The following is a 72089-nucleotide window of genomic DNA, read 5'->3' as shown; positions in this document are numbered from 1 at the left end:
AGGAACCTCCATGCTGTGTTTGAGTGGCTACACCAGCTTGCATTCCCACAAACAGTGTAGAAGGATTCCCCTTTCTCTGCATCCTCGCCAGCATCTGTCATTTCCTGACTTGTTAATTTTAGCCATTCTGACTGGTGTGAGGTGGTATCTCATTGTGGTTTTGATTTGTCTTTCCCTGATGCCGAGTGATGTGGAACACTTTTTTATGTGTCTGTTGGCCATCTGGATGTCTTCTTTGGAGAAATGTCTGTTCATGCCCTGTGCCCATTTCTTGATTGGATTCTTTGTTCTTTGGGTGTTGAGTTTAATAAGTTCTTTATAGATTTTGGATACTAGCCCTTTATCTGATATGTCATTTGCGAATAATTTCTCCCATTCTGTCAGTTGTCTTTTGGTTTTGTTAACTGTTTCCTTTACTGTGCGAAAGCGTTTGATCTTGATGAAGTCCCAATAGTTCATTTTTGCCCTTGCTTCCCTTGCATTTGGCAATGTTCCTAGGAAGAAGTTGCTGTGGCTGAGGCCGAAGAGGTTGCTGCCTGTGTTCTCCTCAAGGATTTTGATGGATTCCTGTCTCACATTGAGGTCCTTCACCATTTTGAGTCTATTTTTGTGTGTGGTAAAAGGAAATGATCCAGTTTCATTTTTCTGCATGTGGCTGTCCAATTTTCCCAACACCTATTTGTTGAAGAGACTTTTTCCACTGGACATTCTTTCCTGCTTTGCTGAAAATCAGTTGACCATAGAGTTGAGCGTCTATTTCTGGGCTCTCTATTCTGTTCATTGATCTATGTGTCTGTTTTTGTGCCAGTACCACGCTGTCTTGATGATGACAGCTTTGTAATAGAGCTTGAAGTCTGGAATTGTGATGCCACCAACTTTGGCTTTCTTTTTTTAACATTCCTCTGGCTATTTGAGGCCTTTTCTGGTTCCATATAAATTTTAGGATTATTTGTTCCATCTCTTTGAAAAAAATGGATGGGATTTTGATAGGGATTGCATTAAATGTGTAGATTGCTTTAGGTAGCATAGACATTTTCACAATATTTCTTCTTCCAATCCATGAGCATGGGACATTTTTCCATTTCTTTGTGTCTTCCTCAATTTCTTTCATGAGTACATTATAGTTTCCTGAGTACAGATTCTTTGCCTATTTGGTTAAGTTTATTGCCAGGTCTCTTATGGTTTTGGGTGCAATTATAAATGGGATTGATTCTTTAATTTTTCTTTCTTCTATCTTGTTGTTGGTGTATAGAAATGAAACTGATTTCTGTGCACTGATTTTATATCCTGACACTTTACTGAATTCCTGTACAAGTTTCAGCAGATTTGGAATGGAATCTTTTGGGTTTTCCACATAAAGTATCATGTCATTTACAAAGAGTGATACTTTGACTTCTTTGCAGATTAGGATGCCTTTAACTTCTTTTTGTTGTCTGATTGCTGAGGCTAGGACTTCTAGTACTATATTGAATAGCAGTGGTGATAGTGGACATCCCTGCCTTGTTCCTGACCTCATAGAAAAGCCTTAATGAGAATGATTTTTTTCAATGTGGGTTTTTGTAGATGGCTTTGAGGATCTTGAGGAAGGTAACTTCTATCCCTATACTTTGAAGAGTTTTGATCATGAAAGGAAGCTGTACTTTGTCAAATGCTTTTTCAGCATCTGTTGAGAGTATCATATGGTTCTTGTTCTTTCTTTTACTAATGTGTTGTATCACACTGACTGATTTGCAGATGTTGAACCAACGTTGCAGCCCTGGAATAAATCTCATTTGGTCATGGTGAATAATCCTATTAATGTATTGTCAGATCCTATTGGCCAGTATTTTGGTGAGAATTTTTGCATCTGTGTTCATCAAGGATATTGGTCTGTAATTCTCCTTTTTCATGGGGCCTTTGTCTGGTTTTGGAATCATGGTAATGCTGGCCTCATAAAAATAAGTTTGGAAATTTTCCTTCCATTTCTCTTTTTTGGAACTGTTTCAGGAGAATAGGTATTAATTCTTCTTTAAATGTTTGGTAGAATTCCCCTGGGAAGCCATCTGGCCCTGGGCTCTTGTTTGTTGGGAGATTTTTGATGACTGCTTCAATCTCCTTACTGGTTATGGGTCTGTCCAGGTTTTCTATTTCATCCTAATTCAGTTGTGGTAGTTTATATGTCTCTAGGAATACATCCATTTCTTCTAGATTGTCAAATTTGCTGGCGTATGGTTGCCATAATATGCTCTTATAATTGTTTGTATTTCTTAGGTGTTGATTGTGATCTCTCCTCTTTCATTCATGATTTTATTTATTTGGGTCCTTCCTCTTTTCTTTTTGATAAGTCTAGCCAGGGATTTATCAACCTTACTAATTCTTTCAAAGAATTAGCTCCTAGTTTTGTTGATTTGTTCTATTGTTTATTTTGGTTTATATTTCATTGATTTCTGCTCCGATCTTTATGATTTCTCTTCTCCTGCTGGGTTTAGGCTTTCTTTGTTTTTCTTTCTCCAGCTCCTTTAGGTGTAGGCTTAGGTTGTGTATTGGAGACCTTTTTTGTTTCTTGAGAAAGGCTTGTATTGTTATATACTTTCCTCTCAGGACCACCTTTGCTGTGTCCCACAGATTTTGAATAGTTATGTTTTCATTATCATTTGTTTCCATGAATTTTTAAATTCTCCTTTAATTTTCTGGTCGATCCAGTCATTCTTTAGTAGGATGTTCTTTAGCCTCCATGATTTGGGTTATTTCCAAATTTCCTCCTGTGATTGAGTTCTAGCTTCAGAGCATTGTGGTCTGAAAATATGCAGGGAATGATCCCAATCTTTTGATACTGGTTGAGACCTGATTTATGACCCAGGATGTGATCTATTCTGGAGAATGTTCTATGTGGACTAGAGAAGAACGTGTATTCTGTTGCTTTGGGATGCAATGTTGTGAAGATATCTGTGATGCCCATCTGGTCCAGTGTGTCACTTAAGGCCTTTATTTCCTTGTTGATCTTTTGCTTGGGTGATCTGTCCATTTCGGTGAGAGCAGTGTTAAAGTCCCTTATTATTATTGTATTATTGTTGATGTGTTTCTTTGATTTTTTTAGTTAAATGGTTGAAATAGTTGGCTGCTCCCACGTTAGGGGCATAGATATTTAAAATTGTCATTTCTTCTTGTTGGACAGATCCTTTGAGTATGATATAGTGTCTTTTCTCATATCTTATTATAGTCTTTGACTTAAAATCTAACGGATCTGATATAAGGATTGCCACCCCAGCTTTCTTCTGATGTCCATTAGCATAGTAAATTGTTTTCCACCCCCTCACTTTAAATCTGGAGGTGTCTTTTGGTCTAAAATGAGTTTCTTGAAGGTAGCATATTGATGGGTTTTGTTTTTTATCCATTCTGATACCCCGTGTCTTTTCGTTGGAGCATTTATCCCATTTACATTCAGGGTAACTCTTGAGAGATATGAATTTAGTACCATTCCTTTCACCTGTAAGGTGACCGTTACTGTATATTGCCTCTGTTCCTTTCTGATCTACTACTTTTAGGGTCTCTCTTTGCTTAGAGAACCCTTTCAATATTTTCTTTAGAGCTGGTTTGGTGTTTGCAAATTCTTTCAGTTTTTGTTTGTCCTGGAAGGTTTTTTTTTTTTTTTTTTTTTTTATCTCTCCTTTTACTTTCAATGATAGCCTAACTGGATAGTGTATTCTTGGCTTCATGTTTTTCTCATTTACTGCTCTGAATATATCATGCGAGTTCTTTTTGGCCTGCCAGATCTCTGTTGGTAAGTCCACTGCCAATCTAATATTTTTACTCTTTTATGTTACAGACTTCTTTTCCTGGGCTGCTTTCAGGATTTTCTCTTTGTTGCTAAGGCTTGTAAATTTTACTATTAGGTGACGGGGTGTGGACCTATTCTTATTGATTTTGACGGGGGTTCTCTGCACCTCCTGGATTTTGATGCTTGTTCCCTTTGCCATATTCTGGAAATTCTTTACAATAATTCACTCCAATATACCTTTTGCCCCCCTCTCTCTTTCATCTTCTTCTGGAATCCCAATTATTCTAATATTATTTCATCTTATTGTATCACTTATATCTCAAATTTTCCCCTGTGGTCTAGCAGTTGATGTCTCTCTTTTGCTCAGCTTCTTTATTCTCTGTCATTTATTCTTCTATATCACTAATTCTCTCTTCTGACTCATTACTCCTAGCAGTAAGAGTCTCCATTTTTTATTGCACCTCATTAATATCTTTTTTTGATTTCAGGTTGGTTAGATTTTAGTTCTTTTATTTCCCCAGAAAGGGCTTTTATTTCTCCATCAGTGTTTCTCTAATATATTCTGTGCCTTTTTTGATCCCAGCTAGAACCTTGAGAATCATCATTCTGAACTCTAGTTCTGAAATATTACCACTGTCCATATTGATTGGTCCTTAGCTTTTGGTACTGCCTCTTGTTCTTTTTTTGTAGTTAGTTTTTCTGCCTTTTCATTTTATCCAGATAAGAATATATGAACAAGAGAATAAAATGTTAAAAGGCTGGCAAAGACCCCAGAAAAATGTGCTTTAACCAAATCAGAAGAAACCTCAAATTGTGGAGAGAAGTAAGGGGGTAAAAAGAAGTTCAAGCAATTAAAAAAAAAAAGAAAAAAAAAGAAAAATAACAAGAAAAAAAGAAAATATGTATGTTAGACTTGAGAATAGGACAGTGTCACCCACTTGGTTTTTGGGAGTATTTTGGTCTCCTAGAAGAAACTACTTCCCAAAATTTTAAAGAGAGAAAAACTTATATATGTGTATATATATATGTACAGATATATTTATATTTATCTATTTATCTACCTATTATATATACAAAAATAAGGGTAAACACAATGATGCGATAGAATATAACTGTAAAGATGAAAATTTAAAAAATTCCAAAAAAGGAGTTGAGAAGTTGGTTGGGAAAAGAAAGAAAAAGAAAGTGGAGAGAATTTGCTGAGGCTGGAGACTAGAACAAACCCTGTGCTAGATTTAGGATATATTTGGATCTATTAGAAGACATATAATCCCAAAATATTTTAGAAGAAAAACCTTATGTGTATACAAAAGATGAAGTTAAATATAATGAAGGATAAAATATGACTATAATAATAAATGTTGAAAAAGATTTTTAAAGAAAGATATTGTTAAGATAAACTAGTTAAAAAAAGTTAAAAGAGTTTTCCTCTTTTCCTCTTAATTTTAAAAAAATTAGAAAAAGAAAAAAAAATTTAAAAAAATTTAATTAACTTTGCAAGACTAAAGAGTCATTGGGAGAAATCCAGGAATTCCATGTATTGCTTTCCCCTCCTCTGGAATTCTGCTGTTCTCCTGATCAGTGAGCTTGGTCTTGGCTGGATTTCTTGCTCTTCTTCTGGGGAAGGGTCCTGTTGCTGTGATTGTCACGTGTCTTTGCCTGAGGTGGAATTGCTCTGCCCTTGCCAGGGGCTGGGCTAAGTAATCTGCTCTGGTTTGCTCTCAGGTGCTTTTGTTCCCTGAACGCTTTCCGTAGAGCTCTGGAGGATGGGAATGAAAATGACAGCTTCCCAATCTCCAGCTGGAGGAGTTGAGAACTTGGGGCCCCACTCCTCAGTGTGCCTTTGGAGAAAAGTGCTCAATCACTCCCATATCCCTCGTCTCTGGCCATGCTCAGAGCTCACCTGGCCTGTGACCGAACATTTCTGTCTCTGGCACACAGCCCTGTTTGAAGTCTCCAAACCCAACAGATCCCTGCCACTCTTCCAGGGGTGTCTCCCTGGATCTGCCACTTGTGGGGTCCCTGTTCAAAGAACAGTGGTCTGACTGTGCCACAGATTACAGTTTAAGGTAACCCCAAGCTGAGAGCTCACTCCTCTGCTCAGTCTCTGTAGCTGGCTTCCTCTCTCTGATACCTGTAGCTCTGCTACACTCAGACACCCCTGCTCCTTCTGTGACCCCATGGGACCTGAGACCACACTGTCCTTGCAAGGGCTCCACCCCTGCTTAGCCTCTGGGGCAATGTCCCTCAGTGGAGCAGACTTCTAAAAGTTCTGATTTTGTGCTCCATTCTCTGGTGTTTGCCAGGAGCTGGCCCCTTCCCCCATGGTCTATCTCCCCGTTGCTTCAAATTAACCTTTCAGGAAATGGTCGATTTTCTGTTTCTAGAATTGATGCTCTTCTTCTCTTCGATCTCCTGTTGGATATGTAGGTGTTCAGAATGGTTTGTTAACTATCTAGCTGATCTCCTGTGACCTGATGTCATCTCAGCCTGCTACTCCTCCACCATCCTGACCCATTTCCTGATTTGGTTTTAAATGGAAAATAACCTTTGCTCTTTTTGCAGTATTCTTTGTTTCTCTCTAAGGCCTCATTGACTATCTCCTTATGGATCCGTGGGGGAGTGGGGTGGATTCCTCTCAGCCCTGAGTCCCCTTGACCTGCCTCTCCAGTGTTTAGCCTCCCAGAAAGTCTCTCCCTGTTTGACTTCTGGGACACTTGGCTGACTTGGTCTTGTGTCTGTGGGAGGAAACGTGGTTTGAATGTGTGGGGCTATTGAAACACATGGACTCTAATCCTATCTCTGGGATATAAGAGTTAAAAGATTTAAGATAAATTGTGTAAACCCACTGGGCACCATATATTCTTGTTGGTTTTGAGAATTAGAAGAGGAAAATAAGCAGAACCTAGTTTACAGTAGGCACTAAATAAACATGTGTCCCAAGTTTTTGACTGGTGCTAATATATCTAGAGGGTTAGAGCCAGGACATGCAAGACCATCTTGCTCATGCAACCCCTGAAGAGACAGGTGCCATTCTTGTAGTGGTGCCCTCATGCCAGTTTCCCCTTTCCTTAGTACCTTGATGGTGATCTCTGGGTGCTGTCCTAAGGCTCCCTTATATACTATACTCTGGTATCACATTTGCTCAGCTTCTAGTTGGTTCCTATTCTGCACTTAAACCAATTTCTCCTTCTGCCCCTCCAAAACCAGAATTAAATTCATCCTTGAATCTCTTGTTACTTTCTTGTTGGCTTATTGTCTTAACTCCATACTGCTTTGTTCTGGCCAATCCAGGCTGCTTTGGGATCATCAGAGAACCGGTTCTCTTCATGGACTGGCTCTGTTTTCTTTTCTGTTTCTTCTCTTTTCTGTTTCTTGAGGGTGGTGAAGCCCCTCAAAGAAAGTGATTTCATCTATAACCTCTACCTCTGAGCTTGGCTTTGATGTTGTAGATACTGTGAGCATTTCAGGAATACTGGGCTTACTCAGATGTTATTCCAGGGCATCCAAGGGCTCCTTCCAGACTTCTTTGATTTATACTCCAGACTTGTCTTATACACACTATGATTTGAACTCACCAGTAACTACCCCCTCTAGTCCCAGGAGAGATAATTCCCACTACTAGCCCATGCTTCTGGAGTCCTCATTACTGTCTTATTTCCAGTGCAGTCTGATATCTGTCCTTCCATGGACCCTACCTGCTAGCCAGAATCTTCTCAGATATGAATGTTGACCTGAATGGGACCTCAGCAAACTATGACATGGCTCAGGCAAGCTGCAGCTGGAGTTATGTCCTATAGCTCTATATAGAGGGTTGTAAATGGAGGGATATGCCACTAGATTTCCTTCTGAATGAAAGGATTTATTCCAGCTGCCAGGGAAGCTGCTGGCAGACAACCCTGAGTTATTCATTCCTCTCTGGGACAAAGTTCATGTCACTTTCCTGAGGAAGCTTACATCTGTTGACTGGCTGACACTGGATCCTCTCACCAAACTGGCATAGCACCAGCTGTGAAAGGCCATCCAACTTCAGAGCATTGGATGAGGCCCTTGCTGGGATGAAGTTGAAGCTCAGTTTCTCCTTCTGCTCATTAAACAGGACACACACTTTCTGACTCAGAGTCTGCCTTCCAGGGAACTAGCCTAAGACATGGACAGAAAAAAGTCTCCTTTGGGAGTGAGGATCACGAATTAGGATTACAACAGGCCAACTCATGTAGGTAGCAGATGGAGACCTAGAACTGTGTGTAACCTTATTTAGAGTTAGGGTCTTTACAGAAGTAGTAAAGTTAAAATGGTGTCCTTACAATGGGTCCTAATCCAATATGATGGTGTTCTTAAAAAAAAAAAAGGGAAATTAGGAGACAGATACAGTTCACATACAGGGTGAACACCACGTGTGCATGAAGATAGCCATTCGCAAGCCAGGGAGAGAGGCTTAGAACAGACCCTTCCCTCACAGCCCTCATAAGGAACCAATGCTGATGACTCTTGATTTCTGAGCTCTAGCCTCCAGAACTGTGAGAAAGGATTTTCTGTTGTTTTAGTTGTCCAGTGGCACTTAGTTATGGTAGCCCTGGTAAACTAAAGCACTCCCTGAATAATAAGCACACTAGCTCAGTTTCTTCATTATACTTTCCTCCATCTAAATTAGGACCCACCAGTATTCTTTCATTATACTTTTCATTTTTCCTTCTTATCCTTTATCACATGTTGTAATCAAAGGTCTGTGCAATGATTTTCTTAATGGTTTCTTGCCCTCCAGACTGCACAGGCAATGCCAGTAAGGCAGAGATAATGAACATGTTATCTATCAGTATGTCTGGTGCTGGTCTCTGGTGTTCAAAAGTTCTTTATGAATTACTGTCAAATGAAAGAAAAAAAAGTTTAGCATGGATGGGTTTTTTTTTTTTAAAAGACATTTTTTTATTGTGAGAGAGAGAGAGAAAAAGGGCGCAGTCAGTGGGAGAAGCAGGCTCCCTGCTGAGCAAGGAGCCCAATGCAGGACGTGATTCCAGGACCCTGGGATCATGACCTGAGCCAAAGGCAGATGTTTAACTGACTGAGCCACCCAGGAGTCTGAAAATACACATTTTTCCCCCCAATTTATTTATTTTCAGAAAAACATTATTCATTATTTTTTCACCACACCCAGTGCTCCATGCAAGCTGTGCCCTCTATAATACCCACCACCTGGTACCCCAACCTCCCACCCCCCCGCCACTTCAAACCCCTCAGACTGTTTTTCAGAGTCCATAGTCTCTCATGTTTCACCTCCCCTTCCAATTTACCCAAATTCCCTACTCCTCTCTAACGCCCCTTGTCCTCCATGCTATTGGTTATGCTCCACAAATGAGTGAAACCATATGATAATTGACTCTCTCTGCTTGACTGATTTCACTCAGCATAATCTCTTCCAGTCCCGTCCATGTTGCTACAAAAGTTGGATATTCATCCTTTCTGATGGAGGCATAATACTCCATAGTGTATGTGGACCACATCTTCCTTATCCATTCATCCGTTGAAGGGCATCTTGGTTCTTTCCATAGTTTGGCGACTGTGGCCATTGCTGCTATAAACATTGGGGTACAGATGGCCCTTCTTTTCACGACATCTGTATCTTTGGGGTAAATACCCAGGAGTGCAATTGCAGGGTCGTAGGGAAGCTCTATTTTTAATTTCTTGAGGAATCTCCACACTGTTCTCCAAAGAGGCTGCACCAACTTGCATTCCCACCAACAGTGGAAGAGGGTTCCCCTTTCTCCACATCCTCTCCAACATATGTTGTTTCCTGTTGTGTTAATTTTGGCCATTCTAGCTGGTGTAAGGTGATATCTCAATGTGGTTTTAATTTGAATCTCCCTGAGGGCTAATGATGATGAACATTTTTTCATGTGTCTGATAGCCATTTGTATTTCTTGATTGGAGAAGTGTCTGTTCATATCTTCTGCCCATTTTTTGATGTGTTTGTCTGTTTCGTGTGGGTTGAGTTTGAGGAGTTCATTATAGATCCTGGATATCAACCTTTTGTCTGTACTGTCATTTGCAAATATCTTCTCCCATTCCGTGGGTTGCCTCTTTGTTTTCTTGACTGTTTCCTTTGCTGTGCAGAAGCTTTTGATTTTGATGAAGTCCCAGAAGTTTATTTTCGCTTTTGTTTCCTTTGCCTTTGGAGACGTATCTTGAAAGAAGTTGCTGTGGCTGATATCAAAGAGATTACTGCCTATGTTCTCCTCTAAGATTCTGATAGATTCCTGTCTCACGTTGAGGTCTTTTATCCATTTTGAGTTGATCTTTGTGTACGGTGTAAGAGAATGGTCGAGTTTCATTCTTCTACATATAGCTGTCCAGTTTTCCCAGCACCATTTATTGAAGAGACTGTCTTTTTTCCACTGTATATTTTTTCCTGTTTTGTCGAAGATTAATTGACCATAGAGTTGAGGGTCCATATCAGGGCTCTCTACTCTGTTCCACTGGTCTATGTGTCTGTTTTTATGCCAGTGCCATGCTGTCTTGGTGATCACAGCTTTGTAATAAAGCTTGAAATCAGGTAAGGTGATGCCGCCAGCTTTATTTTTGTTTTTCAACATTTCCTTAGCGATTCGGGGTCTCTTCTGATTCCATACAAATTTTAGGATTATTTGCTCCAGCTCTTTGAAGAATGCTGGTGGAATTTTGATCGGAATGGCATTAAAAGTATAGATTGCTCTAGCGAAAGCAGAATTAGCATGGATGTTTTGACCCAAAGAATCTGTTTTGGCTAGCCATACACACACACACACACACACACAGTTTATTTATCGGAGAGACAGAGAAAGAGAGCACAAGCAGGGGAGTCATAGGCAGAGAGAGAAGCATGTTCCTTGCTGAGCAAGTAGTCCAATGCAGGACAGGATCCCAGGACCTCAAGCTGAAGGCTGATGCCCAACCGACTGAGCCACCCAGGCATCCCTGGTTATATATTATTAATAAATCAGCTATTCCATCTCTAAAAATACCCCCCCCAGTTTGATTAAAAAATAATTTAGGTTCTTTGTCATTCTGTGTGATTTATAGAAAGGGACACTGCTTTTTCCAATTTACTGCATTGACCTAAAAAGAGCTCAGACATGCTGTCTTCTCTTTCCCCCTCCTCATGTCTGTTTACATGTCTGCTTGGGTTAGGAAGAAATGACCAAGTCATCAGACTTGGCTTGCATGTTCCAGACTTCATCCCAGATGTTGAATAACTTTTTCTCTAGCACAAACCCATTAATTTGGGAAACTTCTGGTGGGGAGCAAGCCATTTTAACTCTCTTGTCTCCTCCACAATATGCTTGGCTATTCTTTTGGTCTTAGGCACCAGCTGGAGAAAGTGAAAAGTAAATGAAAGTTAGGATTCACATAGGCTTTATATCCCCAGTGCCTATATCCACAGAGCTCTAGTCATTTGTTACATGTACATATGCTCAGGCAAACAAAGAGAAGTAATTTACATGACTCTATCCTCAGTGACGAAAAAAATCCTTAATGCTGTGCCAGAATAGCCTCCTCAACACTTCCTTGATGCTGCCAGGAGGAAAAACAGTGGGAAGATAGGTCTGCCACGGGGCTTGCCCAAATCCAGGAAGTGATTTCCTGGTTCCCACAAAAATGGGAAATTGAGAGCCGTCACTGAAGGAGTATCTGGAGCAAGTCTCCAGGAACTACCCTTCCTTTCTGCCTCTCTTCACCCAGATTTAGTAGTTCTTTCTTCTGGGTTGGGTCATCCATGGAGATTTGGAGAAACACCTTCCCAAGACTGAGCAGAAAGGAGCTTCTGTTAACATGCCCCGATTTTAAAGGCATATGTTGATGTTGCCAGCTGGGACAGTTCAGTTTGGAATTCCATCCCAATTTCCAAGGCTGAATTAGAATTACTTAATTCTCAGGGTTCTTTCTTTTTTTTTTTTTTTTTTTTTGTAAGTGCGAGGTTAGACTGTAATATTTGATGACTATTACCAGATAGAATTTTTGAAAAATCAAAGCATAATATATAGTAAAATGCATAAACTTTAAATTACATCTTGATTAATTTTTATTTTTACAGACACCCATGTAACCCATCACCTCAGAAAGTTCCCTCCTGCTTCTTTCCAGTCAGTGCCTTACCACCAACCCATGGCCAAGGCAAACACTACTTTGACTTTGATCACCACACATAAATATTGTTTATTCTTTTTTTATTCAAATATAATTAACATACAGAGTCATATTAATTTTAGATGTACAATATGATTGAACAATTCTATATATTTCTTAGTCTTAATCAGGATAAGTGAACTCTTAAAACCCTTCACCCATTTCACCCTCCCCCCCAACCACCAGTCTATTCTTTATACTTAAATATAAGACTTAAAAGTCTGTTTTTTGCTTTGTATCTTTATTTTTGGTTTATTTTTTCATTTGTTTTGTTTCTTGAATTTGACATATAAGTGAAATCTTATAGTATTTTTCTTTCTCTGACTGACTTATTTCACTTAGCATAATGTTCTCTAGCTCCAACCATGTTATTACAAATGGCAAGATTTTGTTCTTTTTTAGGGTTGAATAATATTTATGTATATATGTATATATAGACACACACTTGTACATATGTATATATGTGTGTGTCTATATATATATATACACATACTACATGTTCTTTATCCACTGATCTTCAATGGACACATGGATACTTGGGTTGCCTCCATATCTTGGTTATTGTAAAATATTATTATTATTATTTTTCTTTATTTTTCCAATTTATTTATTTTCAGAAAAACAGTATTCATTATTTTTTCACCACACCCAGTGCTCCATGCAAGCTGTGCCCTCTATAATACCCACCACCTGGTACCCCAACCTCCCACCCCCCCGCCACTTCAAAGCCCTCAGATTGTTTTTCAGAGTCCATAGTCTCTCATGGTTCATCTCCCCTTCCAATTACCCAAAAGCACATACCCTCCCCAATGTCCATAACCCTACAGCCTTCTCCCAACCCCCCTCCCCCCAGCAACCCACAGTTTGTTTCGTGAGATTAAGAGTCACTTATGGTTTGTCTCCCTCCCTATCCCATCTTGTTTCATGGATTCTTCTCCTACCCACTTAAGCCCCCATGTTGCATCACCACTTCCTCATATCAGGGAGATCATATGATAGTTGTCTTTCTCCGCTTGACGTATTTTGCTAAGCATGATACACTCTAGTTCCATCCATGTTGTTGCAAATGGCAAGATTTCGTTTCTTTTGATGGCTACATAGTATTCCATTGTGTATATATACCACATCTTCTTGATCCATTCACCTGTTGATGGACATCTAGGTTCTTTCCATAGTTTGGCTATTGTGGACATTGCTGCTATAAACATTCGGGTGCACGTGCCCCTTTGGATCACTACGTTTGTATCTTTAGGGTAAATTCCCAGTAGTGCAATTGCTGGGTCATAGGGCAGTTCTATTTTCAACATTTTGAGGAACCTCCATGCTGTTTTCCAGAGTGGTTGCACCAGCTTGCATTCCCACCAACAGTGTAGGAGGGTTCCCCTTTCTCCGCATCCTCGCCAGCATCTGTCATTTCCTGACTTGTTGATTTTAGCCATTCTGACTGGTGTGAGGTGATATCTCATTGTGGTTTTGATTTGTATTTCCCTGATGCCGAGTGATATGGAGCACTTTTTCATGTGTCTGTTTGCCATCTGGATGTCTTCTTTGCAGAAACGTCTGTTCATGTCCTCTGCCCATTTCTTGATTGGATTATTTGTTCTTTGGGTGTTGAGTTTGATAAGTTCTTTATAAATTTTGGACACTAGCCCTTTATCTGATATGTCGTTTGCAAATATCTTCTCCCATTCTGTCAGTTGTCTTTTGGTTTTGTTAACTGTTTCCTTTGCTGTGCAAAAGCTTTTGATTTTGATGAAATCCCAAAAGTTCATTTTTGCCTTTGCTTCCCTTGCCTTTGGCAATGTTCCTAGGAAGATGTTGCTGCGGCTGAGGTCGAAGAGGTTGCTGCCTGTGTTCTCCTCAAGGATTTTGATGGATTCCTTTCTCACATTGAGGTCCTTAATCCATTTTGAATCTATTTTTGTGTGTGGTGTAAGGAAATGGTCCAATTTCATTTTTCTGCACGTGGCTGTCCAATTTTCCCAACACCATTTATTGAAGAGGTTGTCTTTTTTCCATTGGACATTCTTTCCTGCTTTGTCGAAGATTAGTTGACCATAGAGTTGAGGGTCTATTTCTGGGCTCTCTATTCTGTTCCATTGGTCTATGTGTCTGTTTTTGTGCCAGTACCATGCTGTCTTGATGATGACAGCTTTGTAATAAAGCTTGAAGTCCGGAATTGTGATGCCACCAACTTTGGCTTTGTTTTTCAATATCCCTTTGGCTATTCGAGGTCTTTTCTGGTTCCATATAAATTTTAGAATTATTTGTTCCATTTCTTTGAAAAAGATGGATGGTACTTTGATAGGAATTGCATTAAATGTTTAGATTGCTTTAGGTAGCATAGACATTTTCACAATATTTATTCTTCCAATCCAGGAGCATGGAACATTTTTCCATTTCTTTGTGTCTTCCTCAATTTCTTTCATGAGTACTTTATAGTTTTCTGAGTATAGATTCTTAGCCTCTTTGGTTAGGTTTATTCCTAGGTATCTTATGGTTTGGGGTGCAACTGTAAATGGGATTGACTCCTTAATTTCTCTTTCTTCTGTCTTGTTGTTGGTGTAGAGAAATGCAACTGATTTCTGTGCATTGATCTTATATCCTGACACTTTACTGAATTCCTGTATAAGTTTTGGAGTGGAGTCTTTTGGGTTTTCCACATAGAGTATCATATCATCTGCGAAGAGTGATAATTTGACTTCTTCTTTGCCGATTTGGATGCCTTTAATTTCCTTTTGTTGTCTGATTGCTGAGGCTAGGACTTCTAGTACTATTTTGAATAGCAGTGGTGATAATGGACATCCCTGCCTTGTTCCTGACCTTAGTGGAAAAGCTTTCAGTTTTTCTCCATTGAGAATGATATTTGCAGTGGGTTTTTCATAGATGGCTTTGATGATATTGAGGTATGTGCCCTCTATCCCTACACTTTGAAGGGTTTTGATCAGGAAGGGATGCTGTACTTTGTCAAATGCTTTTTCAGCATCTATTGAGAGTATCATATGTTTCTTGTTCTTTCTTTTATTGATGTGTTGTATCACATTGACTGATTTGTGGATGTTGAACCAACCTTGCAGCCCTGGGATAAATCCCACTTGGTCGTGGTGAATAATCCTTTTAATGTACTGTTGAATCCTATTGGCTAGTATTTTGGTGAGAATTTTTGCATCTGTGTTCATCAAGGATATTGGTCTATAGCTCTCTTTTTTGATGGGATCCTTGTCTGGTTTTGGGATCAAGGTGATGCTGGCCTCATAAAATGAGTTTGGGAGTTTTCCTTCCATTTCTATTTTTTGGAACAGTTTCAGGAGAATAGGAATTAGTTCTTCTTTAAATGTTTGGTAGAATTCCCCCGGGAAGCCATCTGGCCCTGGGCTTTTGTTTGTTTGGAGATTTTTGATGACTGTTTCAATCTCCTTACTGGTTATGGGTCTGTTCAGGCTTTCTATTTCTTCCTGGTTCAATTTTGGTAGTTTATATGTTTCTAGGAATGCATCCATTTCTTCCAGATTGTCAAATTTGTTGGCGTAGAGTTGCTCATAGTATGTTCTTATAATAGTTTGTATTTCTTTGGTGTTAGTTGTGATCTCTCCTCTTTCATTCATGATTTTATTTATTTGGGTCCTTTCTCTTTTCTTTTTGATAAGTCTGGCCAAGGGTTTATCAATTTTATTAATTCTTTCAAAGAACCAGCTCCTAGTTTGGTTGATTTGTTCTATTGTTTTTTTGGTTTCTATTTCATTGATTTCTGCTCTGATCTTTATGATTTCTCTTCTCCTGCTGGGCTTAGGGTTTCTTTCTTGTTCTTTCTCCAGCTCCGTTAGGTGTAGTGTTAGGTTGTGTACCTGAGACCTTTCTTGTTTCTTGAGAAAAGCTTGTACCGCTATATATTTTCCTCTCAGGACTGCCTTTGTTGTGTCCCACAGATTTTGAACCGTTGTATTTTCATTATCATTTGTTTCCATGATTTTTTTCAATTCTTCTTTAATTTCCCGATTGACCCATTCATTCTTTAGAAGGATGCTGTTTAGTCTCCATGCATTTTGGTTCTTTCCAAACTTCCTCTTGTGGTTGAGTTCTAGCTTCAGAGCATTGTGGTCTGAAAATATGCAGGGAATGATCCCAATCTTTTGATACCGGTTGAGTCCTGATTTAGGACCGAGGATGTGATCTATTCTGGAGAATGTTCCATGTGCACTAGAGAAGAATGTGTATTCTGTTGCTTTGGGATGAAATGTTCTGAATATATCTGTGATGTCCATCTCATCCAGTGTATCATTTAAGGCCTTTATTTCCATGTTGATCTTTTGCTTGGATGATCTGTCCATTTCAGTGAGGGGAGTGTTAAAGTACCCTACTATTATTGTATTATTGTTGATGTGTTTCTTTGATTTTGTTATTAATTGGTTTATATAGTTTGCTGCGCCCACGTTGGGGGCATAGATATTTAAAATTGTTAGATCTTCTTGTTGGACAGACCCTTTGAGTATGGTATAGTGTCCTTCCTCATCTCTTATTATAGTCTTTGGCTTAAAATCTAATTGATCTGATATACGATTGCCACTCCTGCTTTTTTCTGATGTCCATTAGCATGGTAAATTCTTTTCCACCCCCTCACTTTAAGTCTGGAGGTGTCTTCGGGTTTAAAATGAGTTTCTTGGAGGCAACATATAGATGGGTTTTGTTTTTTTATCCATTCTGATACCCTGTGTCTTTTGATTGGGGCATTTAGCCCATTAACATTCAGGGTAACTATTGAGAGATATGATTTTAGTGCCATTGTATTGCCTGTAAGGTGACTGTTACTGTATATTGTCTCTGTTCCTTTCTGATCTACCACTTGTAGGCTCTCTCTTTGCTTAGAGGACCCCTTTCAGTATTTCCTGTAGAGCTGGTTTGGTGTTTGCAAATTCTTTCAGTTTTTGTTTGTCCTGGAAGCTTTTAATCTCTCCTTCTATTTTCAATGATAGCCTAGCTGGATATAGTATTCTTGGCTGCATGTTTTTCTCGTTTAGTGCTCTGAAAATGTCATGCCAGCTCTTTCTGGCCTGCCAGGTCTCTGTGGATAAGTCAGCTGCCAATCTAATACTTTTACCATTGTATGTTACGGACTTCTTTTCCCGGGCTGCTTTCAGGATTTTCTCTTTGTCACTAAGGCTTGTAAATTTTACTATTAGGTGACGGGGTGTGGGCCTATTCTTATTGATTTTGAGGGGCGTTCTCTGAACCTCCTGAATTTTGATGCTCGTTCCCTTTGCCATATTGGGGAAATTCTCTCCAATAATTATCTCCAGTATACCTTCTGCTCCCCTCTCTCTTTCTTCTTCTTCTGGAATCCCAATTATTCTAATGTTGTTTCGTCTTATGGTGTCACTTATCTCGCGAATTCTCCCCTCATGGTCCAGTAGCTGTTTGTCCCTCTTTTGCTCAGCTTCTTTATTCTCTGTCATTTGGTCTTCTATATTGCTAATTCTTTCTTCTGCCTCATTTATCCTAGCAGTGAGAGCCTCCATTTTTGATTGAACTTCATTAATAGCTTTTTTGATTTCAACTTGGTTAGATTTTAGTTCTTTTATTTCTCCAGAAAGGGCTTTTATATCTCTGGAGAGTGTTTCTCTAATATCTTCCATGCCTTTTTCAAGCCCAGCTATAACCTTGAGAATTGTCATTTTGAACTCTAGATCTGACATATTACCAATGTCTGTATTGATTAGGTCCCTAGCCTTCGGTACTGCCTCTTGTTCTTTTTTTTTGTTGTGAATTTTTCTGCCTTGTCATTTTGTCCAGCTAAGAGTATATGAAGGAGCAAGTAAAATACTAAAAGGGTGGCAACAATCCCAGGAAAATATGCTTTAACCAAATCAGAAGAGATCCCAAATCGTGAGGGGGGGATTTCTCCCCCCTCACGATTGGGTGATGGATCTCCTCTGATTGAGATCTCCTTTGATTGGGATCTCCCAATCTCTTCTGATTGGGATCTCTTCTGATTTGGGGATAAAAAGTGGTTCAAAAAGAAAGAAAGAAAAAAAAGAAAAAAAAGAATTAAAAAAAAGAGATTGAATTAAAAATTCAATCAAGAATTTAAAAAAGAATTAAGAAAAAAAAGATTGAAGAGATTAGGATCTCCTCTGATTTGGGGATAAAAAGAGGTTCAAAAAGAAAGAAAGAAAAAAAAGAAAAAAAAAGAATTATAAAAAAAGAAAATGAATAAAGTATAAAAAACAAAAATATATATATATTAGATAATCTAGTTAAAAAACGTTAAAAAAGAAAAGGGTAAAAGTTATAAAAAATTTTAGCAGAAGAAGAGAAAAAAAATGAAAAAGAAAAAAATTAAATTAACTGCAAGACTAAAAAATCACAGGCAGAAAGCCATGAGTTCCGTGGTTTGTTTTCTCCTCCTCTGGAATTCTGCTGCTCTCTCCTTGGTATTGAAACTGCACTCCTTGGTAGGTGAACTTGGTCTTGCCTGGATTTCTTGTTGATCTTCTGGGGGAGGGGCCTGGTGTAGTGATTCTCAAGTGTCTTTGCCCCAGGCGGAATTACACCGCCCTTACCAGGGGCCGGGCTGAGTGATCTGCTCGGCTTTGCTTTCAGGAGCTTTTGTTCCCTGAGCGCTTTCCGTAGAGTTCCGGAGGATGGGAACACAAATGGCGGCCTCCTGGTCTCCGGCCCGGAGGAGCCGAGAGCCCGGTGCCCTGCTCCCCTGTGCGCCCTCAGCGAACAGCTCCTAGTAACTCGCATCTGCCTAACCTCCGGCCGCGCTCCGAGCTCACCGAGCCTGCGACCGGTTCAAGGCAACACGGAGCTGCGAGCTTACTGTCGGCTCTGTCTCTGCAGCCGGCTTCCCCGTTCCAATATCCGCAAGCTCTGCGACACTCAGACACCCCCGATCCTTCTGTGACCCTGCGAGACCTGAGGTCACACCGACCCCGCGTGGGCTTCACCCCGGTTTAGCCTCCGGAGCGATGTCCCTCAGCGGAACAGACTTTTAAAAGTCCTGATTTTGTGCTCCGTTGCTCTGCCGCTTGCCGGGAGCCGGCCCCTCCCCCCGGGGTCTATCTTCCCGTCGCTTTGGATTCACTTCTCCGCCAGTCCTACCTTTCAGAAAGTGGTTGTTTTTCTGTTTCTAGAATTGCTGTTCTTCTTCTCTTCGATCTGCCGATGGATCTGCAGGTGTTTGCAATCTTTAGATAGGCTCTCTAGCTGATCTCCTGCTAGCTGAGGTAGTCTCAGCCTGCTACTTCTCCGCCATCTTGACTCCTCTCCCCTAAAATATTATTTTTAATGATCGATAATTTATTTAAAAAATTGAAGTATGGTTGACATACAATAATATATTTCAAATATGTGGTACAGTGATTTGACAGGTATTGCTTATTGCTTATGCTTTTTAAAGAAGTTTTTACTTTAATTCCAGTTAATTAACATATAGTGTTCTATTAGTTTGAGTTGTGCAATATAGTGGTTCAACAATGCTATCCAATACAACACACTCATCAGGACAAGTGGTATTGCATTAACCTTATGGTAATGATATCGTACATTGTGTACTCTTTCCTGTCTGGCATTATTCTTTCAACAGTGTTTCTGAAATTCAGTGATAATGATTCTAAGTGTCAGTGTAGTTCATTTCTTTTATTTTTTAAAAGACTTTTAATTCTTTTTATTATTTTATTTATTTAATTTGACTTAATATAATTTTTAAAAGTAGTTTCCATGCCTAAAACTTTTTACTTTTAAGTAATCTTTCCACTCAATGCGGGGCTCAAACTTACAACCCCGAGGACAAGAGTCGCACACTCTACCAACTGAGCCGGATAGGTGCCCCAACAATTCATTTATTTCTATTGTTGTGTACTGTATTATACTACTCTTTGTTTATCTACTCTTCATTTGATAGACATATGGGTTGATTTAAGTTTTTGGTGATTATGAATAAAACTTTTATGAGATTTTTGTACAATTGTGTGTGTGTGTTTACACACAAATGTATATGCCTCATTTTTCTTGGGTATATGCCTAGGATCTGAACTGCTGAGTCATAGATATATTTAACTCAAGTAGAAACTGCCCAACAGTTTCTCTGTGCACAGGTAAGTACACAGATTAATGACCTCAAAAAAGACCACTTGACCACCTATCTGAATGACTTCCAAGAGGTTCTAACTCTGAGATTCTTTCTGGTGGAGTGGGAGGAATGGCAGCCTTTTGTTTATGTCACTTAGTTGCTGGCTCATGTGGGTAGCTGCCTAGTTGGATTGTAAGTTTCACTCACTTTGGAGCGAATCCAGTAGTGTCCTCAGGTCACTCTGTGTCATTCTGTTGGAGAGTCAGGCTTATCCAGACATCACCTCTGCTAGAATTGCCCAGCCTCAAGATTGACAGCCCAAGCAAGGGGATTCTTCTATACCTTAAAGGGATTTTAGAGCCCATACTTTTCATCTATTTTTGTAGTATGTTTCCTTTCACACATAGGGTACTGACATTAATCACAAATTTCAAGCAAACCATTAAACATGCCATTCAGGAAACAGTCATTTCTAAACATTTGTTTCTTAACTGCTGCTGCTGCTGCTACAGGTGCTGTGGAAGCTTAGGCAGAGAAGACCTTCCACCTGGAATCTCAGAGCAGAGGTGGAAAGGAAGGAAGAGTGTGCTATACTATATTATAGCTGATCGCTTCATTTCCTTTAGATAAGTAGATATTTTCCCAGTTCATTTTTTTTATATGAGGTGTATGTATTAGGTTTTTTTTTTAGATTTTATTTATTTATTTGACAGACAGAGATCACAAGCAGGCAGAGAGGCAGAGAGAGGGGGTAGGCAGGCTTCCTGCAAGTAGGAGCCTGGGATCATGACCTGAGCTGAAGGCAGAGTCTTTAACCCACTGAGCCACCCAGGTGCCCCTATATGTATTAGTTTGAACCAAACAAATTGCCATTTCTGAGATTTAAAAAGGTCAGATATTGGCTGGCCCAGCTTTTAAATTTTTGCCTCTCATGTCTGAGTCTACCAGTCTATAGTATTTTTTTGAGATCCAGGGGCTGGAACAATCATTCCAGGTTTCCGTTGGCTGGCTGGACCTTCTGAGTCTCTGCAATAGGGAGCATGAGAGACAAGAAAGAGAACCTGGATTTGCTTCCTCTGTGAGCAGGACCCTGAGCTAAGCTGCTGCTTCCTCCAGTGTGGCATTTCCCCCTGCAGCCAGAGTTGCCTCCACGTGCAGGTTGTGCAACCTCACTCACTAATTGCAAACATCCTACTGTGGTCTCTTCAGGGACAGGAGCTGGGTCCAGCAGTGCTTCCTCCCCAAAGGCTGGAGTTTCCTCTCCAGATGGCCCATCTCCCAGCTTCTCAGTAATTTCAGTCATCCTGAAGTTGCTGCCTATGGGACACTTGAGTGTTTTTTTCTTGCTTGCTTGTGTGTGTGTGTGTGTGTGTGTGTGTGTGTATGTGTCTAGTTTCAGATGACTCAACCAATATATTTACTTGCACATCTGAATTTAATAGTACAGGTTGCTCTAACGAAGGAAGAGTCGTGCAGTTTTAGCAGAGCCACTGTGGAATTCTCAAGATACAGAGGCCCACAAGAGAAGATACTCCTACTGGGAAGGTCAGGGCCAGGTGAAGGAAGACTTGGCCAGCCGGCCTCAGGAACTTTGCACCTTGCTTTAGAGACATAACCACCAGTCTCTTAAGTTCCTCAGGTGCTGTTACAACTATGCAGTCTGTGCTTGAAAACCTGCAAGACTAGCTCTTTAGTTAATATAATGGTTTTATTTTCTAGGTGCATGCAGAAAGGAAAAAATGTACATAAGTTCATTTTGAGAAAGTTCAGAAAGTCATTTCTAAAGGGAAAGCAATGATAAAGAAAATAAACACAAAATAAGGTAATAACATTTCCTCTTAGTATTCTAGATTTTGTCTCCCTTTCTGCAGAGTTCTATGTGGAAGGTTGGGGAAGTGCCAGCCATTTTCCTCTCTCAGTCTTCACTGGACCTCCCATTCTGTGTACTTTGACATAATTCTTCCAATCTCCCATCATCCCTGAAAGACAATGAAGTCATACTTGAGAGACTAGGTGGAAAGTCTATTCTGAATGCTTTCTCTTTGAAGTGAAATTTTAGACATAACTAAAAAGCACTAATTTTTATTCTAAATACATGTCACAATCTATTTTCTTTCAAATAATGGTTTGAGGAAACCTCAGAATTATTGGCAGCCTAGTGACAGTTAAAATTTTAATAAGCATATTCCTTCCCAGAATATTAGCTATGCAATTGTATTGTTCTTGAAGAACTTCATGATGGGTGGAAGGTATCATCTGTCATTAATGGGGAGATGGACTTGTTGACAACTATACAAGGCAAGGTTGTGTAGCTGGTCATTGGGTTTGTCTTTATGTCTGCAAGTGAAGTGTGCTGAACAATCCTTCTAGCTTCTTCCCCATAAGTGCTATTTTCTTTTCATGTTCCTAGTTCTGTGTGGGGGCAACAAGTAGTCATTCAGGGATTTTTGGTAAGAGAAAAAAGAAGGGAAGGAAACAAAATCTGGGAGAAGTTCTCTCAATTCATTTCATCTCGGTATTTATGATCTTATTGGTCTTGGTCACCTGAAGAATATGAGATGTTCTTCATCTTGAAATTCAGTGGCATTATATTATCTTGATTTCTTTCTCTCTGTGTTTCTTCTGCTTTTCTTATCAGTCAACGACCTTCTTGTAGCTTCCCTGTTAAAAACATATGATGTCTTCCAGTAAAGGACTGAACATTATCTAGAGCTTTCCCCTTACTCTGGTGGGCCTGGGTCCCTGTTCTATTACCCCATCCCAAATTCCTGTCCCAGACATAAACCTAAATTCTTTTCCTTGTGGTTTCACTCACTGAACATCTCCCGCTCTGACCTTCCCCATTCCCATCTTTTTTCTTACCCACAAAATTTTCTTTATCCTCAATTTTGTACTAGATACCCCTTCATCAGAAAGATATTTCATTAATATTTCATCTGGAATATTCTCTTAGCTTATGAGTTTGTCTTTATATATTTATTTTAGTTTCTATGGAGTATGAATACTATGAATAATATGATGCATACAGGAAGATGACTTTCATTTCTGAATTTTTGAAATTGGAGTAAATAAAGCAGTGAAATCATCCACTTAGGTATTCTTATAATCCAAGTATGGATTACCCAAGTATTAGGCAATATTTGTTTGCAGTAAAGATTGCAGAACATTTCCCCAGGGAGTTGAACAAGTTATTCAATGTTTTTTGAGCCAAATAGAGCACCAGTAAGAGAAAAAAAATGTTTTATGTGATTGGTGGGTACTTCAAGGTAATAACTTTACATGGATCTGATAAAGCTAGAAACAAATTATCTCTGAGAACAAAGTGAGAATACAGACAATTTGAGAACCAAGACAGCTGTAGAAGTCAGTTGCATAATTCTTGCCTTCAGGAACCTCTTAGAGAAAACAGTTTTGGACTTCCAAAGGCCACCATAAGGGTCTAGGTATCCATGTCTGGTCCCTGCAGCATTGCACAAGGCAGTGTGTGTGCATATTCTATTGTTGTAGTTTGCTTGATTTGCTAATGTGTATGTAGTGAATGGGGAGGTGCATTGCCTCCTCTCTTTCATTTTCTTGTAGAAGTAGAGGATTAGATGCATACTTGGTCTTTCTCTTTCCAGCTTCCACTTTTACCTGGTCATACCAGGAACTCCTACACACTAAAAGAAAAAATGAAAACATGAGAGTGGGTTTCCTAGGCTGGAGCTGAGGTGCCAAGGGAAAGCACTTAGTGAAGTTGGCTTCAGAGCTGGATTGTTTTTGTCTCCTTTCTTCTCACTGTAGAGTAGACATTGCTAAGACTTCATAGGACCCTATGAGAGCCACTCTCCTCATTCACAGATACTTGAGAGTACTGATTCTATGTTAAGGGCCTGTAGGGATGTGTAAGTAATAGCAGGACACCGTGCTCTCCTTGCCCTTCCTTACTCATAGGTTATCTTGATGGTGCGTGAATCAGGGATGAGAGAAAGAAAATTCTGTTGTGTCATCACTTGTTTGCAAATAAAAGAATGTTCCCACAGGGAACAAATAAATGCATAAGGTTTCTAGTAGAATATGAGAAGCAATTTGGCTTAGGAAATATTTCAAATACTCTTCTTCCCGGTTTGCGCAAATTTAATGTTTTTCTTCCTTGTTCAGGGAATAGAATAATATCCCATTTGTTTCAGGCTAATACTGAATCATCTGAAAATTTCTAAGCAATCATCTGAGCAAATTTCTTGCTCAAGCCTAGCTCTCTTCACTTCCATTTTCTCTGTCGGAGCATCCAAGTACTCAACCTTTTTCATTTCTTTTTGAGAACTGACATTGCCCAAATTAACTCTCTGTGTCGGTAGTACTATTATTCTCCCAACTACTAATACTAATTACAGCAAAACAACAGTAACAACAACAACAACAACAACAACACCCCACAAAGCTTACTGGATGCTTACCAGCTGGCTAGCTGGAGACTGTCCCAGGCAGGGGCTTTATATGCTCAGTTTATCTATTCCTCAAATTTTATGAGATAGGTATGAGTCTGACACCAATTCATGAATGTTTTTTTTCCAGGTAATTCTCCAGCACCAGCAGGGTGTCCTACAATTCAAATAGATTCTGACACTATCTAAATGGAGACAGTGTCAGATCCCACAGGCTAAGGACTCAATTCCACGAGACTACCCTCCCTATCCCCTACCTGAGCTATCAATTCCAAGTCCAGGTTGTTACTTAGGCCTAGTGGCTATAGATCAGAAGTTCCCATGACATCCTCCTTGGGTTCAATTAATTTGCTAGAGTGGCTCACAGAACTCAGAAAAACATTTTCCTTATTAGATCATCAGTTCATGTAAAAGGAACATGGGAACAGCCAGAGAGAAGAGATATGTAGGGCAAAGTATGTGGGAAGGAGTTTCCATGCTTTCTGGGTCTGCCATTCTCACTACATCTCCACAAGTTCACCAGCTTGTAAGCTCTCTAACCCTGTCCTTTTGGGTTTTTATGTATGCTTAATTACATAGGCATGATTGATTAAATCATTGGTTGGACTCAACTTCCAGTCCCTCTCCCAACCCCAGAGGTCAGGGATTTCCAACCTTCCAATCACATGGTTAGTTCCCTGGTAACCAGCTTCCCTTCCTAGATAACTTAAAAACTTTACAAAAATTATTTCATTAACGTAACAAAAACATTTGTGCTGCCCTTACCACCTAGGGAAGTTCAGGGTTTTAGGAGCTCTCTGCCATGAACGAGACAAAGAGCAAATATATATTTCTTATCAAAAATCATAATATCCCAGCTGGTATGATTACTGACTCCATTTTCCAGATGAGGAAACTAAAGGTGAGGTAGTCGATGAGCTCAAGGCTGCACATCTAGTAGTTGAAAGAGCCAGAGCTCAAACACCTGCGGTGGGTTCCAGAGCTTGCTGCACTAGACTGCGGGCCTAGGATGACAGAATCATTAGCATGTCCCTTTCACATGACCTGAAGCTAAGCACATGGACACTTTTTATTTGAGAGTTTTTTTTGCTATTCACTGTGGGAAAGTAGTGTTGGGACATCATTAAAACAACCTAGAAATCACAAAAATTTAAGAAGTCTTAGCAAGTTCTGGCCATCTTTGTGGCCAAAGTTGAAGATTCCCTTTCTGGTGTGGAACTTACGCAAACCTGCCCTGCTTCAGCTCCAGCCCTTCACCAGCTGTGATGCTCTCATCAGCTCCTCCAGCGCTGGCCTGAGGGCAGGCAGATCACAAGCTGCCCTACAAGAGTGAACTAGACTCCTAGCACTGACTCACCGTGAGTTTCTGGGGACTTCCAGAATGAGTGATGCCCCTCTCCTTGCTAAACTCAAAGGAAACTTTTTTCTTTCATTTCTCTTGTCCTCTCTATAAGTTGGCCACTATCAATCACTTCCTTCTTGATTGGTTCCTCCTCTCTTAAGTTCCTACATTCATTTATTCATTCATCAAATACTTATCTAGCACCTGTTAGACACTGGGTATATAATACTGAATAAAACAGACATGATCCCTGCCCTGAGGGCACTTAAATTCTAATAAGGAAGTCAAGGAATAAACAATTTTTCTAATAATAGAGTACACTATGTTTTGTAAAATGTTTTGTAAAAATGGGAGAATTTTTGAAAGCTCCTTGGAGACAACCCTTCCACCCAAGAGAGATATGAGAAAAGAGATAACTGACAGGACACCAAGGAAGTCATGGGTGGGTGTGATCTGAAACACAGACGGCAGGGTCAGCCTTGGGTGGGAATAGGGTCTTATCTGTCCCATAAGCCAGAGGGGAGATCCAGATTGTCACTAGGGAACTTGGGGGGCTCAGGCTTTGAGATGTCAGGAAAAAGTTTGACATAGAGACAGAAGGCCCTGGAGAAGCAGTGACGTTCCAGCTGAGGAGAGACACTAGAATTTGCAGTGATTTCTGTAGCATTCTTACACAGTTTTTTTCTAGCAATTCTGCAGCTCAAAAGGGAGACAATGAAAGGTGAGTGGACTCAGACTTGGGCATTTACAAGTTGAAGACAACAATTAAAAAGCAGAGTAACTGGGGGACTCCTGGGTGGCTCAGTTGGTTAACCATGTGCCTTCGGTTTAGGTCATAAATCTGGAGTCCTGGTACTGAGTGCTGCATTGGGCTCCTACTCAGTGGGGAGCCTGCTTTCCCCTCTCTCACTCCCCCTGCCTGTGCTATCTCTCTCTGACAAATAAATAAATAAGTAATCTTAAAAAAAAAAAAAAAGCAGAATAATTGGAAGTGATGGTGACTGAGCTGGTAAGAAGGGATGGATTCCAACTCAGACAGGAGATACTGGTTTTTAAAATATCTGAGACACAGCAGTTGGTTATTTCTATTTAATCACCCTTTCTATTAGATGCAGAAAGGGCTAGTCTCTCTGTAGACCATGGAAGGATTTCTAAGGGTCATGGAAGCTACTGCGACTCAGATTCTTTTATTTTTTTTTTATTTTAAAGATTTTTATTTATTTATTTGACACAGAGAGAGAGAGATCACAAGTAGGTAGAGCAGCAGGCAGAGAGAGGGGAGGGGGGGAAGCAGGCTTCCTGCTGAGCAGAGAGCCCAATGATGCAGGGCTTGATCCCAGGACCTTGACATCACGATCTGAGCTAAAGGCAGAGGCTTAACCTACTGAGCTACCCAGGTGCCCCTGGGATTCAGATTCTTGAATGTTGTGAAATTTTTTTGGTTTTAGTTTAATTGAAGTTAGTTAACATATAGTATATTATTAATTTTGGGGTAGAATTTAGTGATTCACCAGTTGTATATAAAACCCAGTGCTCATTACATCAAGTACCCTCCTTAATGTCCACTGTCCAATTATCCCAACCCCTCACATACCCTGAATGCTGTGAATTGACATTACCCTGGGATCTCAGAGCTGCCTATTGGCCCAGTGGTCAAGGGGTTTTAAATTCCATTGCAAACTATGGTATGTTATGGAGTATAAGTAGCCAGCAACATGGTACCCAAGGCCATTCCTGGGGCTCCTTTAAGGGACCTGATAACAACTTGGAATAACACATAAATTTGAACCAGTGGAGAGGGAAGACATACAAGTTAAAGGACAAGCTAAATTTCAGAATTACTTCAAAACAATAATTATGTGTTACATTAAATTACATTTGATGAGTTAGGATAACCATTAATCAATCTTTTAAAGAAGGGTTTTTAACTAATTTTACTTAATAGAGTCTAAGTGTTCTGTACAATTAGCAGCAGGGCATTAACTGCATACATTAAAGTTTATCAGTAAACATATAGAGACATTGATTTGTGTAGAAATATAAGAGTACTTCAGTACCATTTAATCCTATAAATTGTAACTGGGTTATAACATTCTTTTTGAAATCCTGTTTATACAATTAATAGTTTAGCAAGACATTTTTCTTAACGAACAAGCTCAGACTAAATTTTCACATATCCAGAATCTTTTAAATTAAATGGACTGTCTAATTTTCATAAAACAGCACTTTTTTTCCTATTTCTTACCTTACAGTTTTTTCCCCCAAATGGATGGCGGCATCAATTGGAAGATGAGCTCTAGTGACCTGTGGAAGGGCACTCTATCAGCCTTTTCTAAATCTGTGAACTGATTTTAGTTTATTTATATCTGTTTAAGAACTTCATTTGAAGATGTTTCTGTTTAGATGGTTTTATTTGCTGGATGATGAAGGAGAATACTCTGGCACTAACTAGGTTACCTCTGCATGTTCTGGGAGCTGTCCGATTCCACTTTCTTCTCTTCATCCAAACACATCACTGCCATAAGTTTCCGTCATCACCACTCTTTCTCTTAATCTGTCCCTCCTTTCTGACTTCATCCCTGCAGCTACTCTTGCCAGGGTTCTCAATGCCCTTGCTTTTTCTGCATTTCCCTTTAACTGGGAGCTTGGATCAATATGGATCAATGTACTCTGCTTCCACAGGAAGGCCTTTTCCTCAATCAATATGCTTCCCTGCAGCTTCTCTCATGGCTTCACTTCCTGTCCGTGGTCTGGTGACTCTCCTATTTACTTCTCCAGTCCAACAATCTCTTGGGATCCTATCTCCACTAGCATGTTTTGTGGGTGCCTCTTAATTCTCCAAGGAAGACTAAATCCACCACCCTCCCAGATGCTCAAGCTGGAGACCTGGGTAACATGGGAGGCCCAGAGAGGTTAATTAATTTGTCACAACTTATAAGTGGAAAAGTCTGAGACTGAAGGACTTTCTCTTTCCCCTGATCCATATCTTAGCCTCTCTAATAGTGGAAGTGAGGACTATTTTTCTACTCATCTTTAGGTGTCCAGTCATGCATAGCATATTGTAAAATTCAGTAAATTTTTATTGAAACAAAGAATGCAAGTATCTTAGAACATTCTCTTCCACTTCCTCACTATGGATGTAAGGAGATGAAAGCCAGAGGAATTAGAACATTTTTTCAAGTGTGTGGGGCAGGCTCACTCTTACCACTTCATACACACCACCAACTGACTAGGAAATAGATTTATTTCTTCTCTGCTTCTTCCATAATCAGGAACTAATGGAAGAAGGAGGAAGACATGAGGAGAAAATCTAAAATAAAATAAGATTTTAAGGAAACAGAGCTGAGGGAATCCGCAAGGTCAGGTTTAGGGAAGAGGTTTAGGAAAATTTCCTTCCACATATACTTCTCTCACTCCTGGGCAGAGGCAGATGACATTGCTGCCTGACTCTGTATGTTTTGTGTGTGTGCGTGCTTGTGTATGTGTGTGTGCATATGTGCCTGTACTTTGTGTTTTGAAGCATATTGCCTAGCACTATTCAACTGCCACTTGCTTTGCCAAGGGGAATAACCAGGATATTGGAGGTGACATGTACGAGTATTAACCCTATGTTACACATGAGGGTATGTACGTGAAAAGACTTGGATCTTTGACTTCCTATCTTCCTGAGCAATTTTGCATACCTGCTTTAAGATAAATGGCAATGAGATCATTAGATCCAGTCTGGAAGTACTGGATTTCATCCCAAAAGACATACATGGCTTTGGTCAACTAAATTCCCTGTACAGCATCCATTTTGGGGTGCTGAATTTGGCCTTTCTGCTCTGTGACCATTGGAAAATGGTATTCTTTTTTTTTTTTTAATTTTATTTATTTATTTGAGATAGAGAGAGTGAGCAAGAGAGCAGGAGCAGTGGAGCAGAGGGAGAGGGAGAAGCAGGCTCCCTAAAGGAGCCTAACATAGGGCTTGATCCCAGGACCCTGGGACCATGACCTGAGCCAAAGGCAGGCAGATGCTTAACCAACTGAGCCACCCAGGTGCCTCATGGGAAATGGTAGTCTAAAACAAACAAACAAACAAACAAACAAACAAACCCAAAGAGAGAGCAGAATATTTCATTTTAGACAATGTAGGTTACCTCACTAGAGATGTTCAGAAATATAGAAGCTTGTAGCAATGTGCATGCAAGCTTGTCTGAGTTGGGGGTGGTTCTATCTGCCAGCTTGCTGGAAAGCAAATGTCTCACTGTAAAGAGAGTTTGGGAGGGCGGTGGATATGGTTTCGTTTGCAGTGCTGCTGATTATAGCTGGGGCACTGTAATTTCTAATTTATTACATCATGATTAAGCACAACAGGAGATATTAGTGTCTTGACTCCTGGGGTAGTTTGAAATGGTTTACCAGAAGACCTAAAAATACATATCATTGTGAATGGACTGAGTAGCATTCTAACTTTCTTGGTAAGTGGATTAAGGGCCTGAAACTATTTAAACTGGTCATTGGGTTTAGGTAATTTGTCTTTTCTTTTTATCTTTCCTTTTTCCTTCCTTTCTTCTCCTCCCCCTTCTTCTATATAAATTAATCTTCATTGGAATTCTGCATAGTTTTACCATAGTTTTCTTTCATTGAAAATTTCTATAAGTATTCTTCTGGTGGGTGGAAGTGTTCTGACTGAAGATGACCTACATTTCCTATACAGTTCAGTTACTAAATCATACCACTGATGTAATGTTTCATTTTCTTTTTTTTTAAGATTTTATTTATTTATTTGACAGAGAGAGATCACAAGTAGGCAGAGAGGCAGGCAGAGTGAGAGGGGAGAAGCAGGCTCGCCGCTGAGCAGAGAGCCCGATGTGGGGCTTGATCCCAGGACCCTGGGATCATGACCTGAGCTGAAGGCAAAGGCTGTAATCCACTGAGCCACCCAGGCTCCCCAATGTTTCATTTTCTTGATTCACTTTTGAGTTTTAAAACTGTTAACTGAAAACAAGAGAAGAGAGTAAATTTCCATTTTAAGGATATTACTCAAAATCAGCAAACTATTTCCTCTAACAACAAAACTTTGCATTTACTAAACAAAAATTTTATACCTTGCAGTTCCCACTTCTTTAAACTTCACTATTTAAAATTCTGAATACATACAAAACTCCAGTCACAAAAAATGGAAGAATTGAAGAAATTCAGATTTTGCTTCTTTGTTCTTACAGTCACTGTGCTATCATTGTTTGTTCTGAGTCTACTACTGTTTAAACACAGGGGTACTCCTACACAGCAGGGACACAAATTGTACCTGAAGTGAACTTGAAGGATCCTGAACTGTAACAAACTTACCCTGAAAGGAAGCAGGCCTGGCTGCATCTGTGTGATAGTTACAGAGGCTGGCTCTATGCCTGCCTGTTCTTTGAATTAACTTCCAAACAGAGTTAAATAGACATGAAACCAAACAGCAAAAAATACTTACAATCTAAAATTGCCAGTTGTGGGGGATATAGACAACTTTTTTACACAGTAAAAAGGTGCTAATATGAAGTTACATAAATATGGCTAAAACTTGGTAGAAACCAGATAATTGTTTAGAATTTAGGGCTAATAGGGGAGCTTGGGTGGCTCAGTCGGTTAGGTGTCTGACTCTTAATTTTAGCTCAGGTCGTGATCTCAGGGTCGTGAGACCGAGCCCCATGTGGGGCTTCTTGCTGGGTTTGGAGCTTGCTTGGGATTCTCTCTGTCCCTCTCCCTCTGTGCCCCCATCTCAAAATAGATTAACTATATAAATAAAAATAAATAGAATTTACGGCGGATATGAGATCTTCCCCCTTTACCCCAGGGTATTTTATTGTCGACATTGTTTAGAACAGCCAGAAGAGGGTGATAATAAAAAGCAGTCAGAATTTTAGTTGGCTTTATTCAGCCTCTTATTGCAGTCTCCTGAGGCAAACTTCTCAGCTTTGGAATGCTACCAGCTGGGACTCAAAGTGGGGAATTTGTGACCTGAAATGTGCACCCCTTCCTGTAGTTACTCATTTATGCATTCATTTGCTTATTTACCAAGTATTTGCTGGACACCTGTTATGTAACATGCACTGCATTACATGCTGTTGAATAAGACATGAAAACATATATTAAAGAATTTATGATCGGGGGGGATATAGACAAGTAAATCTATAAATAGATATGGAGCAACAGGGCTACAGCAGGGTAAATATGGGAAACCAATGAAAAGGGCACATAGCTTGGTAATGCAGGCCTCTAGAGGGCACAGCATTGCAGCTGAGACTATCTCTAAGTCTGACAACTATGCCTGAGCTAACTTTGTTGATGTTGCTTCTCTGTCTGTGTTTTCTGTTTTTACCAGGATACAACTCAGACCCCTGAATGGACACTCTTGAACTTTTTGTTTTCTGTTTCCGTAATTAAGAACTATGACTCCTAATCAGGTTTTTGTCTTCTGACATCCCCCTCCATCTGCTTCCCTTTTCTTCCTCACCACTGGGGATGGCATTTGGAACATGTTTTCTCAAGGCTGACTGCATCAGGACTGCCCTCAAGGAGTCCCTTCCATAGTAATCAGGTGGAACCTTAGAACCTAGCACTTTTGGAGTTTTCTTTGAATGGCTGGGACAGATATCAGAGATTTCATATTATCAATATAGATGTAACCTAATATTTGCATACTTGTGCTCAAGATATTTTATATTACAGACTAAAAAAGTAGGATGCACTTTCCAAAATAATGGAGACTTAAAAAATCCTTGCAGTATTCAAGTCTTATATTTCATTTTGTTTATTAAGCCACTTTATTTCTTACTTTGGAAAGAATGGTTGAGAAAATAAGCATTGAACATGGTCCTTCTAAAAAATAAAGCTGGTACACACTGTTAATAATCACAAAGACAGTGGTGCCATCATTGTATACTTTTATGAAATGTTTTCCGAGATTCTTTGGGCTGGGCTGAAGAACTGAAGATCATTTCCTCATTCTTGTCATCCACTTTCTATGAACTTGTTGCTCAGAGTTCTGTCAAGAATTTTATTGATGTTCCTTTCATCTTTTGCCTATAGATTTCATCAAATCTCTCATTCTGAGCCACAGTGAAGTGGTCTTTCCAATCCCCCACAGTTCCTAGAAGAGAAAAATCAAGACGAGTTTGTCACTCTGATTGAAAGTTTCTGTGACCCAACAACATGCCTGCCTTACTCCACCTCCCTTTCAGTGCATACCCACCCACTGTAGCTCTCTGCTCTGAGAAGGGCCCTGGGTGCAGGGGGTAGGCTCCTAGCTCGGGCAGACAATTTATGCAAATGCACTGGTGCCTTGGCCACACCTATGGAATATTCACATGATGGACTACTGCACAGAAACGAAAAGGAATGAACTACAGACACAGCCCCATGAAGGAATCTCAAAATATTACATTGAGTGACCAGACACAAGAAGGTACATACTGTATGATTTCATTTATACGAAGTCCAAGAACAGGAAAAATCAATCTATATTGACAGAAATGAGAATGGTGGTTGTATTTGAGGGTGGAGATAGACAGAAAAGGACCATGAAAAGGAACTTTTTTTTTTTTTTTGAGTCTCTGGATTAAGCTGTATTAAACCTCTGGTTGAAATTTTTGGCTTAATCTTCTTTAAATTTTTTTTAATTAGCATATAGTGTATTATCAGCCCCAGGGATACCAGTTTACATACTTCACAGCACTCACCATAGCACATACTCTCCCCAATGTCCATAACCCAACCACCCTCTCCATACCCCCCTCCCCTAGGAAACACTCAGTTTTGTGATATTAAGAGTCTCTTAGGGTTTGTCTCCCTCCTGATCCCATTTAGTTTCACTCTTTCCTTCCCTATCCCCCAAACCCCCATTTTGCCTCTCAAATTCCTCATATCAGGGAGATCATATGATAATTGTCTTTCTCTGATTGACTTATTTCACTCAGCATAATACCTGCTAATTTCATCCACATCATTGCAAATGGCAGGATTTCATTCTATATAGATACCACATTTTCTTTATCCATTCATATGTTGATGGACATCAAGGTTCTTTCCATAGTTTGGCTATTGTGGACATTGCTGCTATAAACGTTCAGGTGCACATGACCCTTTGGATCACTATGTTTGTATCTTTAGGGTAAATACCCAGTAGTGTGAAGTGTGATTGCTGGGTCATAGGGTAGCTCTATTTTCAACTTTTTGAGGAACCTCTGTGCTGTTTTCCAGAGTGGCTGCACCAGCTTGCATTCCCACCAACAGTGTAGGAGTGTTCCCCTTTCCCCAAATCCTCTCCAGCATCTGTCGTTTCCTGCCTTGTTAATTTTAGGCATTCTGACTGGTGTGAGGTGGTATCTCATTGTGGTTTTGATTATATTTCTGTGATTCTGAAGGATGTTGAGCGTATTTTCATGTCTGTTGGCCATCTGGATGTCTTCTTTGCAGAAATGTCTATTCATGCCCTCTGCCCATTTCTTGATTGGATTATTTGTTCTTTGCGTGTTGAGTTTGATAAGTTCTTTATAGATTTTGGATACTAGCCCTTTATCTGATATGTTGTTTGCAAATATCTTCTCCCATTCTGTCAACTGACAGAATTTGTCAACTGACAATATTTGTCTTTTGGTTTTATTGACTGTTTCCTTTGCTGTGCAAAAGCTTATGATCTTGAGGAAGTCCCAATAGTTCATTTTTGTCCTTGCTTCTCTTGCCTTTGGCAATGTTTCTAGGAAGGAATGGCTGCAGCTATGGTCAAAGAGGTTGTTCTTGTCCCCAAGATTTTGATGGATTCCTTTCTCACATTGAGGTCCTTCATCCATTTTGAGTCTGTTGTTGTGTGTGGTGTAAGGAAATGGTCCAGTTTCATTTTTCTGCATGTGGCTGTCCAATTTTCCCAACACCATTTGTTGAAGAGACTGTCTTTTTTCCATTGGACATTCTTTCTTGCTTTGTCGAAGAGTAGTTGACCATAGAGTTGAAGGTCTATTTCTGGGTTCTCTATTCTGTTCCACTGATCTATGTCTCTATTTTTGTGCCAGTACCATATTGTCTTGATGATGACAGCTTTGTAATAGAGCTTGAAGTCTGGAATTGTGATGCCACCAACTTTGGCTTTCTTTTTTAACATTCCTCTGGCTATTTGAGGCCTTTTCTGGTTCCATATAAATTTTAGAATTATTTGTTCCATTTCTTTGAAAAAAATGGATGGTATTTTGATAGGAATTGCATTAAACATGAGATTGCTTTGGGTAGCATAGACATTTTCACAATATTTGTTCTTCCAATCTATGAGCATGAAACATTTTTCCATTTGTGTCTTCCTTAATTTCTTTCATGAGTACTTTATAGTTTCCTGAGTACAGATTCTTTGCCTCTTTGGTTAGATTTATTCCTAGGTCTCTTATGATTTTGGATGCAATTGTAAATGGGATTGACTCCTTAATTTCTCTTTCTTCTGTCTTGTTGTTGGTGTATAGAAATGCAACTGATTTCTGTGCATTGATTTTAAATCCTGACACTTTACTGAATTCCTGTATGGAATTTTTGGAGTGGTGTCTTTGGGGTTTTCCACATAAAGTATCATATCATCTTCAAAGAGTGATAGTTTGGCTTCTTCTTTGCTGATTTGGATGCCTTTAACTTCTTTTTGTTGTTTGAGTGTTGAGGCTAGGACTTCTAGTACTATGTTGAATAGCAAGTGGTGATATGGACATCCTTGCTGTGTTCCTGACCTTAGTGGAAAAGATCTCAGTTTTTCCCCATTGAGAATGATATTTGTGGTGGGTTTTTCATAGATGGCCTTGATGATCTTGAGGAAGGTACCCTCTATCTCTACACTTTGAAGAGTTTTGATCAGGAAAAGATGCTGTACTTTGTCAAATGCTTTTTCAGCATCTATTGAGAGTGTCATATGGTTCTTGTTCTTTCTTTTAGTAATGTGTTGTTTCACATTGATTGATTTGTGGATATAGAACCAACATTGCAGCCCAGGAATAAATCTCACTTGGTCATGGTGAATAATCCTTTTAATGTACTGTCAGATCCTATTGCCTATATTTTGGTGAGAATTTTTGCATCTGTCTTCATCAAGGATATTGGTCTGTAATTCTCTTTTTTGAAAGGGTCTTTGTCTGGTGTTGGGATCAAGGTAATGCTGGCCTCATAAAATGAGTTTGGAAGTTTTCCTTCCATTTCTCATTTTTGGTACAGTTTAAGAAGAATAGGAATTAATTCTTTAAATGCTTGGTAGAATTCCTCTGGGAAGCCGTCTGTCCCTGGACTCTTGTTTGTTGGGAGATTTTTGATGACTGCTTCAATCTCCTTACTGGTTATGGGCCTGTCCAGGTTTTCTATTTATTCCCAATACAGTTTTAGTAGTTTATATGTCTCTAAGAATGCATCCATTTCTTCCAGATTGTCAAATTTGCTGGCATATTATAATATAACTCATAATAATATAATACAATAATAACTCTTATAATTGTTTCTATTTCTTAGGTGTTGGTTGTGATCTCTCCTCTTTCATTCATGATTTTATTTATTTTGTCCTTCCTCTATTCTTTTTGATAAGTCTAGCCAGGGGTTTATCAACCTGACTAATTCTTTCAAAGAACCAGTTTTATTTTATTGATTTGTTCTACTGTTATTTGGTTTCTATTTCATTGATTTCTGCTCTGATCTTTATGATTTCTCTTCTCCTGCTGGGTTTAGGCTTTCTTTGTTGTTCTTTCACCAGCTCCTTTAGGTATAGGGTGAGGTTGTGTATTTGAGACCTCTCTTGTTTCTTGAGACAGGCTTGTATGCTATATAGTTTCCTCTCAGGACCACCTTTGCAATGTCCCACAGATTTTGAATGGTTGTGTTTTCATTTTCATTTGTTTCCATGAATTTTTTAATTCTTCTTTAATTTCCTGGTTGACCCATTCATTCTTTAGTGAGATGCTCTTTAGCCTCCATGTATTTGAGTTCCTTCCAACTTTCCTCTTGTGATTGAGTTCTAGCTTCAGAGCATTGTGGCTTGAAAATATGCAGGGAATGATCCCAATCTTTTGGTACCAATGGAGACCTGATTTGTGACCCAGGATGTGATCTCTTCTGAAGAATGTTCTATGTGCACTAGAGAAGAATGTGTATTTTGTTGCTTTGGGATGGAATGTTCTGAAGATATCTGTGATGTCCATCAGGTCAGTGTGTCACTTAAAGCCTTTATTTCCTTGTTGATCTTTTGCTTGGATGACCTGTCCATTTGAGTGAGGGGGGTTTTAAAGTCCCCTACTATTATTGTATTATTGTTTATGTGTTTCTTTGAGTTTATTATTAATTGGTTTATATAATTGGCTCTTCCCATGTTAGGGACATAGATATTTATAATTGTTAGATCTTCTTGTTGGACAAACTCTTTGAGTATGATATAGTGTCCTTCCTCATCTCTTATTATAGTCTTTGGCTTAAAACCTAATTGATCTAATATAAGGATTGCCACCCCAGCTTTCTTCTGATGTCCATTAGCATGCAACATTGTTTTCCACCCCCTCACTTTAAATCTGGAGGTGTCCTTGGGTCTAAAATGAGTTTCTTGCAGACAGCATATTGATGGTTGTTTTTTTTTTTTTTTTAAAGATTTTATTTATTTATTTGACAGAGAGAAATCACAAGTAGATGGAGAGGCAGGCAGAGAGAGACAGAGGGAAGCAGGCTCCCTGCTGAGCAGAGAGCCCGATGTGGGACTCGATCCCAGGACCCTGAGATCATGACCTGAGCCGAAGGCAGGGGCTTAACCCACTGAGCCACCCAGGCACCCAGATGTTTTTTTTTTTTTTTTTAATCCATTCTGATACCCTGTGTCTTTTGATTGGGGCATTTAGCCCATTTAGTAATTCAGAGTAACTACTGAGAGATATGAATTTAGTGCCATTGTATTGCCTGTAAGGTGACTGTTAGTGTATATTGTCTCTTTTCCTTTCTGGTCTACTATTTTTAGGCTCTCTCTTTGCTTATAGGCCCCCTTTTAATATTTCCTATAGGGCTGGTTTGGTGTTTTCAAACTCTTTTAGTTTTTGTTTGTCCTGGAAGCTTTTTATCTCTCCTTCTGTTTTCAATGATAACCTAGCTGGATATAGTATTCTTGGGTGCATATTTTTCTCATTTATTGCTCTGAATATATCATGCCAGTTCTTTCTGGCCTGCCAGGTCTCTGCAGATCACAGCCCAAGTTGCTTTCAGGATTTTCTCTTTGGCACTAAGATTAGTAAGTTTTACTATTAGATGATGGGATGTGAACCTATTCGTATTGATTTTGAAGGGGGTTCTCTGTGCCTCCTGGATTTTGATGCTTGTTCCCATTGCATATTAGGGAAATTCTCTACAATAATTTGCTCTAATATACCTTCTGCCCCCTCCCCTTTCTTCTTCTCTGGAATCCAATTATTCTAATATTTTTTCATCTTATGATATCACTTATCTCTCAAATTCTCCCCTCATGGTCCAGTAGTTGTTTGTCTCTCTTTTGCTCAGCTTCTTTATTCTCCATCATTTGGTTTTCTATACCACTAATTCTCTCTTCTGCCTCATTTATCCCAGCAGTAAGAGCCTCCATTTCTTATTGCACCTCTTTAATAGCTTTTTTGATTTCAGCTTGATTAGATTTTAGTTCTTTTATTTCTCCAGAAAGGGCTTTTATTTCTCCAGGCAGGGTTTCTCTAATATCTTCCATGCCTTTTTCAAACCCAGCTAGCACCTTGAGAATCATCATTCTGAAGTCTAGATCTGATGTATTACCAATGTCTGTATTGTTTAGGTTCCTAGTCTTCAGTACAGCTTCTTGTTCTTTTTTTTTTTTTTTTTTTGTGGTGAGTTTTCCTGCCTTGTCATTTTATCCGGATAAGAATATATGAATGACAGAATAAAATACTAAAAGGGTGGAAAAGACCCCAGAAAAATGTATGTTAACCAAATCAGAAGAGATCCCAAATTGTGGGGAGAAGAAAGGGGGTAAAAAGACATTAAAAAATTAAAAAATATATATCTATTAGACTGGTGAATAGAACAGAGTCACCCATTTGATTTTGGGTATATTTTGGTCTCTTAGAAGAAACTACCTCCCACAATTTTAAAGAAAGAAAAACTTATATATATATACAAAAATAAAGTAAATATGATGAATGGATGGAATATGACTGTAAAGATGAAAATTTAAAAAAATTCTAAAAAAGTAATTGATATGATAATTTGGTTGGAAAAAGCAAGAAAAGAAAGTGGAGAGGATTTGCTCAGGCTGGAGACTAGAACAAAGCCCTGTGCAAGACTAGCATATATTTTGATCTATTAGAGGAAATTGTTTCCCAAAAATTTTTAGAAGAAAAAAACCTTATATGTATATAAAAAATAAAGTTAGATACAATGAATGACAAAATATGACTATAATAATGAAAGTTTAAAAAGACTGTTTAAAGAAAGGTATTATTAAGATAAACTAGTTAAAAAATGTTAAAAGAGGAAAGATAAAAAGTTAAAAAATTAGAATAAGAAAAAATAAAGTTAAAGAAATTTAATTAACTTTGCAAGACTAAAGAAACATGGGGAGAAAGCCATGAATTCCATGTTTTCCCTTCCCCTCCTCTGGAATTCCACTTTTCTTCTTGATCAGTGAGCTTGGTCTTGGCTGGATATTCTTGCTGACCTTCTGGGGGAGGGGCTTTTTGTAGTGATTCTCAAATGCCTTTGCCTGAGGTGGATTTGCACAACCCTTGCCAGGGGCCAGGCTAAGTAATCTGCTCGGGTTCACATTTGGAAGTTTTTTTCCCTGAATGCTTTTTGTAGAGCTCTGGAGGACAGAATGAAAATGGCGGCCCTCCCAGTCTCTAGCCCAGAGGAGCTGAGAGCTTGGGGCCTCACTCCTCAGTGTGCCCTTGGAGAAAAGCAGTCAATCACTCCTATCTCCCTGATCTCCAGCTGTTCGCCGAGCTCACCTAGCCTGTGACTGAGCGTTCTGTCTCTGGAATATGGCCACATTTGGAATCTCCAAACCCAGCAGATTCCTGCCACACTGCTCCTCCAGTGGTGGAAGGTGGATCTCCCTGGATCTGCCACTTTGAGCAGGGGTCCCTGCTCAAAGAGCATTGGTCTGACGGATCACAATTTACGGTGACCCCAAGCTAAGAGCTCACTCTTTGGCTTGGTCTCTGCAGCCAGCTTCCACACTCTGATACCTGGGAGCTCTGCCACACTCAGACACCCCTGATCTTTCTGTGACCCCATGGGACCTGAGACCACATTGTCCCCGTAAGGGCTCCACCTCCGCTTAGCCTCTGGAGCAATGGCCCTCAGTGAAGCACACTTCTAAAAGTGGAGCTCCATTGCTCCACTGCTTGCCAGGAATTGGCCCCTTCTCCTGCAGTATCTCTTCCATGGCTTCAGATTCACTTTTCCACATGTTCTACCTTTCAGAAAGTGGGCGATTTTCTGTTTCCAGAATTGCTGATCTTCTGCTCTTTGATCTATTGTTGGGTTTGTAGGTGTTTGGAATGGTTTGATAAGTATCTAGCTGAACTCCTGTGACATGATGTCATCTCAGTCTGCTATTCCTCTGCCATGTTGAATCTCCTCAAGAAGGAACTTTTGAGACATGAGAATGTTTCATATCTTGACTGGGGTGCTGGCTTTTTTATGGGTGCATAAGTTTTTCAACACATTCACTGTATACTTACTTCAGAGCTGTGCTTTTTTTGGCATGTTAGTTACATCTAAACAACAAAAAAAACTTTTGGGAAAATGTGAATGAGATACTACTGTATATGTATGAGCTTTTTCACTAAGCAGTAACTATTAAAATGTTAAAAAAAGAAAATACTCTGTCCTCCCTTTGCCTCATCTGGAAAATTGTGCAACAGAAATAAAATCACTGGTACATAAGAACACACATAGAAAGATGTTTACTGTAGCATTATTCAAAAAGATAATAAAAAATAATAGTAGTGCCCTTCACTAGGAGAATAGTTGAAGAAGTTATGATGCATCTATCCATACTCTGGTACAACATGAGACCATTAAAAATAGTAAGCTACATGGACCTACATGACTTGCCCCAGAGGGATGTCTGATATTCTGGTAAATGAAGGTGTATATTATGACCACATTTAGCCATCATCATGGTATATATCTTTGTTTGCACATGTATGAACCTGAGGGAATGAGGGTATATAGAAAGATAGATATGTATGGATCTAAAGAAGGGCTTCTTGTGAAATCATTGCTATTGATTATCTGAAGAGGAAAGAAATGGTATTGTTTGGTTTGCTTCACTAACATGGGATGCTGTTGTAGATTCTAAAATGCAACAAAATGCTTCTCCCTCTGTGCTCTCCCCACCCCCAATAAATAAATAAAATATTTTTAAAAAGGTGGGGGCATCTGGGTGGCTCAGTGGGTTAAGTGTCTAGGGTCCAGGGATTGAGCTCTGCTTCAGCCTTTCTGCTCAGTGGGGAGTCTGCCTCTCCTTCTGTATTCTCCCCCTCTCTCAAATAAATAAATAAATAAAATCTTAAAAAATAAAATAAAATATAACAAAATAAACTAATAAATTAAAAAAAGAAGACAAGTTGCAAAACAGTAACACATCATGGCTCTCCTGGTATGAAAAAGAAGTGCCTGTTTTGGTTTGTTTGTTTGGTTTTAGAGAGAGAGAGAAAAGGGAGGAAGGGCAGAGGGAGAGAGAGAGAGAGAGAATCCCAAGCAGGCTCCATTCCCACAGAACACACTGTAGGGCTTGATCTCACAACCCTGAGATCATGACCTGAATCAAAATCAAGAGTTGGATGCTTAACTGACTGAGCCACCCAGATGCCCCAGAAGTCTATGTTTTTAAACAGAGGAAAGGGACTTCCATATTGTTGGTGGTCACTTCTGGGGAACAGAGTTTTGGTGAAGGAAAGTTTTTAAAATACAATCCAATATTGATCTAATTTTTATAATGCTATACATTACTTTTTAAATTAAAAAAATGATAAAGCTTTTTTTTCCTTCAAAAAATATTAGCTGGGGCACTTAGAATTCCTCTTTTGGGAACTGGAACTAAAAAATATTAAGCGAACAAGGCAGTGCTCAATGGTAGTTATAACTGGAAGTCACAATGTACAGTGGTCTGAGCCATGATTAAGACCAAGTTATGAGCAGAAGCTGAGTAAGAAGAAGCTATAAAGTAGGAAAAAGCTGGAATGGGCAGAGACAGGAAGCTGATCAGTCAAGGAAGGCACTTATAGCAGACATGTGGAGAGCAGCTGAGTCCTGTAAGTGATGGACCCTTCCTGTAAGTGGTGGACCCTTTAAGTGCTGCTAAAGTCCTGACCCTGACATCCAGGGATCCCTATGACGTCTGGACCAATGATGGCTCCTGCTCTTAACTCCCTGTGAAAATACATTACCTTACACCTGCACATGAACCCTTCTAGAAAGCCCCTCTTATTGGGGCTGGTCAGAAGGACTCTCTGTTTCTTGCAACCAGATACCCCAGAGAGCTCTCTTCTGTAACAAGATCAAGTTCCCATCTATTAGCAGATTATTTTTAATAGGTTAAATGTGCTGTCTTGAAACTAATAAAACCTAACATCTTCTTGCTAAGAAGCGGAAAGTATATACTAGACAAAATGAATGTAAAGTATTTGAAACCACACAAACCTTTTCTCATGAAGGGGGAAATGGACTGGTCCAGGATAGATTTAGGAACTGTGGAGCGATTTGTCATGGGATTTTCTTTCATTTTCTCAAATGATGTCTCCTGGACAATTTTATCTAGGACTGTTTCATCCAAGTTCTTTCCCATGAACTTCATCACTTTCTGAATTTCATACTTTGGGTCCTGTGGTAACAGTAACATTGAATTGAAATGGAAGAAGGTATTAGGACACTCTTAAATTCTTCAGGATGTCCTTCCCAGAAGTGCATCCCTGAAGAAGCCTGGAGAGTGATTCTTCTGAAGGGCTTTTACTCACCCGTTTTATGTCCTCATAGAAGAGGAAAAGAATCTGGTATCTGTCTTTTATCTCCCACCATTCCTTCACATGGTCAAACCAAGAACCCCAACCCACTGTAACAGATACAGGAAATAGAACAGTCTACAAAACAGAACAGTCTACAAAAGAATCACCCAGAGCCTCAGATAGGTCCCGAGTCCTGATGTGTTTGAATTGGAGGGTGATGTGGTACTGTACAGACTTGGAGTAATTTATCTAATTGACCTAAAATGGCTTCATATTTAATGTCTATAATAAATTGTGTATATATTGTGTATATAAAAAATATTGGGACAAGGATACCCTTTGGAATGCAGGTGACTCTACAGGTCAAGTGACCCAGAATAAAGGCTTTCACATTGGGTGAAGGATGTTTGCTGGGATTGTGGGTATTCACTCTGAGTTCAGTCAGCCTACTCTTCCCAGTCCCAGTCTAAGGTAGGACACACCTAAGGAGGAACACGACCTTCTAAGCGGCCAAAATGTTATGCTTGATTCTTATACTGAACTTACCTAGAGCGGGCAAGCAAAGATGTGAAGGATTATTCTTTACCTTTTCCGCTGATGAAGGTTTCAAAATACTCTTCCCAGGTACCAGGGTCAGGAAGAATTTGATTCATCCTTTGGAAATGGTAATAGGAAACCATGCAGTCTTTGGCATTTCGAGCTACATAAAGGAACTTTGGAGTATGGAGAGAGGTGGGTAAAAGATAGTAAGAAAAGTGAATTTTCACAGAATTCACTCAGGTAAATTCCATGCCAAGAGCAGCTTTGCACACTTAACTCTGATCTCCTTTGCCGACAGTTCAACTTGGCTGGTGACCCCCTCTTCCTCTGGCTGTCCTGCTGCTCTGATGATTCTCCTCTTTAATTCAAGTTCAGTCCTAGTACCATAGCCTGACTCCTGATTGCCCTCTTAGTTGTCAGGCTCCCACCATTCTCTAGCAATGATGGCATCAGACAGAAACTTCCATGTGCGTGCTGATGATCCTCCTAATACCTTCCTGTCCATTCCCTGGAAAAGCAGGATGGCTTTTTTATTCCAGGGCTGCAAGGTTGGTTCAACATCTGCAAATCAACCAATGTGATACAACACATTAATAAAAGAAAGAACAAGAACCATATGATACTCTCAATAGATGCTGAAAAAGCATTTGACAAAGTATAGCATCCCTTCCTGATCAAAACTCTTCATAGTGTAGGGATAGAGGACACATACCTCAATATTATCAAAGACATCTATGAAAAACCCACTGCAAATATCATTCTCAATGGAGGAAAAACCGAAAGCTTTTGGCTAATGTCAGGAACATGGCAGGCATGTCCATTATCACCACTGCTATTCAACATAGTACTAGAAGTCCTAGCATCAGCAATCAGACAACAAAAGGAAATTAAAGGCATCCAAATCGGCAAAGAAGAAGTCAAACTATCACTCTTCACAGATTATATGATACTATATGTGGAAAACCCAAATGACTCCACTCCAAAACTGCTAGAACTTGTATAGGAATTCAGTAAAGTGTCAGGATATAAAATGAAATGCACAGAAATCAGTTGTATTTCTCTATACCAACAACAAAACAGAAGAAAGAAATTAAGGAGTCAATCCCATTTACAATTGCACCCAAAACTATAAGATACCTAGGAATGAACCTAACCAAAGAGGCAAAGAATCTGTACTCAGAAAACCATAAAGTACTCATGAAAGAAATTGAGGAAGACACAAAGAAATGGAAAAATGTTCCATGCTCCTGGATTGGAAGAAGAAATGTTGTGAAAGTGTCTATGCTACCTAAAGCAATCTACACATTTAATGCAATTCCTATCAAAATTCCATCCAATTTTTTCAAGGAAATTGAACAAATAATCCTAAAATTTATATGGAACCAGAAAAGACCTCGAATAGCCAAAGGAATATTGAAAAAGAAAGCCAAAGTTGGTGGCATCACAATTCCGGACTTCAAGCTCTATTACAAAGCTGTCATCATCAAGACAGCATGGTACTGGCACAAAAACAGACACACAGATGAAGGGAACAGAATAGAGAGCCCAGAAATAGACCCTCAACTCTATGGTCAACTAATCTTCGACAAAGCAGGAAAGAATGTCCAATGGAAAAAAAGACAACCTCTTCAATAAATGGTGTTGGGAAAATTGGACAGCCACATGCAGAAAAATGAAATTGGACCATTTCCTTACACCACACACAAAAATACACTCAAAATGGATGAGAAAGGAATCCATCAAAATCCTTGAGGAGAACACAGGCAGCAACCTCTTCAACCTCAGCTGCAGCAACATCTTCCTAGGAACATCGCCAAAGGCAAGGGAAGCAAGGGCAAAAATGAACTATTGGGATTTCATCAAGATCAAAAGCTTTTGCCTGGGTGGCTCAGTGGGTTAAAGCCTCTGCCTTCAGCTCAGGTCATGATCCCAGGGTCCTGGGATCGAGCCCCACATCGGGCTCTCTGCTCTGCAGGGAGCCTGCTTCCTCCTCTCTCTCTCTCTGCCTGCCTCTCTGCCTACTTGTCATCTCTGTCTGTCAAATAAATAAAATCTTAAAAAAAAAAAAAGCTTTTGCACAGCAAAGGAAACAGTTAACAAAAGCAAAAGACAACTTACAGAATGGGAGAAGATATTTGCAAACTACATATCAGATAAAGGACTAGTATCCAAAATCTAGAAAGAACTTATCAAACTCAATACCCAAAGAACAAATGATACAATCAAGAAATGGGCAGAAGACATGAACAGATATTTCTGCAAAGAAGATATCCAGATGGCCAACAGACACATGAAAAAGTGCTCCATATCACTTGGCATCAGGGAAATACAAATCAAAACCTCAATGAGATATCACCTCACACCAGTCAGAATGGCTAAAATTAACAAGTCATGAAATGACAGATGCTGGCAAGGATGCAGAGAAAGGGGAACCCTCCTATACTGTTGGTGGGAATGCAAGATGGTGCAACCACTCTGGAAAACAGCATGGAGGTTCCTCAAAATGTTGAAGATAGAACTACCCTCTGACCCAGCAATTGCACTACTGGGTATTTACCCTAAAGATACAAACATAGAGATCCGAAGAGACACGTGCACCCGAATGTTTATAGCAGCAATGTCTACAATAGCCAAACTATGGAAAGAACGTAGATGTCCATCAACAGATGAATGGATAAAGAAGAGGTGGTATATAAACACAATGGAATACTATGCAGCCATCAAAAGAAATGAAATCTTGCTATTTGTGACAACATGGATGGAGCTAGAGGGTATCATGCTTAGCAAAATAAGTTAATCAGAGAAAGACAACTATCATATGACCTCCTTAATATGAGGAAGTGGAGATGCAACATAGAGGGGTTAAGTGGGTAGGAGAAGAATAAATGAAACAAGATGGGATTGGGAGGGAGACAAACCATAAGTGAGTCTTAATCTCACAAAACAAACTGAGGGTTGCTGGGAGGAGGGGGTTTGAGAGAGGGGAGGTTTTGGGCATTGGGGAGGGTATGTGCTATGGTGAGTACTGTGAAGTGTGTAAACCTGGCGATTCACAGACCTGTACCCCTGGGGATAAAAATACATTATATGTTTATTAAAAATAAAAAAGCAGGACGGCTTCATGGTCTCATTTATTCCCCCCTGTTATCATCAACTCTATTATTATTTTCATCAACTTCAATTCTTGCTCTACAAAGCATCCTGTTTAGGTTTCATTTTGACAACAACCTTGTATCCTTTTACCTTCCCAGTTTTTCCCTTTATCCCAATTTGACCTTTAATCTCATCATGACTGCTAAGTACTTGACTCTCTTTCTGACAGCATGAATCCTGAGCTGGCCTCATTGAGTAGCTACCTCACATCCATGACTAGTCATTTCATAGGGATGCTGGTTTTTTTTTTAAACCCTAAAACAGTTCTCAATTGAGAATGATTTTGCATGCAAGGTGGTATTTGGCAATGTCTGGGAGTGTTTTTGCTTTGACAACTGGGGATGACAGTGCTACTGGCATCTAATGAATAAAGGGCAGGAGTGCTGCTCAACATTGTACAATACTCAGGACATCCCCTTGCCCCATGCCACCCTCCAAAGGAATTATCTGGTCCAAAATGTCAATAGTGCCATTTTCTGTATTCTGATGCTTTGAATCGGAACCATCGCTTACCTTGCTGTTGCCTTGCAGACCCTGGATAGACTGCCCCTACCAGTTTTAGCTGGTTACTACAGATATTAACAACTCACTATTAAGCTCACTTTTTACAAGCAAGCCAACCAGTCCCGAGCCTACACCTCCCTTCTTGGGCCACTATCCACTTGCTCTATTTACCCCAGAGCCAGGACCACACAACGAGGGGCAGCCATCTATGCCCTGGAGCCTGTAGAAATCATCCAAACTACTCAATCCTAAACCTGATTACCCGTCTCACCCATTCCCTCCCTTGGAAACTACAATAAAGGCTCTTGCCCACAATCTACCCTTAACCCCTCTGCCTCCTGAATGACCCTGGTGCTTCCAAGTTGCGAGGGGCCCATCACTGCTTGGTAATCATTTTATTAATCTTTCCTCTCATGTTTCTCCCCTCCAGTCACAAGACTCTTTCTCTCCTCAAAACTCCATCCTATTTCCCCCTGCAAGTTCATTAATTCTCTCTTCTACTGTGTTTATTCCGCACTTTGTTGAATTTTTGTGTGGGAGAGAATTTTTTTTAATTCTTGTTTTTTTTTTTTCTTAGAATTTGAAAGGGCTAAAAAGAAAGAAACGAAGAAACTGATGTGAAATAGCCACAGGTGATCAATAACACATTTTGTGAAAGATTCATGACAATAGATGGCAACAGTAGCTATTTTCATGGCAACCTCATATCCCACAAACACCAAAATGAAATTCCATTGTCAGGGCTTGGTTTCTACCTCCAGTTTTGTGGTGGTAGTTTTAGGTGCAAGGAACACGATCTTCCTAAGATTGGTGCTTTGCATGCCAAAGCAGAGACGGTGGTGATGAAGCTGATGGCCACAAGCCTGGGGACAGCAGGAGGGAAAGAAGCCTTCGCTTCTGAGAATGAGTCCTGCAGGTGCAGCTCAGGAGGAGTGGAAGCCCTGCCCCAGGCCAGCAGACCGAGTAGCAAACAGGGAGATGAAGTGGTACAGGGCACCTCCTCCCTCAACCATGGTGGGCTTTCTGCCCCCATGGTCACCCAGCTGCCACCCACGAAATTTTCTAACCTGCCCCAGTAAACTGGTGACTTCGAGGCCCCAGTGTGCACCATGCCCTCCTCCATCCCCTGGGGAGAGCCACCCGAGGGTTGGCAAACCAGAGACCTGTTACTGAATTTTTATAGCAAGTGCTTATATCTTGTTTCAGTTACAGAAATCCTATTTGTTTAATTTAGTAAGAAATTCCATTTTAGGGGTGCCTGGGTGGCTCAGTGGGTTAAAGCCTCTGCCTTTGGCTCAGGTCATGATCTCAGGGTCCTGGGATAGAGCCCCACATGGGGCTCTCTGCTCAGCAGGGAGCCTGCTTCCCTTCCTCTCTCTCAGCCTGCCTCTCTGCTTGCCTCTCTGCCTACTTGTGATCTCTGTCAAATAAATAATAAATAAAATCTTAAAAAAAAGAAATTTCATTTTAAAAAAGTGTCCTTTTTAAGTTTTTGATTTAGTATTTCATTTACTTACACAACTTCAACATTCTTCTTTTGTTTCTATATCTGATCATTTTAATATCCTAAATCCTTGAGGTATAACCCTGCTGGTTGCGCTTTTTGCAGACTCTCTTTCTCGTGCTGGCTTGCTCCTTGGAGTATTTTATAATGTGAGGGGGGTGAACTCAAGCGGGAATGCTGCTGCCCAGGCTGAGGCTATGTCCTCCCTGTGTTTGTTTCTGTGGGTCATTCTGGGGATGTTGGTAAAGGTAACCACCTTATGCTAGTTTCTTAGCTTGGGGCTTTTTGGACAATTCAAGTATTACAACATTGACTCTCTTTTCTTGAGAGTAGAAGCTTATGGCCACACATTCTCAGGGCAGCTGAGGGCCCAAGTCAAGCAAAGAGGTTTCCTCGTGTCTGCCTTGGCCCCCTCCCCCTATCCATTGAGGATGAAATCCTTCAGCTGTCCCACCTTCAGTTCCTCACTTTTCTGGTTCCTTCTGCTCTGGGCTTTCTTTGAACCCATGCAGTCACTGAAAGTCACGTTGCTGGATTCTCCAGGTCATCAAATAAACCACAGCACAGCTCTAGCCAGGGGCCTCTTCTCTGGTTCCAGCTCCCTCTTTATTGTAGAACTTAGGGATTTCCTTTACTCTCTCTGGATCTCAGTTACACATTTACAAAGGGAACTTTTTTGTGTTATGTATTATTGCTAGGTGTTTCATACAGAAGGTGTTAGGGAATTAGTCGGCCATAATCCAGAAAAGGAGTTTCTTATTCCCTTATGCAACTTCACTGAAAGGACTCACAGAATTGCTATTGTTCCCTAGAAATACACCCTTCTGAGCCCTTTGTTCCCTTCATTCCCACCTTTGAGAAAGCTTTCCTACCAATGCTGGCTGACACCGCAGTTTCTCCCCTCACCTGCATGCACTCTACAGCTGCTCACTTGTTATTCACTCAGAAAACACGTTTTGAACATCCTCTGTGTGGCAGGGACTGATTAGGAACTAATCAGTGTGGAATAAATAAGGTCCCCAAGTAAATAAAGCTAAGATCCTAGAGTTCACCAGAAGCTAAGGCCAAATGTTCCTCTTAAGTAATGTAGCTCCTTCTATTCACCCTTTTAAATGATCTTCAGGAATTTTTTCTTTCTCCTCAGTTTTTCTTCTCTGCTCTAAGTCTTTTTTTTTTTAAAGATTTTATTTATTTATTTGAGAGAGAGAGACAGTGAGAGAGAGCATGAGCGAGGAGAAGGTCAGAGAGCGAAGCAGACTCCCCATGGAGCTGGGAGCCTGATGTGGGACTCGATCCCGGGACTCCAGGATCACGCCCTGAGCCGAAGGCAGTCGTCCAACCAACTGAGCCACCCAGGCGTCCCTTCTCTGCTCTAAGTCTTAATTACCCACACCCTTGGGTCACTGTGGACACTCATTATCTCTAGTTCTCTCCAAAAATTCAGTCTGGCTTTTGCCTCCATGTCTTGCTTGAAAACCATTCAGGTAAATATCCTGAGAGTACAGAGAAAACTTTACATCTGCTTTTATTGCTGACTTCAGAGATGGTGGAGGAATAAATATAATGACATTGCTGTGAGTTAGGGAGGGGGGGATTTGCTCCCAGGAGACCTAGTCTACTGCGAGCCCCAGGGAAACTGTTGCTGTCTTACCTTGCAGTTGTTTTCCCAGAAAGATGGAGGTAACAGCTGAGTTGGAAGATGAGTCCTTAGTATCCGTGGAGAAGGCATTGCGTTGGCTCTTTCCACCCCTTTAAAGTAAATCAAGAAGAAACATCTGCATAGTACAAGTATTGCATGGGAGAAGTTACATTCTGGGCTCTGTCCCGAATGTTCCATCACCTCCCATCTTTCTCCTTATATCTTGACTTTCCTTTGGGATTTCATAATGAGATTATAGAGATTATCATCACTTCTCTAGATTCCTACAGCTTCAGAGCTGGAAGGGAGCTTATATTAATCTGTCACTTTGAGGATGAGGAGATGGAAGCTGAGAACGGACAAGCTAGGTCTTGTGGCAGAGCTGGGGTGGGTGGGTTCGATCTCAAGACCCTGAGATCTCGACTGGAGCCAAAATCAAGAGTTCGATGCTCAACTGATTGAACCACCCAGGTGCCCCTGGGGTGTTTCCCAGCCCTGCTCTCAGTGATCAGTCACATATGCAATACTTTTGATGTCAAACAGCTTTGTAGCTGGAAGTTGGTGCAGGTGGTATGGAAGGAGGCCTCAGAGGGAGGCTATGTGGGTACAAGCTTGCATAACAGGCAGCAGTGTCTGTCCACTCCTGAACCCTCCGTGGATGGTTGGTATGCCTGACCAAGACCCATCAGTCTATAGTCCTTACCTCCAGTGGCAGGGACCATCTACCCTGAAATAAAAGTACTGCCCAGCTGATCTCCACCTGGCCTCTGTCTGTCTGTGGCTGGAAAGACCATAAATCCTGTAACTGTTTGTAACATTTTTGGACATGGGGCACCTTAGGTTTTAAAGAACCATTTATATATGATGGGCCATGCTGGGCTATTGGTTATCATCCTTTCCTGAATTCTGCAGCTGTGGGCATTGCCTTGAGAGAAACTCTCTTTTGTTCCTTTTCTTTTTCTTTTTTTCAATTTATTTATTTTCAGAAAAAAACATTATTCATTATTTTTTCACCACACCCAGTGCTCCATGCAAGCCGTGCCCTCTATAATACCCACCACCTGGTACCCCAACCTCCCACCCCCCCGCCACTTCAAACCCCTCAGATTGTTTTTCAGAGTCCATAGTCTCTCATGGTTTTGTTTCTTATGCTAACTTAGTGACAGCACACTCTGCTCCTCACTGCCAAGAATCCCTCACTAGAAATCATGCTTTGACTTTTCATTCTCTCTTTAATCTCCCAAATTGTCAGAAGTAAGGCAGTGGTGGTAGGGGTGGGATGTAGATGTGAGATCAAAAGCTGGGCTTGGATAACCCAGGGAACCCATGCCCTTGAGGTGGTCAGTAATACCTAACATTTCATAGGATCCACTCTGTGCCAGGTACTGCTCTAAGCTTTCTACACACATTAACTCATTTAATCCTCACAACGACTTTTTTGAGGTAGGCACTAATTCTACTGACATTTTGCATCTGAGGAAACTGTAACACAGAGAGGGTAAGTAACTTGTTAAAGGTCACTGAGTGAGTGGTCACTGAGAGAGAGGTCACTGAGTGAGTCACTGAGTGAGTGACTTAAACCCTGGTTGTCTTTAACCATTATGCAATCCTGCTGCTCAAGGCCTCAAAGACCAGACACCAACAAAAATGGAAGGCCCTAACGACACAAAGAGTGAGATCAGAGTTAAGCAGGCAGACAGTGCCCTTTGCGGGCGGTCAGAGCCCCACAGGTAGTTCAGAGAAGGCATCATTCCAATTTTAGTATATGTGCTGCCGAAGCGAGCACTCAGAGAAGGCATCAGACCAGGCGCTGCTCTTAGTAATAAGCTAACAGTCAATCAGATAGACAGGAACTGAGGACCAGAGGAGTCTGAGCAGCAGGGTAAGTGGAACCATAAGGACAAACAAATGCCTCAGGGCTGTTCTAACCTGGACATACTCTTGTGCATGTTTCAGGTCTTATGCATGTCAGATCAAGAATTTCTCTATCTTGGGGCGCCTGGGTGGCTCAGTGGGTTAAGCGGCTGTCTTCGGCTCAGGTCATGATCTCAGGGTCCTGGGATGGAGCCCCACATCGGGCTCTCTGCTCAGCAGGGAGCCTTGCTTCCCTCTCTCTCTCTCTGCCTGCCTCTCTGCCTACTTGTGATTTCTCTCTGTCAAATAAATAAATAAAATCTTAAAAAAAAAAAAAGAATTTCTCTATCTCAATGCATTGCTAGATTTATCAGATCTCTTCTCTGTCCACAATTGCTCCAAGTTAGACTTCAACACCAGACTTGTATTGTCTATAATTCTGTAGCTCTAGCTAGGTGAGTTTCCAATTTTTTTTTTATTCTGCTGACCTATGCAATGCTGAAACATAGAGAAGTAGGCCTCCCTCCTATCCTTGTTCCAAAAAATGCTTCCAGCAGCTGGAATGGCTTCTTTCATATTTTGGTTGTCTTTTTTTTTTTTTTTTTTTTTTTTTTTTTTGGTGAGAAGAAAAAAATTTCTAGGTTGAGTATTACCTTAAAAAAATTTCCCTACAGAACAGAAATGGTTGGCAAATGCATTATGTTTGCTAATAAGAAATAATGAATTATTCCATAAATAACTCTACAAACTCTCTGTGTGTTCTACAGCAGCAATAGTCAGAGGGAGCATTTAAGAAGAAAATAAGGCAGATTCCTTTTTACTTGGTGATTCGCTTTTGGCAAATTACCTTAGGTAATATGTAGAAAGAATCAGGGGAGGAAACACATGGTTATAGAAATGAGAATGAGAGAGAGAACGGGAGGGGAGAAAAAAGAGACAAAATAGAGGAGAGAATAAGAGACAAGAGAGAGAGGAAGAGAAAGGAAGGACCTTCCCTTCCTTTGAAGCCTCCAGGACCTTCAGTAGGTGAATGAATACACTATGGCACATCTAAGCAATGGAACAGTATTCAGCACTGAAAAGAAATGAGCTCTCAAGCCATGAGAAGACATAGAAGAAACTGAAACGCACATTACTAAGTGAGAGAAGGCAGTCTGAAAAGGCCACATACTGTATGATTTCAACTATATGACATTCTGGAAAAGGTAAAACTGTAGACAGCAAACAGATCAGTGATTGTCAGGGGTCGAGGAGCAGGGAGGGTGAACAAGGGCCTCACAGAGGATTTTTAGGGGAGTGTAACTACTCTGTATCGTAGTACAGTGCTGGATCCAGGTCATGTACGTTAGTCCAAATCCATAGAATATACAACATCCAGAGCAAATCCTGGTGTGAACTATGGGCTTTGGGTGATTATGACATGTCTGTGTAGGCTCATCAACTGTAACAAATACACCATCTGGGAGAGAAGACTGTGCATGTGTGGCAAATTCTGTGCCTCTACTTTGTTGTAAGCCTAATACTGCTCTAAATAATAAACTTTTAAAAGAAGAGAAAGAAAGGAGCCAGGGTAGGAAGTGAGGAGCTCTCACCAGAGGGCTGGGGCGGCCGAGCCCACTCAATGAAAGGATGGCGGTGTTGAATGATGGCTCTCTGACATTTCTCCACATCTCCATTCTGCTCAATCATGTCCACAATTTCCTGAATCCATGTGGTGCCTGGGGCCCAAGGGGAAAGGACAACAAGAAGAAGCTGGTTAGACAATCAGTCTTGAGTGTCCTGGAAAGGAAAGGGAATGTAGAGACTGATGGTGTTTGGTCCAACCTCCCCTCAGGTCAAGATCCTGTCAGCCACAACAGGTGGACATCCACGTGGGAAAAACCCACACGGTCTCTTATGGAGAGAAAGAGCAGCTCAGGCAAAGTCACACAACACTATCACCCAAGAGCAGTCCATGACAGAGCACAGCAGGCTGGGTTCTCTAATGCCATTATGTTTGACCCCGCATAAACCCGGGAACATGAAGCATTCCAGGATCGCCTTGTCATGGAACAGTGAGAAGGAGCAGATTTCCTTGAATGAGTGCAAACACCATATGAAGGGGGATTCTAACTGATGTGAACAACCCTTGCTGATTCTGCAAGCCAAAGTCTGGTTGTTCCCCAGGTCCCAGAGTCACCTGATTTAGGATAGGTACAGATGAGAAGATCATCCGGCTTGGCCTCAAAGTTCTGTATCTGGCTCCAGTTGTCCACTGTGCTAGCCTGCAAGGGGATCCCCGAGACCTCTCTCAGTTGTAGCTGTCCCTCCAATGCTGCAGCCAGGGCCATACTGTCTTGCAATGGGAGGGGCAGTCCCTGCAGGCAGAGGATGGAGGGGACTTTTAAAACAATTGTGGTAAAATACAAATAACATAAAATTTACCATTTAAACCATTTTAAAGTACACAGTTCAGTGGCATTAAGTACATTTCCAGTGTTGTGCAGCCATCACCAACATCTATGTCCAGGACTTTTCCATCTTCCCAACTATGTCATTAAACACTAACACTCCATTGCGCCTTTCCTACCATCCCCTTCTACTTTCTGTCTCTATAAATTTGTCTACTCTAGGTCCTTCAAATCAATAGAATCATACAGTATTTGTCCTTTTGTGATTGACTTATTTCACTCAGCATAATGTCTTTAGAGTTCATCCATGTTGTAACATGGGTCAAAATTTCCTTCCATTTTGAGGCTGAATAATGTTCCATTCTGCATATATGCCGCATTTTGTTTGTCCATTCATCCATACATGGACACTTGGCTTGCTTCTAACTTTTGGCTTTTGTAAGTAATGCTGCTATGAACATGCCTTTCAATTATTTGGTATTGTAATTGCTGGGTCATATGGTAATTTCACATTTAAGTTTTTGAGAACTTGCCATGCTGTTTTCCACAGCAGCCTACACCGTTTAACATTCCCACCAGAAAGGCACCGGTGTTCTAATTTCTTCACATCCTTGCCAACACTTCTTATTTTCTGTTTATTACTTTATTTATTAAGTACATGTTTTAAAATTTTTTAAATTTCTATGATAGTCATCTTAATAGGTATGAGATGATATTCCTCTGTGGTTTTGATTTTCATTTCTCTAATGATTAGTGATGCTGAGCGTCTTTCCATGTGCCTATGTGTCATTCATATTTCTCTTTTGGAGAGGTGTCCATTTAAATCTTCTGCCCATGTTTTGAATCAGTTTTTTTGCTTTAAATGCACAAAATGAGGAAGCCAGGAGTAGTGGGCCATATTACTCCAGAATAATTGGTTATTGAGATAGCCATGTGCTGGGCTTAGAGCCCAAACTCATTTTAAGTGTTGCATAAAATGACTTTAGAGCCAAAAGGATCTTTACAGGAGATGTAATAGTAAATACTTACTGGAAGTCAAATAAAAGAATCTGGCCCAGCCTTTCCAGGGAGTGGGTGAGAAGGAGTTAGTGCCACATTGTGAGGCTTGTTTTCGAGGTGGCTTCTACTTTTAGACTGAGTCAAGTCCCTTAGAATGGAGACTGTGTTTTCAGAAATGAAAGATGAACTATTTCAAAAAAATTTCAAGTGTTAAGTAGCAGCTGTGTTGACAATATGTCAAAGAAGTGGAGTTTGGATGATACTGAAATTACTGTGTGATCAACTTTAAGAGAGAGGAGAGAATTAACATTTTTTACAGTCCTTCTATGTTAGATCTCTTAAAGCTTTTTTTCCTCCTCTTTTAATTCATATTACAATTTTACTAGGAGGGAATAATTTACACTCATAAATGTGAGGGAGCTAGGAGTCATGATCAATAACTTGTCTAGGGTTGCAACCAGTGTCTTTCTGCAAACTTCACATTTAAAAAAAAAATTACCCCTCCTGTCTTTTATTGTGAGTGTATATATGTACCAGAAAATTTAGAATAAGCCCAAATGTACAAAGAAAAATTCATCACCTAGGAATTATTATTTTGATGTATTTCTATTTTTTCAAATATATATATATATGAAAACAAAAATCTACAATATAAATGTACCCCAAAAAGATGGGGCTCAGAGAGCTTCCAGGTTGATGAATACGTGGAGTTGCTGGGAGGGCAGTGTCCTTGGAGAGAGCATAGAATCTCTGTGTTCCTTCCCATATACATTGTCCTGTGCATCTCTTCCATCAGGCTGTTCCTGAGTTATATCCTTTTATAATAGTCTAATAATCTAGTAAGTAAAGTGTTTGCCCAAGTTCTGTGAAGCACTCTAACAAATTAAACAAATTTAGAAAAAGGGTCATGAGACCTTCAATCTAAAGGTGATTGGTAAGAAACACATGCTGTAACCTGAACTTCTGACTGACATCTTAACGTCAGGGTTGGGGGGCAGTCTTGTGGCACTGAGCCTTTAACCTGTGGGATCTGATGCTATCTCCAAGTAAAGAGTGTCAGAATTGAATGGCCGGCCGACATCCAGAGAATGGGAGATTGCTTGGTGTGGGGAACCCCCATCCTCTACCCCATATCTGGTCACAGAAGTATAAAGTTTGCTATCTAAGTAACATGAAGGAGAGCACAGGAAGAGTTTTTCCTTTACAGGCACAAAGGCACAAAAATTGCCACTTGAGCAACCAGCTGGAAGCTTTGTCATCCAGGTCAGATCATATAATGCATGGCCTCCTTTGTGAAGCTGTCTCTGACTCCATAGACAGAAAGAGTGCCTTCTCACAGGACCTTGTAGCATTTTGTATGTAGATTTTATAGTTCTTACTCCACTGTCCTAAATTACTTGTTTTTATGTCCAACTCTGCTGGAGCTCAGGGACCTGGTCCAATCCCCTTTGCAGGCTCAACATGTAGGGGAAGATCTGAGTGGGAAAGAGAGATGATATTACAGGACAGTGATTTTGGAGGTTTTTGCCTCTGGGTCCTGAATTTCTAGGCTTTATACTGTTAGGTAGGTATGTATTGGTTGCAAATATCTTCTATTTTTTGAGTTCCTTAAAGCACTCTCTGGCTTTAGTTAATCACTTCTATTTATACAGCAGTACATATTATATTACCATAGTAAAAATTAAAAAAAAAATCGGTGAGTTAAGGATTTCTTTTAAGCCATATTCTTACCTTCAAGCTCCAGCCGAGAATTAGCAGCCCAAAGGCCTGATCAAGGGTCAGTGGGCACGTAAAGTGCATTCCAAGGAAGCAGGAAAGTGTTACTTGGGTATGGCAATTGCAGAGGCTCAAATTAGTGTCAGAGGCACGCAAGGCCTTCAGCAGGTAAAGGCCCTTTGGGTGGCACTTTGCATCAGAACAGTAATATGGAGTCATTACTGTAAGTATTGATATTAAACAGGAACAAACCCTGTGACCTTGCCTAATGTGGAAAAATGTAAACAAGGTCAAATGTAGCTTTGACCTCTCTGCAAATTTCCCTTGAGTGTATGCAAACTTGAGGGCTGTTTGGATGAACATACTGTTCCTTCCTCTGAGTTCACTGCCCAGCATCTGTGCATGCCTGTTGGTAACTGAGCTTGGCAGCAGAACCTGGATTTCATGCTGTGGCAGCTCCTTTGTCTGGAAGAGAATCTAAAACACTTGGACCTGTGGGAAAATGGGAACTTGGCTTCAGGAACAGATGCATCCAGCTCCGAACAGACTCTCACTCCTTTAGTGTTCTTCCTTTGCTTGGCTTCTTAGCTTAACTCCCTTTCTGAATGTGGGTGACAGTTCCTGTCTCCCACTAATTTTTTTTTTTAAGATTTTATTTATTTATTTGACAGAGAGAGATCACAAATAGGCAGAGAGGCAGGCAGAGAGAGAGAGAGAGGAGGAAGCAGGCTCCCTGCTGAGCAGAGAGCCCGATGAGGGACTTGATCCCAGGACCCTGAGATCATGACCTGAGCCGAAGGCAGCGGCTTAACCCACTGAGCCACCCAGGCGCCCCTCCCACTAATGTTTTAAGATTAAAAAAACAGCAATGTTAATGAAAACACCTTGTCTAGTACATAGTAAGTGCTTTAAACTGCTGGTTCTTCTTGCCTTTCTTCCCAAAGTGTACTCAGCCAAACCTAAATGCACAGACAGAACAAAGTCTAGAGCCTAGCTAAGTGTGTATTTATTTATACTTTGCCTTGTCCTACAGAGGGTGTACCTTCATGGACACAGATCATATTCTCTCGTGTCTTTGGCTATCAGGGAATGGAATCTATGCCCGTGTTAAATAATCTCTGAGCTGCTACAGTTCTGCCAACTCCCAACCTGTGCTTTTCTTTTTGGAATTTAAGTATCACCAGGCACCCCAGCCACCCCTCCTGCCAATGTCTTCTTGTGTTCTTTGACTCTGAATCTCGTGATGCTTCTTCACTGACACCTCTTCCTCCTGTATCCCAAAGCTTTTTTTTTTTCCTCCCAATTTATTTATTTTCAGAAAAACAGTATTCATTATTTTTTCACCACACCCAGTGCTCCATGAAAGGTTTTTTTTTTTCTTTCTATAATCTCAATCCATTTTTCTTCATTCTGTCCTCTTCTCTTTGACAAGCTCATTCACTCCAGTGCTGTTAAATCTTGGAACCTTGGCTGACTCATAAGTTCTCGGCGCTAACTCACAATCTTTCTCTGTGAAGTCCCTCATTTCCAACCACCTGCTAAGGCTGTGCCAACTTGAGAGCCACTTGGCACTGCATGTTTCACCTGCCTCATGGTCTCCGCTGCTTATGGTAGCACCATCATCCACATCTGAAGCATCATCTTCAGGCGGAAGGGCCCCTACTTAACAACGTCAGTTATAAATTTAACATATAAGTACTGATTGCAACTGTAAGCAGTGAATAAACCCATGGTTCATTCAATCAAAGAATTTATCGATAGAAACTACTATGCATGTCTCCTTCTTCTGCATCCACAGCAGATAAAGTGTAACATTGCAGAATTTTCTAGGAGATCTGCTCACCTCTGGCCTCTTTTTTCTGGTCTCCCATGCACTTAGCATATAAATTAAGTTTTATGAGTTCAGGTCAAGTTATCTCCTGATTGTCTATGGTCCAAAGTCTGAATGATTTTAACTTAAACTACTTGATATCAAGATTTATTAAAAGAGGACATTAATTAAGGCAGTGTGGTATTTGTGCAAGGACAAATAGTCTGATGAGAGGGCAGAGAGAGTCCACAAATGGACCCACACAGAAACGGTCATCAGGTTTACAAAGGTGTCACTGCAATGGAGAAGAGGAAAGTATGACCTTTTCAACTAATAATGCTGGAAATTGGATAACCAGCTGGAAGATGCTGAATTCTCACCTCATCATATACCATACATGAAAATCAATTTTAGGTGGATTATGGATCTAAATGCAAGAAGTAAAACAATAAAGCTTTTAGAAGGAAACACGAGAGGACATTTCTATGACCTTTGGGTAAATTGGAAGGGGAGGTGAACCATGAGAGACTATGGACTCTGAAAAACAGTCTGAGGGGTTTGAAGTGGCGGGGGGGGTGGGCGGTTGGGGTACCAGGTGGTGGGTATTATAGAGGGCACGGCTTGCATGGAGCACTGGGTGTGGTGAAAAAATAACGAATACTGTTTTTCTGAAAATAAATAAATTGGGAAAAAAAAAAATGGAAAAGCCAAGCTTCATTAAATAGACTCAAACAAACATAGACCATAAAGGAAAACAATCACAAAATTAGATTAAAATGAAGAATTAGGTTTGTCAAAAACACATTAAGAGAGTAAAAAGGCAATCTACAAAGTCAGAGGAAGTATTTGTTAAAAGACTCATCCATGTTATACACAGAACTCCTTCAGATCCATGAGAAAAAGACTAACACGCCAAGAGAAAAATGGGCAAAAGATTTGAACAGATACTTCACAAAAATGACATGGCCAAAAAACACATGGGAAAATACTAACATCAATAATTACCAGAGAAATAGATCAAATCAATAAGTTGACAAATTAAAATTTAAAATAAATTAAATGAAAAATTACATTGCAAATGAAACTACCCAACCACCAGAATGTGTAAAAGTAAAAAGACAGGGGGCGCCTGGGTGGCTCAGTGGGTTAAGCCGCTGCCTTCGGCTCAGGTCATGATCTCAGGGTCCTGGGATCGAGTCCCACATCGGGCTCTCTGCTCAGTGGGGAGCCTGCTTCCTCCTCTCTCTCTCTGCCTACCTCTCTGCCTACTTGTGATCTCTCTCTCTGTGAAATAAATAAAATCTTTAAAAAAAAAGTTAAAAGACAGTATTTATCAAGTTGGGGGGATGATAAGCAAGTAGGATCTAATTATAGTTGCCCTTTCTGCTGCTCTGTATTTTCTGAATTTTCTACTGATTTTATATTATTTTTGTAATCAGAATATAATGATATTTTTCTCCAGATCATACTCTTTTTATTTATTTTTTAAATTTTTTAATGCATCTCAGCTCTGCGACTGAAACCAAGTTATCAGCAAAACTAAGGGATCTATGTAAATAAATAGGGTGGGTTTACCTTGGTTCCTCAGAGTGCATGGGGTTATTTCATAGAAACAGGTCTTGGAGGGTAACTGAAAGGTGGAATTTTTGCCTTCTGAAGGAAGAACTTTGGGAACATGTTTTGGGTTGGTGGCCTCACAAAAGGTAGAATGTGGATGACTCCCATGGTGGTGGGTCATTGTCCCTCTCAGTCTTACAGTTTATGGTGTTGGTGACAGGGTCTTGGTCACTGCCTCTGTTTCTCCGGCCTCAGTTTTTCTAGGACTTCCTACTCTGATATACTTCTCTCCAGAAACTGTTATAGTCATTGGGTGTTTCAAGGACACAGCAGACTTGCCTGGACTGGTATTTTATCTCTATGTACAACTCCATGATGTTGATGTCAGCCAATGTGAGTTGTTTTTCTTTGTTTTGTTTTGACAATATAGTTATAGTTCTTCAAGGTGTTTGTGTTCTGGTGAAGAAACTTGAAAAAGTACTTCAGTTCATTGTTAAGCAGTTTCCTTTCTTTCTTCTGTCACTTTTGTGACATTAAGTATGATGGCATAATAAGACTTACCGTATAAATGACACTGTTCAAGAATTTCACATTTTTAAACTATTTAATTAATACATTTTAAAAAAAGATTTTTATTTTATTTTATTTTCAGTGTTCCAAAATTCATTGACTATGCACCACACCCAGTGCTCCATGCAATACGTGCCCTCCATAATACCCACCACCAGGCTCACCCAACCTCCCTCTCCCTGCCCCTCCAAAACCCTCAGTTTGTTTCTCAGAGTCCACAGTCTCTCATGGTTTGTCTCCCCCTCTGACTTCCCCCATCTCACTTCTCCTTTCCATCTCCCAATGTCCTCCATGTTATTCCTAATGCTTCACAAGTAAGTGAAACCATATGATAATTGACTCTCTCTGTTTGACTTATTTCACTCAGCATAATCTCTTTGAATCTCGTCCATGTTGATACAAAAGTTGGGTATTCATCCTTTCTGATGGAGGCATAATACTCCATAGTATATATGGACCATATCTTCTTTATCCATTCGTCCATTGAAGGGCCTCTTGGCTCTTTCCAGTTTGATGACTGTGGCCATTGCTGCTATGAACATTGGGGTAAAAATGGCACTTCTTTTCACTAATCTGTATCTTTGGGGTAAATACCCAGTAGTGCAATTGCAGGGTCATAGGGATGCTCTATTTTTACTTTCTTAAAAAATCTCCACACTGTTTTCCAAAGTGGCTGCACCAACTTGCATTCCCACCAACAGTGTAAGAGGGTTCCCCTTTCTCCACATCCTCTCCAACATGTGTTGTTTACAGTCTTGTAAATTTTGGACATTCTAACTGGTGTAAGGTGGTATCTCAATGTGGTTTTGATTTGAATCTCTCTGATGGCTACTGATGATGAACATTTTTTCATGTGTTTGTTAGCCGTTTGTATGTCTTTTTTGGAGAAGTGTTTGTTCATGTCTTCTGCCCATTTTTTGATGTGATTATCTGATTTGTGTGTGTTGAGCTTGAGGAATTCTTTATAGATCTTGGATATCAGCTGTCTGTCTGTAGTGTCACTTATGAATATCTTCTCCCATTCTGTGGGTTGCCTCTTTGTTTTGTTGACTCTTTCCTTTGCTGTGCAGAAGCTTTTGATCTTGATGAAGTCCCAGAAGTTCATTTTCGTTTTTGTTTCCTTTGCCTTTGGAGACCTATCTTGAAAGAAGTTGCTGTGGCCGATGTTGAAGAGGTTACTGCCTATGTTCTCCTCTAGGATTCTGATAGATTCCTGCCTCATGTTGAGGTCTTTTATCCATTTCGAGTTTATCTTTGTGTATGGTGTAAGAGAATGATCGAGTTTCATTCTTCTACATATAGCTGTCCAATTTTCCCAGCACCATTTATTGAAGAGACTGTCTTTTTTCCACTGTATATTTTTTCCTGCTTTGTCAAAGATTATTTGACCATAGAGTTGAGGGTCCATATCTGGGCTGTCTACTCTGTTCCACTGATCTATGTGTCTGTTTTTGTGCCAGTACCATGCTGTCTTGGTGATCACAGCTTTGTAGTAAAGCTTGAAATCAGGCAATGTGATGTCCCCAGTTTTGTTTTTCTTTTTCAACATTTCCTTAGCAATTTGGGGGCTCTTCTTGTTACATATAAATTTTAGGATTGTTTGCTCCAGCTCTTTGAAAAATGCCGGTGGAATTTTGATTCGGATGGCATTGAAAGTATAGATTGCTCTAGGCAGTATAGACATTTAAACAATGTTTATTCTTCTGATCCATGAGCATGGAATCATCTTCCATCTTTTTGTCTTCTTCAATTTCTTTCATGAGTGTTCTGTAGTTTCTTGAGTACAGATCCTTTATCTCTTTGGTTAGGTTTATTCCCAGGTATCTTATGGTTCTTGGAGCTATAGTAAATGGAATCGACTCTCTAATTTCCCTTTCTATATTTTCATTGTTAGAGTATAAGAAAGCCACTGATTTCTGTACATTGATTTTGTATCCTGCCACGTTGCTGAATTGCTGTATGAGTTCTAGTAGTTTGGGGGTGGAGTCTTTTGGGTTTTCCATATAAAGTATCATGTCATCTTGAAGAGAGAGAGTTTGACTTCTTCATTGCCAGTTTGAATACCTTTTATTTCTTTTTGTTTTCTGATTGCTATTGCTAGGACTTCTAGTACTATGTTGAACAATAATGGCAAGAGTGGACATCCTTGTCGTGTTCCTGATATCAAAGGGAAGGCTGTCAGCTTTTCCCCATTGAGGATGATATTCCCTGTGGGTTTTTCATAGATAGATTTTATGAAGTTGAGGGATATTCCCTCTATCCGTATACTTTGAATCATTTTAATCAGGAAGAGATGCTGTATCTTGTCAAATGCTTTTTCTGCATCAATTGAGAGGACCATGTGGTTCTTCTCTCTTCTCTTATTGATTTGTTTTTTCACATTGATGGATATATGAGTGTTGAACCACTCTTGCATCCCAGGGATGAATCCCACCTGGTTATGGTGGATAATCTTTTTAATGCACTGTTGGATCCTATTAGCTAGGATCTTGTTGAGAGTCTTGGCTTCCATATTCATCAGGGATATTGGTCTGAAAATCTCCATTTTGGTAGGGTCTTTGCCTGGTCTGGGGATCCGAATAATGATGGCTTCATAGAAAGAGTCTGGAATTTTTCCTTTTGTTTCAGTTTTTTGAAACAGCTTAGGAGAATAGGTATTTTTTCTTATTTGAATGTATGATAGAACTCCAGGGAATCCATCAGGTCCTGGGATCTGGTTTTTTGGGAGATTTTTGATCACTGCTTCAATCTCATTACTAGATATTGGTCTATTCAGGTTGTCAATTTCCTCTTGATTCAGTTTTGGAAGTTTATAGGTTTCCAGGAATGCATCCATTTCGTCTAGGTTGCTTAACTTATTGGCATATAACTGTTGATAATAATTTCTAATGATTATTTCTATTTCCTTGGTGTTAGTTGTGATCTCTGCCTTTTGATTTATAATTTTATTAATTTGAGTCCTCTCTCTTTTCTTTCTGTTAGTTTTGCCAGTGGTTTATTGATCTTATTGATTCTTTCAAAAAACCAGTTTCTAGTTTTGTTGATGCGTTCTACTTTATCTCTAGTTTCTATCTCATTGATCTCTGCTCTAATCTTGACTATTTCCCTTCTTGTGTGTGGGGTTGGCTTAATTTGTTATTGATTCTCCAGTTCTTTAAGGTGTAAAGAGAACTGATGTATTCTGGATTTTTCAATTTTTTGAGGGAGGTTTGGATGGCTATGTATTTCCCCCTTAGAACCACCTTTGCAGTATCCTAGGTTTTGGACGGAAGTGTCTTCATTCTCATTGGTTTCCATGAATTGTTTAAGTTCTTTGATTTCCTGGTTGATCCAAACATTATTAAGCAGGGTGGTCTTTAGCTTCCAAGTATTCGGATTCAAAATGGATCCCAAGGATAATATTTATATACCAGAACAAAAACGAATACACAGAAACACAGACAGAAGAAGTAGATGGGAGGGTGATTATAAATCCTCAATGTGGGTGAGGAAGGTTATTTTGATTCTTCCTGGGTGTATCTTGATATCTTTGTTAAAGGACGCAACTTTCCAGAGATAAAGGGAGAGTAAACCTGGTTTATATAGAGGGGTAGTATTGATTAGGGAAAGAGGATTACCTTGAAACTTATATCTATATGCATATTAAAAAATAGAAAAGCAAAAGAAAAATGCAGGTATATGTATGAAAAAAGTTCAAGTTAAAAGGTTATTTTGGAATATGTTGTATTAAACCTCTAGTTGTAATGGTAAGTAGGTTAAAAAATTAAAAACAACAAGAATAGTGAGAATGACTTAAAAATAAAAGTTGTGGGGCACCTGGGTGGCTCAGTGGGTTGAGCCTCTGCTCAACATTGGGCTTCCTGCTCAGTGGGGAGCATGCTTCCCCCTCTCTCTCTGTCTGCCTGCCTCTCCACCTACTTGTGATCTCTGTCTGTCAAATAAATAAATAAAATCTTTAAAAACAAAAGTTGTTTTGGGGTGCCTAGGTGGCTCAGTGGCTTAAACCTCTGCCTTTAGCTCAGGTCATGATCTCAGGGTCTTGGGATCGAGCCCCATATCAGGCTCTCTGCTTAGTGGGGAGCCTGCTTCCCCCTCTCTCTCTGTCTGTCTCTTTGCCTGCTTGTGATCTCTCTCTCTGCCAAATAAAGAAATAAAATCTTTAAAAATTTTTTGTTTCTATGAAATATACAGGTTTTAGGGCAGTACTGGGAGCTTAATATCTTGTTTTCTCTTGATATTGGGGTTTTACAATTTTATGGGGAACCTGTTGTGGTCGTCCTCTCATTCTTTTGGCTGGCTTTCTTTGGGATGGATCTGCTGCGTTGTTTTTTTCAGGGAGTATTGCTTGGATTGAGTCCTCCTGCTCCCTATCAAGGGGCTGGGCTCTGTGGAAACCTGTTTTTCAGGCTTTTGTTCTCTGGAGGTTTTTTTCCTTTGGAGGCCTTTTGCAGCTTTTGGGAGGTTTAGTGGAAAGCACACTGCATCTGGACCTCCGTCTCAATGAGAAGCCTCAGTCCACTCCCTACTGGTTGGTCCAGAACACACAGACTCCCCTCTGTAAACTCTGCTGAACTTTGCAAACTCCCACAGGCAGCGCACATCTCCAACCACTGTCTCAGGGGTGGCCCGAAGCGCCCGCTTGTCTCTACACCCCCGTGCCACTAAAACTGGGAGCAATATTGGTCTGGGGAGTCTGCTTCCGGTGTCTGCCTTTGCCAGGACTGCTGCCCGGGATCCAGACCTCAGGTTGTCACCATGGGATCGCTACACTGCTGGTCCTAGAGACCACTGGCTAGGGCCCGCACAGATTTTCTCAGGTGTGGGTGGAGAGTAGGTCAGACCCCAGTTGCGCAGTGTGCGAAAGGTCTAGGGAGTGCAGGCTGGCGCCGTCACCAGACTCCCTCATGTGGGGGCGGGAGTGCATCATGCCCAGTTGAGCCATGATGCAAACCCACAACCCTGAGGGCTCCACTGCACTCTCTCTGGCATGGTTGGTCACCAGCCGTGGCCATCCTGGGTCCGTGGGCTTAGGCCCATGCCTGTGACTGCCCGATTCCACCAGTTGCCCCTTAAGATCTTTTGCTCTTTTTTTGTGCCTTTAACCAGACTCCAAGTTAATGCTGGTCCCCAATCACAGGGCACTTTCATATTGGGCTATTATTTTCCAGTGGGTCATTTCTGGTGGCTTCCTCCTCCTTCTGTTTATCCTCCGATATCAGTCTGATCATCCCCAGTATGCTTTACCTCTCCACTGGTGTCTTCTGTTCCCATGGAGATCCGAAGTATAAAATCCTACATCTCATGCTGATTTCATGGGTGTTTGGAGTGTTCTGGTTCTGGTATATAATTAGCTTACTTTAGGGAACTGGGCAAAATAGGGTCTCCTACTTCTCCACCATCTTGCCCCTCCATATCTAAAAAAAGATTTTTATTTATTTAAGAAGGAGAGAGTATGAGGGAGAGAGAGAGAGAGAGCACAAGAGCGGTGAGGGTCAGAGGTAGGAGCAGACTCCCTGCTGAGCAGGGGACCTAATATAGGGCTTGATCCTGAGACTCCAGGATCATGACTAGAACCTAGGGCGGACTATTTAATTTAGATCTTTAAATTAATGTGGGGTGGCTGCTACTGTTCTGTCATGGCATGATGACACTGAGGCACTTGAGAAGTAAGTACCCCACTCTGATCACAGCAGCAGGGCACAGTTTGAACCCTAGCAGGCTGCATCCCCAGTGAAGGCTTTTAAACACACTGCGCCATGTTTTAAGTCCATCTTCTATAGCTTAGTTTCCTGGTGAATGTAGAGTAGCAGCACTGATACAACATGAGGAATATTGCAGGTTGGATCCTTTTTTTTTTTTTTTGAGGTCAGAGCTCCAGGCTCAAATTTTGGACACAAAGGATCTCAGATACTTTCTCACAGAACAGGCTACTCCTGACTCCCTTCCCCATATGTTCTCTGGGACACATATTTAAATAACTTACAGTTCCTCTTATCCTCCAAAGGAATTGTTTGCTCATCTTTTGGGTCTTATATTTTAAGTGTAAAGAATACTTTGATAGTTCAGAGTGTGGAGCAATATCACTTTTTAAAAACATTTCTTTCCCAGAGGAACTGAAGAAACATCTTTCTTTCTTTCTTTTTTTAAGATTTTATTTATTCATCTGACAGACAGAGACCACAAGTAGTCAGAGAAAGAGAGAGGAGGAAGCAGGCTTCTTGCTGAGCAGAGTGCCTGATGCGGGACTCGATCCTAGGACCCTGGGATCATGACCTGAGCTGAAGGCAGAGGCTTTAACCTGCTGAGCTACCCAGGTGCTTCAAGAAACATTTTTCTAAATAAGACCCACAAATGGCCAGTAGGTACATGAAAAGATTCTCAACATCACTAATCAGCAGGAAAATGCAAATCAAAACCACAGTGAGGCATTACCTTATATCTATTAGAATGGCTATTATCAAACAGACAAGAAATAGCAAGTTGGCAAGGATGTAAAAACAAAGGACTTTTGTGCTCTGCTGGTGGGAATGTAAATTGGTGCGGTCACTGTGGAAGACAATATGGAGTTTCCTCAAAACATTAAAGATAGAACTACACTATGATTTAGTAATTCAACTTCTGGACATACATTCAAAGAAAATGCAAAAAGAAAATCGAAATGATATCTGTACTCCATGTTTCTTGTAGCATTATTCACAATAGCTGTGACATGGAAATGACCTAAGTGTCCATTCACAGATGAATGGATAAAGAGGATGGGAGATGCATGCGGGCATGTGCACACACACACGCACACATGCATGGACACACGCACACTGGAATTTTCTTCACTCATGAGAAAAGAAGGAAAGTCATTTGTGACAACATGGATTGACCTTGAAGGCACTGTGCTAAGTGAAATAAGTCAGATAAATAAAACTACCACCTGATCTTACATATATGTGAAGTTTAAAAAAACTGAACTCCTAAAACCAGAGTGGAATGGTGGTTACCAGGGACTACAGGGTAAACAAAATGTCAAAGGGTATAAACTTCCAAATATAAGATGAATGGTTTCTGGGAATCTAATGTACAGCATTGTGATTATAGTTAACAATAACGTATTATAAATTTGAAAATAGTTAAGAGAGTATGCCTTAAATGTCTTCTCCTCCAAAAGTAGTTATATCACATAATGGAGGTGGTAGCCAATGCTATGGAATAATCATTTTGAAACATATAAATGTATCAGATCAACATGCTATATGCACTTACACAATGTAATATGTCAATTATATGTCAATAAAGGTGGAAAATAATAAAATATATAAGAAGTTAAAAAAACTCATTTTCTCTCAGTAAGCAAGTCCACCTGAACTTTATTCTTGTTTTTTAAGTTGCTAACAATCCTACCACCCCCCTTAAAAATTAATAACATTTCATTTTCAATGTTTCAATCCATTTCATTTAAAGGACTAACTAAAGGAAGAGCTACAAATACATTCTCCCAATGTTTTTATGATTACTTACTGTTGGTGTTTAAAGGCAAGCAGTGTATCTTCAGGCAAGGAAGTCAAGATCAGATCTAGATTTCCCTTAGAGACTTTTACCAGTCTTCACCTTCAGGCTGTTTGAATACCTTGACCCAGGGTAAACTGGCAGCATTGAGGTCCAATCACCATTAGTCCCACCATAGAGAGATGTGGCCACATTCTTGGCAATGCTGTAGCCTGTATGTTGCTATAGCTTTCTTGTCCAATAATTTACTTTCTGCTATCACTCTCTGAGGGCCCTAACTGAAGAGTTTACTTTTGATAGCATTGACCGCACCTAAGTACAGAGTCAGGGTTGGGTTTCTGTTTGGGGTGCAACATAAGGTGAATTCACTCCCAACTATGGGAGGAAATGATTGAATGAACACCCTTCCATGAAAATCAAGTCACAGTGAGAGGACAGAGCGCTCTCTCAAACTTAAATCTCCATATGATCTGGCAATTCTCCTACTGGGTATTTATCCAAAGGAAAAAAAACACTAACACAAACAGCAAGTTCATGTTCATTGCAGCATTATTTAAAATAGCCGAGATATGGAAACAACCTAAGTGTTCATTGGTGGATAAATGGATACAGAAAATGTGACACACACATACACACTAGAATATTATTCAGCCATAGAAAAGGGAAATACTGTCATTTGTGACAACATGGATTGACCATGGGACTATTATACTATGTGAAATAAAACAGAGAAATACAAATACTGTATCTCCCTTCTATGTGGAATCTTAAAAAAAAAAAAAAAAGACAATTCAACAAACTGAACTCACAGATACAGAGAACAAACTAGTGGTTGCCAGAGGTGGGGCATGTGGGTTGGGGAAAGTGAGTGAAGGTGGAAGTGGTTAAAAGTCACAAACTTCTAAATATAAAATAAGTAAGTCCTGGAATGTAATGTATAGCATAGTGACTATAGTTACTAATACTGTACTGCATATAATTATGCGTGGTAATGGATGTTAACTAGATTTATTATGGTGATGATTTCACAATATATATGTGTATGGAATCATTATGTTGTACTTCTGTAAAGTACACTTATTACTAGTACAATGTTGTATGTCAGTTATGTCTCAATTAAAACAACTAACTAACCAACCACAAGAAAGGGCCTGTGCAGTTAGTCTTAGAACAGGTGTTGGGTCATACTTTCCATTGTATAACCCTGAGCAGGGATGAGCAGAGGTTCAAGTAGAGGGTGACCGCTGGTGGGAGAGATGCGACACAGAATTCTGGGGGTCTGTGTCCACGACAAGTACACTCTGCTTGTTTCTCCCTTATCAAATCTACTCTCTGAGCAGCAAGCAGAGTTATCATCTCAAAAACCTTCATCAGGGGTTAGCAAACTTTCTGTAAAGGAGGCAGAGGAGGAGGTGGTGGGTGGAGACAGCCCCTGGATTTCACTGTAAAGTTACTTTACAGAAGCTTTTTCTGTAAAGCAGTGCATATTTTAGGATTGGCTGATCATATGGTGGCCATTGCAACCACTCAGCTCTGCCACTGCAATGTAAAAACAATTCTAGACAACACTCAACAGGCCATGGTTGTTCCAATAAAATTTTATTTACAAAAACAGATGGTAAGCCATAGTTTGCTTACTCTGGTATCTAGAATAAAGAAAATTCTTGAACTTAAAATTAAAGCTAATTTTGATAAACTTCCTCCTACCTGTAGCTCTAGGTTTTTTATTGCCCTTCTTCCTCACTACACACTGGGCCAGCCATCACCTTCAAGGTGATATCTCTGTTCTTTTTGGTTCCTTTATGTAACAGTTTTATTTGGATGTAATGCAATACTACAAATTCATCTACTTAAAATGTACAACTTAGGGGCTTTAGTGACCACACACTTGTGCCACAATCAATTTTAGAGCATTTTCCTTTTCCATTTAGATACCTCCTCCAGTCTCACCTACCCCAGTCATACATGACCACTAATCTCTTTTATGTCTCTGAAAATTTGTCTATTGTGGACATTTCATACAAATGGAATCATCCAATATGTGGGCTTTCATGACTGACTTCTCATAATATTTTTAACCTTGTGATTTCAATTTTGTCATCTTTTCAAGGCTTGTCCAGGCTATAGCATGTGTGGGAACTTTATTTCTTTTCATGGCTGAATATTATTTCACTTTATGTATATACTACATTTTCTTTATCCATCCAGAAGTTGATGGACACGGGTAGTTTTCCATTTTTGACTCTTAGAAATAACGGTCCTATGAACATTCATGTGCAAGTTCTTGTGTGAACAGATCCTTTTCCTTTCTTTTGGGTGTTTACATAAAAGTATATAAGTGGGGAAGGATAATGCTAAACATTCAAATAAGATAAGTATTTAAAAGCAATAAAATAATAATTTTTAAAATTTTAAGTATTTCCTTAAGAGAATTCAACACTACAAGCTGAGTGTAATTTCTGAGTTGTTCATATCATCAAGGCAGTGTTTCTTCTTTTAAAATATCAGGAAATGCACTAAGGCTTATAAGTAGAGGCATTTGCCCTTAAGATTTCAATCTCATTGGTTTTCTTTAAATTAAAACTCAGAAGTGCATAATTAAGTTATACCACAAAACTAAATCTGTTACTGTAGCAAGAGGTTTCCATGCTTATTATTTAGTGGCTTATTTGACCAAATTAGGTCTTTTCGGGGTGGGGGAGGTAAGCCAATGCAAAACATTAAGTTTGAAATGTATTTTAATATTTTTTTAGAAATAAAAGTTTATGAAGGAAAGGGTTTATCACAAGGGAAAGGGAAAGGGACAGGGTTTATCACAAGGGAAGTGTTCATCACAAAGAGTTCATCACAAAGAAAAGGCAAAACATTAGAATGATCAAGAATTTTCAAAGAACTAGCACCACAAAGGATGCTTGCATTTTGTTCTGTAATATTTATCAATGTGTTTTTCTTACTCCAAGTAGTCTACTCCATCAAATTCTGAATCTTCTTCTGAATCACTGTATTTCATAGCAGTATAGCAGGATAGGATGGTAACACAATTTTCAATGTGTTTATGTCTAGCTCCTGGTTCCCACTGCTCTTTTACTTTACATGCTGGATACCTTTTGTATTGCTTCCAGAATTATATTCTTAGTGTTACAGGTTATGGGTATGATTAATCAGTGACACTTTGACTCAGAAGCAGGTGTAAATTGCAGTGTTAGGGTGGGGAGGCATTAAAGGAACATAGGGACTCGAGGCAGAGAGAGGTGACATTGGATATAGCCTGGAGGGAAGATGAGCAAGAGCTCCAACCATGACGGGTGAAGATGGTCAAATGCCAGGGGGAGGCAGAGGGGGAGGTGGTGGGTAGAGGCAGCCTCTGGATTTCACTTTGTGGATTGGATGGCTAGGACAGTCTTACATGCTGGGGTAGGTCTAGCTACTGGTGCAGAAGCCTGTACCAGGGGTGGTGTGATGAGGGAAGAACTCAGGGCAATCTGAAGAGGAGCTTGTTTGTAAGCAATAGCAGCTGACCACGCTTAAGTTAGACACAAAAATGTTTTATTTGAAGGATATAAGTTAGCTCACAAAGCCGAAAGAAAAGAGAAAGAACTAGGGCAGAGAGTGAAGCAGCTCTAGGAATC

At 40.1% G+C, this 72089-nt stretch overlaps 1 protein-coding gene across 1 annotated transcript; it reads right to left on the bottom strand.

The window, feature by feature from the left end:
• Positions 1–32544: 32544 nt before the first annotated feature.
• LOC122915683 (sulfotransferase 1C2) lies at positions 32545–57080 on the bottom strand. The gene is made up of 8 exons (XM_044262435.1): positions 57042–57080; positions 54101–54278; positions 53514–53639; positions 50080–50177; positions 43314–43440; positions 42740–42834; positions 42426–42606; positions 32545–32874 (listed from the first exon to the last, which is right to left on the bottom strand). The coding sequence occupies exons 2-8, from the start codon at positions 54249–54251 to the stop codon at positions 32762–32764; spliced, it is 891 nt and encodes a 296-aa protein (XP_044118370.1). The 5' UTR covers positions 54252–54278; positions 57042–57080; the 3' UTR covers positions 32545–32761.
• Between the last annotated feature and the right edge of the window lie 15009 nt (positions 57081–72089).

This window comes from Neovison vison, chromosome 8, assembly GCF_020171115.1.
Source record: "Neovison vison isolate M4711 chromosome 8, ASM_NN_V1, whole genome shotgun sequence".
NCBI classification, from domain to species: Eukaryota; Metazoa; Chordata; class Mammalia; order Carnivora; family Mustelidae; genus Neogale; species Neogale vison.
The sequence above is the reverse complement of the archived record's forward strand: the minus strand, read 5'-3'. Positions and strand labels throughout refer to the sequence as shown.

Excerpts from the sequence above, each read along its gene's own strand:
- LOC122915683 (XM_044262435.1), bottom strand. The coding sequence starts at position 54,251 with ATGGCCCTGGCTGCAGCATTGGAGGGACAGCTACAACTGAGAGAGGTC. Across the intron at positions 53,640-54,100 it reads CTGTACCTATCCTAAATCAG|GCACCACATGGATTCAGGAA; the intron begins GTGACTCTGGGA and ends CTTGGGCCCCAG. Across the intron at positions 32,875-42,425 it reads TTCCCCCTTCATGAGAAAAG|GAACTGTGGGGGATTGGAAA; the intron begins GTTTGTGTGGTT and ends TTTCTCTTCTAG.